Source organism: Toxorhynchites rutilus, chromosome 3 (assembly GCF_029784135.1).
Source record: "Toxorhynchites rutilus septentrionalis strain SRP chromosome 3, ASM2978413v1, whole genome shotgun sequence".
NCBI classification, from domain to species: Eukaryota; Metazoa; Arthropoda; class Insecta; order Diptera; family Culicidae; genus Toxorhynchites; species Toxorhynchites rutilus.
The window spans coordinates 47661268-47733356 of record NC_073746.1 but is presented as its reverse complement, the minus strand read 5'-3'; the positions used below and the strand labels follow the sequence as shown (position 1 = coordinate 47733356).

The 72089-nt window shown below is 36.5% G+C and overlaps 1 protein-coding gene across 2 annotated transcripts; it reads left to right on the top strand.

Annotated features, from left to right (window-relative positions):
* The first annotated feature begins 12512 nt into the window (after window positions 1–12512).
* On the top strand, window positions 12513–64584 carry LOC129779789 (guanine nucleotide-binding protein subunit gamma-e). 2 transcript variants are annotated; one of them, XM_055787493.1, is made up of 3 exons: window positions 12513–12863; window positions 36572–36724; window positions 64078–64584. In XM_055787493.1, exons 2-3 carry the CDS (start codon window positions 36612–36614, stop codon window positions 64181–64183), a joined length of 219 nt encoding a protein of 72 aa, XP_055643468.1. In that variant the 5' UTR covers window positions 12513–12863; window positions 36572–36611; the 3' UTR covers window positions 64184–64584. The 2 variants fall into 2 exon arrangements, with proteins under 2 accessions (XP_055643468.1, XP_055643467.1); XM_055787492.1 differs by having other exon boundaries at window positions 12515–12863; window positions 36607–36724.
* The last annotated feature ends 7505 nt before the right edge of the window (window positions 64585–72089 follow it).

The following is a 72089-nucleotide window of genomic DNA, read 5'->3' as shown; positions in this document are numbered from 1 at the left end:
TTCTTCCGTGATGATCAATACCGGCACGTTACTGTGAATGGGAATCACTTTTATTGAAAACCCCTTTACAAATAACGGCTCGAAATATTTTAATCTTCCTCGTGTTTTCGTTCAAAGCAACCATGCCTTACTTCTCTATAACAGCACAGAGTATGGATTGTTAACCGGTTTTACCGGTAATACCGGGTCATTTTCCATTACCGAATTACCGGTAATTTTACAATCAATAACTAATAATTTCGGTAATTTTTGTTTTTACACCATAAATAATATTTTTCTTCATGCCGCTTTGGAATATTGTTCGAAAATAAGAGAAGATCGAATAAACACAACTGGCAGTGTTGCGCCGATTCTACGGCCTCCGAACCTCAGTTCAAAAATCGCTGCTCGATCAGTAAACGAAACACAAGATGAGCTTCAGCGATGATGAATTGGCAGCGATAAAGGAATTGGTTGATGCCCTCGAACATATTCTGGTCGGTATTCAACTGCTATTGCGGAAGAAATGCACCCTTTATGAAACTGACGTCAGATTTCAATTTAAGCTAGAATAGCTATCGTGACACAATTAGTGATGACTTTGACGTCTTCTAATCTATATCGAATCTCATTAACAAAGTTTCCAGAAGAGGAAAACGCCCTGCAGAGTTCAATAATGTCACGTCACACATTGCATTGGTCAAGCAGACATTTGAACTGTCCCTGACTTGATCAAATTTGACGATGTTGATATTAATTCAGTAGCTGGACAACAGGAGAAAAAAAAATCCACTGGACGATGCGAAATCTGCAGAAAAATTGGGCATCAAGGAAAAACTTGAACGAAGATTGCAACAATCAAAGGTATCAACGTCCAGCCCAAGCTCAACGTCTATAAACGGATTGATGAAAACCCTCGGACAAGAGTTTTCGTACAGATGGCATCAGAGACAAATCATGACAATGGTATTCTAGTGGAGGCGATCTGGCGTAGTGGTAACATCCATGCCTCTTACGCTAAAGGTCACGATTTCAATTCTCACTCCCGAAATTCTTCCAAAAATGGAAGTAAAAGTGACGAACCAGCCAAATGAGTTGAAAGTCACTGTAATTCAGATAAAAAAAAAAACAATGGTATTCGATACTCCTCGTACTGTACGCCCAACATAATTGGACTCTGAACGGGTGTTTTTCTCTTCTGGAAACTTTGTTAATAAGATCTGATCTAGATTAGAAGACGATAAAATTAACATTCTCTGTGCCCTTAAGTATTACGTTAACCAGCAAAAACTTGCAAAATGGTTTTTTGTAAACTAATCGTTTGAAATAAAAGCCGTTTTTTCAAGAAAATGGGTTAATTTTAAAGTATGTTTTTCACCGGTAATTCACCGGGTTTTACCGGTATTGGAATTTTCATTACCGAATAACCGGTTCTTGAAATTTTGGTACGGTAATGCAATCCCTAGCACAGAGTTCACGTTGAGTAGAGTAGAGTTCGGACCGTCCGTGCGTAGATGCAGGCTCCATATGCTGATTCCGTTGCGATGAAGCATCTGCACCTCCCCCCACGTCAATGGTGACTCGCGGAAATGTTCCCGCGTATACCGTGGTCTCTTCATGCTCTTCTCTGGTTTTTAGCGAGCTGGTCAAAATAGAAACAGAACCGATCAGGTGTAGACTTTTAAGGTTCTCAGGTTTTCGAGTTGTACTAGGGATAGAATGGGCTGGTACTCCATTCAATTTTTCGGGGAATTCGATCAGGGAGAATTATCCGAGGCATTCTAGTTCGTTCATTTCTTCGCTCAACTGGATATTTCTTCGGTCCGAACAAATTCGTCTATATGAAAATCTCTTTTCAGGCTCTGACAAGAAGAAGCAATTAATCGTCATTGTGGACGAGTTAAGGTTTCATAATGAACCCAACCTGTATGCCACTGTGGTCATCTCATATTCATCGGGTCAATTTTGTTGGGTTTCCACAACAAACGAAGTAGAAACCGGTCATCAAGATGAAGTCAGATCTGCCGATACATTGTTTCCTCTATAAACTAACAACACAAACAGACCATTGCGAAAACGAAGCAGGATATCAATGAGCTCGTTTTGGACGAAATAGCCAATCAGTAACGAATCATTGAGGAAAAATCCAGTACTTATTTTCATAAAGCTGTCAAATGAACTCCGTATGTTGGTAGAGGTGCTTTATTTTGTCAACAGCGAAACATGGAGAATACAAGGTATGTTCAGGAAGTTTTGAATTTGGAGTCTCGTTCTCCCGTGGCCGAGTAGTTAGCACAACACCTCTCATGCCGGGGGTTCGGTTTGGTTTCCCGTTGTGATCCATCCGGTTCATAAATTTCTTCAGACTGGAACTGTGATCACACATATTCTGTAAGGCTTGCAATTCAGAATACATTCAAAGCATGTTATCTGACATACAAAAATATAAGTTTAAAAAAAATCCCTAAGTAATACGTAGAGACTTGTAATAGTGGCTTAGTGACGAAATCTCTAGGGACTTCGACTCGTCTCCCTGCGAGGCATTCGCAATAATAATCGTTGAGGGAAAGGGAGACATTATCTTTTGAAATTTCATGTTATTTTGATTCAGTATTTCAAGAATGGAGAGCAAATAGGCTTACTACCAACTGAGATTGTGGCTTGCAAGCATTGCAAGCATTTAATCAAAGAGTGATGATCGTTGCATGCTAGCCATTTGGATTGAGAACTTTCCACTGCAGCATAAGCGTTGACTATCGAAGACTTGAAGTTTCGTTTAACTGTAGGACAGACCTTCCAGGTACCTTCGAGAGAACCATCAGAGGTGTTTTCTTTTCAGTAGGTAGTATTGGAATACCGATTTAGATGGGGCTTTCAAAGTAACTGTATGATTATTAGTTGTAATCGTTGTAGACTCAATCAATTTCAGGGTGATACCTCGCAAAACGGAACGTTTGTATGGGAATTTTCGTTTTCTGGGGATTTCTGGTGATGCGTGAATCAACGAGAAAAAGGAATCGTGGTATGTCAACCAATCATTCAAACCGTGGTAATTCGGTGGTAGGGAACTTCACAATGGATACCTCGGTGGATCGCAGAGTCCACAGGGCCTCTACCTTGACAGGGTGGACTCTTGTTCACTTCGTATTGGCCGCCATGAATGCTTCAAATGCTTCACTTCCATGAGGGTACCAAGTTGGACCAGACGTATCGCTACTACTTTTACATCTCGATTCGCGTTGAGGTTATTAAAAAGATCGTCGATGCGTTGAATAGGATCCAGCACATTTTCCCGCTTCAGTTCATTCGACACGTACCATGAAGAGGTAGCACAGCAGCAGTGATGATGTCATGAATGGACTCGTTTAAATGCCTTGCATTCAATTTTAAGCAGGAACTCTCAAACGTCGAGCTTAGATAGGTTATGGGAGAGTACAACTAGGTAGAAATTTTGGATGAGAAACCGGTGGAATAAGTCTTCAGTGTTAATGAAAATCGTCCTGGACTTTCTTAGGTTTGGGAATAGCAACGGTCACGGTAGGATACAGCGCTATCATCATCAGCAACTGTATAGGAACGCGAATCAAAGATCCTTACAAGATGAGTCCATCGATTTTATTCTGGTCGAGATTATCGGCCTAACTAACCTAACCTAACCTAACCCCAAAAAGTTTAATTTTCTACTGTAATTTGCACAAAAATTATAATGGAGTGAAGAGATTGTAGAAACGATTCGGTTGCCCCTTTCTGAACATTACTTGAAGACTTCGCTTCGACCAACATCTGAATGCACCTTTAGTCACCGTGTAGCAATAACATCCGTTCATATGGTATGAAACGAAACCCAACGAGCGATAGTATACACAAAGTATCACAAATACATTTCATTCGCATACCAATATACACAACGGCAACCAAAGCATTCCCATGACGCAAGATCAGATGACCTGATATTGCAATGATATATGAAGAACAAAAATCAGAAGCAGACTGACTTCGCTCAAATACTGATCCCAAGTCCTGAGGAAAAATCACGTTGACACGTGAAGCAAAAATAGAAGAGCAAAACAAACATGCACATATATAGAAAATGATAAAGTAAAAATAATTAAAAGAAACATTATAGACAAAAGAAGAGTTATTACTAATATATATAGAATATATTAAAAATGATTCCTGCCAAATGTGATAAAGAAAATAATTAGTAAAATTTTTAAACGCAAAAGAGCAAGACCACGCGAAGAATCGACGATGGACGACGGGAAAAACATGCAAGGAAGTACTAATTCGTAAGGTTTTATATGGTCGTTTTATAAGACAACAAACTTTAACAAGCAAACCATTGACAAAAATACAGTCCGAAGTGGCACTAAAATATACCGCAAAAGAGGGAGAGCCTGGAGAAAATAAATCAAAATTTTAAACATATAGTAAAATGGGATTTTTGATCGCTTTTGAAGTGACCAAATACCACCGAGAGTCGAATAATGACGATTATAATGGAACGAGTAATGGAAGGACAAACAAAAGGAAATTCAGAAGCAATGACGTTTAAGGTTTATCACTACCGAGAAAAACACAAAGAAAAAAAAATGGGCCAAACACAATAAGTAAAATAAGCAGAAAATGATTATTACACACGTTCGAACATAGCTCACCAAACTTTATATCAGAGAGGAAAGGGTCGCCACTTAGCGAAACAACAACCGGTAAGCTCAAGTACGCTAAGAAAAAGTGGAATAGGGACGAAAAGCATTGCTGAGGAACGGAGCTCTCTCCGCCGGACGCAATTATCTATAGGGTGAAGTGAGTTTAGAAAATTTAAAACGATGTGTGATATTATACTTTCAGAAATATCTAATTTGGAATAAATTTGAGACTTTGATTAATATTTTGATTGTCAATATGCAAATTTTGGGCATCATCATTTGGAAATTTTTGATGTTTCGAAAATCTTTTCGTCGAAAACTAAACTAAAAACGAAATGTTCTGACTCGTTCGGAAGTAATATTCCCTTATAAGTAGCACACTTTTTGGAAAAGATCGAAACGCACTAAATGTGAAAACAGTGCATGTGTACCTGCAAAAAAGTACAAAACACAATGAACAGTGAAACCACGGGTTAGTGTCGTGTGAAAATCCCTCGGAAACTGAAACTATTTTCGTTGAGTTACTCCAAGTTAAGGGACAAGATAAGGAACAAGATAAAAAGAGTGCAGTTAGTTTTCAACAGCCCAAGAAAAAATTCCAAATGATGTTGTCACAATAATAAACTAATAATTCAATCTCCTGTGGTTACGTTGTATTGATAGTCAAGTGGAAAGTAATGATTTTAGTATTGATTACCCACTCGATGGTGATGATCGTTGTTACAATGTAAAACAAACAACACTAACTGCGGAAAGAAAAATACCATTCTGACACTGAGAACACACGAATTAGAATGAGAAAAAACGGAAATTGTAATTAATGAACAAATCAATAACCAGTGAAATTCTACATGTTTTATTGTGTTTCTGTATATATTTATATATCGATATATTTGAGTATATTAATATCCGGATTATAATTATATTGATACATTCCTACTCTATCTTTATCGAAATGAAGAGAAAAAATAAAATCTTTCTTGAAAACTAATCTCGTGGGGTTTTTTTTTGTACGTTTCCGAATTCCCAAGAGCTGATTTTACATGCGGGCGGAATTCAACCGATAGAAAACTTATAAATTACCTCCGCGTTACCTACTTTCCCAAAGTATATAAACACATGGACTATACTAATTCAATTATCTGCCATTCACGTGCCACGTGAGATGGAGACAGAGAATGAGAAAAGCCTATTATAGTGAGGGTGGAAGTGTTTCGGTTTCTAACTGGACGAGCAAAAACGCGTCGAACATATATAATATGGACTCATATAATTGGGGTTTTTATCGCTCTAAAATTTTGCTTGTACGAGGTTTGTTGGCTTGTTCCACGCGGAATCACAGTAAGGTATCATGACAAAAACAATGGTTGTACGGCTGCATAGTACAATGTCTCTCTGTTTATGGGGATGGTTTGTGCAGACGATATGGATGAATAAATATACATTTAGAACCTCATTTACACTTGCAGTTCACAGATGTTGTTTTATATTTTAAATGTTACCTAATTATTTTATTTTAGTTCACAAATCTATACGTTTCTATATTTTTTATAACGATCTCGGTAAATTTATCGGTAGGTTACGATAAATTAACCGAGTAACATCCATACCTCTCACGCTAAAAGTCACTAGTTCAATTCTCACTCCCGACATTCTTCCTGAAATGGAAGTAAAGTGACAAACCATCCAAATGCGTTGAAAGTCACTTATAATAGAGAAAAAAATCGAGATTGTGATAAAAAACGTATAAATAACCAAACATCTTGAAAATTCCAATAGTATATTATTTCAAAATCAGAATTATAATTATAACCCGTCCGGCTCAAACCTTGGTAGGGTAATGGGACAGGGCCACCATTGTTTATAAACTCAGAATTATGTGTTTTTTTATTTGAATGTTTCAGTGCTTTTTGTTATTTTAACTAGAAACGGAGTTTTCCTGACTGTTTAGTATATTTCTCTTTTACTAGTTCATCTTAAATAAAAACCTGTTTCGCTCATTAACAGATCACGAATAAGTAACTTATGCTGATCCACCTTTCGGGGAGCGTGGTGACTCGTATTCTAGAGCTGGCCACTCCATAATACATTCATGGCGTATTATTCGGCATAGAAATCTCAACTAAGTATTACTAAGAAAAATGACTAGTTAAACCTACGTAGAGAAGGTAAAAGTTCCACTGGGAGCGTTAGTGCCGTCCAAGATCCTTTTACCCTTTACAATTTACTTTTACTCATTATGCAAATAGCATGTTTCTCCGTTACATGGAATATATGTTTGATACAGAAAATATAATAAAAAAGGCAGGTCAAATCGGATGATTCCTTCCTCAACATTTGTGCTTACCATTTGGCGATCCTTTTTTATTTATATAGATCAGTGATTTTCAAGCGGTGGGGAATTCCCCCCTAGTGGGGAATTTGGTCATTGAAAGGGAGGAACTGTGCAAAGTAATATTGCACATTTACGTCGCTTTGAAGATGACAACGCACAATGGTCCGGGAGGTGCATTTAAGTGGAAATTAGCATTTAGAGCTCGACAGTTATTCGCTAGACAAAAACTGTCTTAGACAAAGTTATTACAGATAACAGATCGCTCATTTTTATATTATCAAAAATAGGGTGACCAAAATTGTCGATGAAATAAAAAATACAACTTTCTTATCTTTATAGATAGAGTTAAACAAAGTTCGACAATGTTGTAGTCCCAGTTATTTGAGACATCTTTGTAGAACAAAGTTTTTTTTCTATCTCTAAAAATAATCGATATAGCGCCTTATTTCAATGTTACGTTAGGGCACCATGAAAAAAACTGTTTTCTTGCTCTAACATTTATATTTCAAATTTTACATGCAAATTGTCTTGGAAAGACTTTTAGAGCATACTAAAACAACCATTTTTCGATGAAGAACTTGTCAATATCTCAACTTTACTCAATGTTATTGATATTTCTTCCCAAAAACACGCTCTTTTTATTTGTTTTTCATTCTTTCTGGGGCAAACATAAAAAATGTTTGTTGACGGAATTTGAAAGAACAGATTTCACTCTATGTAATATGTGATTTTCAAAACTATGTTATTTTTTGTGTTTGAGTGAATTAAAATTGAAATCATGAGTTTTTGGATGAAAACCCATCAATAACTTTGAGCAGGATTAATATATAGACATGTTCTGCATCGAAAAATATTGGTATTGATAAGCTCTAAAAGTCGTACGAAGACCATTTTGATGTAGAATTATAAATATAAAAGTTAGAGCAAAAAAAACCGTTTTTTCATATTTACTCTATTGCAACTCAGATAGGAAGCGCTAAAAACAACTTTGCGGGAGTTATTTATTGTTTAGACAAAAATTGTTTTAGACAAATTTATTACAAATGATAGAGCGCTCATTTCTATGTTATCAAAAATAGGGTGACCAAAATTGTCGATGAAATGAAAAATCTAACTTTCTTATCTTCATAGATAGAGATAAACATAGTTTAACAATGTTGTAGCCCCAGTTATTTTAAACAACTTTGTAGAACAAAGCTTTTTTCTATCTTTTAAAATAATCGATTTAGCACTTTTTTCTAAGTTGCATTAGGGTAACCATGAAAAAACGTGTTTTTTCTGCTTTAACTTTCATATTTCAAATTCTACATCAAAACTGTCTTCGTATGACTTTTAAAACTTATCGATATCAACATTTCAACAGAACTTGTCTATATCTTAATCCTACTCGGAGTTATTGATGGCTTTTTACCCAAAAACTCATGATTTCAATTTTAATTTACTCAAACACGAAAATGAACATAGGATTGAAAATCACACATCATGTAGAGTGAAATATGCTCTTTCAAATGCCGCAAATAAACTTTGTTTACGTTTGCCCCAGAAAGAATGACAAACAATTGAAAAGAGCGTATTTTTTGGGAAGAAATATCAATAACTTTGAGTGAAGTTGAGATATCGACAAGTTCTGCATCGAGAAATGTTTGTCTTAGTAAGCATTAAAAGTCTTTTAAAGACAATTTGTATGTAGAATTTGAAATATAAAAGTTAGAGCGACAAAATAGTTTTTTTCATGATAACCCTAACGTAGCATAGAAAAAAGGCGCTAAATCGATTATTTTAAGAGATAGAGAACAACTTTGTTCTACAAAGATGTTTCAAATAACTGGGACTACATCATTGTCGAACTATACTTGCCTCTCTCTCTAAAGATCTCTCTCAGTGCATTAAAATGTTATTTTTTCCACGGTCGAATGAAGATTGATTCATCCAAACAACTGCTCTGCTCTGCAAGAATCATTGGGCTGTTGTGCTATAAATAACACAATAATGATGATATCGGGGATTGCCATACAAATTAAACACAAATCACTACATTACTCGAGAATTAATCAAGCAAATGAAACAAAATTTGGCATGTGGAGGTTTCAAGGTGCAATAAATGATTCTATGGTGGTTAAATACTCCTCCCCCGTCTATAAGGGGGGGGGGGGGGGGGGGCTGCCATACAAAGGAAACACAAATTTCTGCATTACTCGAGAATTAATCAAGCAACTGAAACAAAATTTGACACGTGGAGGTTTTAGGGTGCAGTAAATGTTTTTATGGTGGTTAGACATTCCATCCCCCTCTTTGAGGGGGAGCTGCCATACAAATGAAACTCAAATTTCTGCATAACTCGAGAATTAATCAAGCAAATGAAACGAAATTAGGCGTATGGAGGTTTTAGGGTGCAATAAATGTTTCTATGGTGGTTAAATACTCCTCTCTTAGGCAGCCAAAGGGCCTGGCCGGGTAAGGGAGTAAAAAGTGCCCCCAAACCAAATCATCAGCTGTATGGCAAATATTGTATAGGATATTAAATAAGAAATTTTGACGGTTTATTTGGTGTGGTTTAACATAGGATCTATAGTGAAAAATGTGCTTTTTCGTTTATTTCACGCCATCCTCAAAAGCTTCGGTATAAAAATTTGAAAAAAAAATACTGAATGTGCATCTTACTACGGTGTATCAAGAAAAATTATCAAAATTTCATCAAAAATGTTTGTACTAAAAATATATATTGAAAGTTTGATTTTTTTTGGATTTAGCGATTTAGTACTACTCTAATTCATATTTAAATGTGTTCATACTGCTTTTCTAGATATGTGTGATTTTTTTCAGTGTCGCGCGGTACAAAAAAATCTTTTTTATATTTTCAAAGAGTCTGGTTGGGTAAGGTAGCATAAAGTCTCCCAAATCAAATCACCAGCTGTGTGGAAAATATTGTATAGGATATTAAATAAGAAATTTTGGCGGTTTATTTGAACCCCTGTGGGGTTTAACATAGGATCTATAGTGAAAAACGTACTTTTCATCAAAAATTTCATTCAAAAATTTTAGTACTAAAAAAATTGAAATGAAAAAAAAATCCTTTTGTGATTTAGAGATTCAGTACTACACTAATTCATATTTAAATGTGTTCCTACGGCTTTTCTAAATATGTGTGATTTTTTTTAGTGTTTAATTTTTTTTATATTTCCAAAGGGTCTGGCTGGGTAAGGGAGTGAAAAGTCCCCCAAACCAAATCACCATCTGTATTGAAAATATTGTATAGGGTACTAAATAAAACATTTTGGCAGTAGTACCATATATTTGAGTCCTTATATGGTACCATAGTACCACCATAGGATCTATGGTGAAAAATGCACTTTTTCGTTTTTTTCACGCCATTCTCAATAGCTTTGATACAAAAATATGAAAAAATACTGAAAGTACATCTTACTAAGATGTATCGATTTATATCTTCAATATTTTCTGACATTTCGAAATTTCGAAAATGAAATATAACTTTGAGACCCATAATTCAAATTCAAGAAAAAATTACGCTACATGTGGAAAAAACAACACATACAAACGCCTTTTAATAAAAATTAGAGTAAAATAGGGTCTTAGAATAATTTTTTTTCAAAATTTCGATATGCCTGAAGAAATATATATATTTTTTTGGTACCGCGAAAAACACTCTAAAAATTCTGAAAAAAATCACATATACCTAAAATAGACGGAGGAAGAAATTTAAATACAAACTAGAATCTCAAAATGAAAAAAAATATTTAATTTAAAATAAAAATAAAAATTAATTAAAAGTTTTTTTTAGTGTTTGATTTTCTGATGAAAACATTGTTTGAAAATATTGATCAATACACCTAGGTAAGATGTACTTTCAGTTTTTTTTTCCATGTTTTTGTCTCAAAGCTATTGAGAATGGCGTGAAAAAAATGAAAAGGTGCATTTTTCACCATAGATCCTATGGTGTACAATATAAGGATTCAAATATATGGTACTACTGCCAAAATGTTTTATTTAGTACCCTGTACAATATTTTCCATACAGCTGGTGATTTGGTTTGGGGGACTTTTCACTCCCTTACCCAACCAGACTCTTTGGAAATATTTAAAAAAAATTTTTTTTTGTACCGCGCAACACTGAAAAAAAACTGAAAAAAATAACACATTTTTTTTGATAATTTTAAGTAAGATGCACATTCAGTATTTTTTTTCAAATTTTTATTTCGAAGTTTTTGAGCATGGCGTGAAATAAACGAAAAATGTACGTTTTTCACTATAGATCCTATGTTAAACCACATAGAGGTTCAAATAAACCGTCAAAATTTCTTATTTAATATCCTACACAATATTTGCCATACAGCTAGTGATTTGGTTGGGGACACTTTTACTCCCTTACCCGGCCAGGCCCTTTGGGATGTGAGGGTGTACGAGAACTGTTTCTATGATGATATGACATCCCTTCCTCCTCTGGAAAGGAGAGGGGGTCCCATAAAAATAATGCACATATTTTCAATTGTCATGGATATTTTCGGAAAACTCTGAAGGAAAATGGGAGAATTCGAAAAAATTCAATTCGCATGTGTTCTACAGTTACAGTTACAAGCGTTGTTAGTCCATTTGATATTTGCGCTAGCGAAAGTGATCTTTGTTCGAAAGTGGAAATGGGTTTTAATGTGATAAAACGCACCACTATATCTTCTTCTATCTATATAAATAAAAATGGATCGCCGAATGTTTTGATAAGAGCAAAACTCGAGAAAGGGATTGTCCGATTTAGGGCTGTTTTCATTCTATCATATTTTTTGTATCAAACATTTATTCCATATAACGGAGAAACAAGTTATTTGCAAGTGAATGACAAATCTTGCACGAGAATTGTGTCTGAAAATAATCTGATATTATAATGTCGATTTTTGGTAGAAGTATTGAAATTTTATAGTAAAAAATAATTTTGAAGGGTAGATTAGAAGATCAATCGATGAACAGTTCTGTGATTGGACCCATGAACGTGCGTTTTTTGGGCGGGACGAAGTTTGCCGGGTCAGCTAGTGAAGTATAAAAAGGAACGAAATCTGTGTTATCAATAAAAACAAACAATAAAAGCAAACATATTTAAGAACGAAAATGTTGTGGTTAAAAATATAAATAATTCCATCACAATCTGTAACATCTTTTGTCATATGAGCGTTTCGCAGATAGACGTGTTGGAATCTGACGAGTAAATAGCTACGCCGGATATATCACGAGTTCGACGTATCTGTCGCCCATACACCAGCGCACACAGCTGTTTCCTCGAGAACTGGCGCGCGATGATGCACACACAAGCTCCCATCGAACGAGACCGTAACAAGTTCATCGAAACATCGTGTGCGCCTCAGCGCGAAGTCAGTGCCATGATAACGTCGTGCCCACCGGTACTTGGAAGATAGGTATAGATATAATAACGCGCCCCGGTGGGAAGCCATGTCGTAATAGTAGTAGGTATGTGTCGTACACACAAAATAGAAGATAGTATAAACTGTACCGATAAAGAACGTGAAACGGCGGAAAACTGGTCAAAGTGGCCGCTCAAATTAGTCGTCAAACGTTTCTCGCCGCAAACAGTTCGATGCTGGTGGTGTAATTATCAAGTAGATTTTAGGAAGTGCTGGGATTTAGTGATCGCCACCTACGCGGGATCCACCAGACAAAACATTGTCACCACCGAGGCATCAATCCAATAAGACGGATAAGTGATTAACAGTGCCAGTGACGATATTAACTGAAGGAACAAGAAAAAAGAACCCGAGCTGAGTGGCAAAACGACAAACTACAAGCTGATAACGGATACGAGCTTATCAAGAGACAGCAGTGTGCCAATTGATAAAAAGTGATTATTTGCATTTCACGGAAGGAGTCATCACTGAAAAGGTGTGTGCTTCAATGTTTGTTTATTGTTGTTTGCATCAGTTGTTCTGAGCCATTTCATAGAAAATTTGTTGGATGATTGTAATACATTGAAAGTGTTCGATTGGGATTGACTAAAAAAGAAAAAAAAAAGTTTAATGTTCTCATATTGAATCGGAACGCATAATTACCGAGTTCTTGGAAATTGTGTTTATGATCACCTCAATTCTAAAATTGTAATTATCAAAGTAATTTCAAAGTAGTTTAAAATTACCGTGATAACAGGAAGTGTGTTTTTTGTGGGTTGCTGCAAACCTCTTCGGCTATGTAATAATTACGTTGTATTGAGAAAATATTATCAGTTCGAACATAAATTGCTATTTGTTTTAATTCAAATTATAGCGTGATGAAATGAACTGAATTATTCACTATAATTGTTTGTTCTAATATACATATTGAAACGCTTAACAAACTTCTGCACTTCCTTTTCAAATTGCCTTTATTAAATTGGTACCTGGAAGTTTGATTGGGAAAGAATTTTATATTATAGTGGTTTGTCTCTAATTGGACATACGGAGGCACTACTCAGTGTCGCATTAGAGGCGATTGCGACCTGTAATTGGACATATCAACAAACACAACATAATGTGAAAAACAATTTAAAACAGGAAAACTGATGAAAATCTAACAAATCAAATAACATAAAAATACATAATCTAGCAAAATGTTTGGAAAATGATTGAAAACACTCCTAAAAATTTTTCGTGTTGTAGAAACTTGTACAAAGAGTGTTTAAAGGGCGGACACGAAATTTTTGCGACACCGAAAATGTCATGCCAATTTTCTTATAATGTTTAGAATCAAACCAAAATTTTAGGGTAGTTTTATACATATATTTATTTCAAAAATAAAAAAAAAATTAATCGATGGAGCCTTGAATGTAAAATTGAACGCATTTTCTCTTGATGCCCTCCATCAAAGTCTTTACAGTATCATCCGGTACCAGTTTCTCAGTTTTTTTTCCATTTTCTTAACATGTCCTTCTCGTCTTTGACTGTCTTCTTGCTCTTCCGAAGTTCCCGCTTCATTATTATTGCTTCATTACTGCTCGACCGGGCGCAGATCCGGACAGTTTGACGGGTTCATTTCCTTTGGAACAAAATGGACAGAACTGGCCTCATACCACTCCAGGACACTTTTAGAATAGTGGCATGATGCCAAATCTGGCCAAAATAGCGGAGCTTCGTTGTGCTGCTGCAAGAACGGCAAAAGGCGCTTCTCGAGGCACTCAGATTTGTAGATCTCGCCATTTACTGTGCCCTTTGTCACGAAACGCTCACTCCTCAGTCCGCAAGAGCAGATGGCCTGCCAAACGAGATATTTGGAGGTGAACTTCGAAATTTTCTTCTTCTTAAATTTGTCGTCCACATCGAACTTGCTCTTGCCGGTGAAAAACTCCAACCCCGGAATTTGCTTAAAATCGGCGTTTATATACGTTTCGTCGTCCATCACACAGCAGCCATATTTTGTCAGCATCTTCTCGTAGAGCTTCCGTGCTTGAGTTTTAGCCGTCGATTGTTGCCGCTCATCCTTGTATGTATGTAGTTCAGCTCTCTTCTTTGCATTCTGGACGTAGCTCTGCGATATGCCGATCTTTTTAGCCAAATCACGGCTTGAGACGTTGGGATTTGCTTTAATCATCCGCTTCACCTTTCCCTCCGTCTTTTTGTTCTCCGGTCCCGGTTTTCTTCCAGCTCCTTTGCCGTGGTCCAACGTCAACCGCTCCTGGACTGGCTTCAACACTCGGTTGATTCGTGAATGTTCAACATTTTTCCCAACTGCCGGTGCGACAGGTCAGGAAATTCCAGGTGTTTGGAAAGAATTTGTTCTCTCGACTCGCGTTGGTTCACCTCCATTTTCGTTGAATCGAAAAACACGACTTCGAGTTTGACAGCATGTAGACAATACTCATCAATGAGAAAGTGTGCAAAATTTGGTTGATTTTTACCCAATGGTAAAAAAGTTATGCCCTGTTGAATGTGTCGCAATAATATCGTGTTCGCCCTTTACAACTAAGTGTCCAACTAAAGACAAATCACTGTATAAGCTTCTACCACATAACTGATAAAATTCCAATAAGAACTGCTCACAACTGGATGGATTAAAGACAGCGATACAGGACAAACGTCAAACGTGTCGTGTACCACCAGGGAAAGGCTGTGCCTCATGTCTCTTTGACAACTCGGCAACAATTTTTGGAATTTGGCTGGAATGTGCTATTTGACACGCTAATGTCTGATTACTTTCGGAATCATGTCTCCGCAAAATTCTGTTTTTCATGGTTATGTTGTTACGGTGTGGCTTGTACTATGTATGAATAATTTTTCATACTCATATTCAATTCAATTTAATTCAGTTTTCAGTTCCATATTCATTTGATATTCATTGGCCCATAAGCTGAAACATTCGATTGAGTTAGTTATAAATTTCGGATTCGATTTCTATACGGTTCGGGAGATTTTCTTGTTAATTTTTTATCCAACTTGCACAACTTCTAAATAATCTCCTAAAACGAACCGGAAATCTTGTTTCAAGGTTGGCATGCATTTCCATTAATTTTGCTTCATAATTTTCGAGAAACTTACTTCTTGCTTACGGATTTCCAAAATGTCTCATGTCATTGAGAGATGGAAAATTTTACCAAACATGGACATTAGGCTCCCAATGAATGTGTGGGAAAAAAACGACCCTAAAATTCCCAAAATTAACCCCATGCAAAATGTTCACCACCTCGAAAAAACACCCTATGCCAAATTTCAGTTCAATCGGACTTAAGGGAGAGTGGCGCAAAGAGGTTAAAGTTTGAAATTCGAAAAATCACCCAAGGAGGAAATAAAGGAAATCGGGGGCCAAATGTCTTAAAATTGCATGAAATCTACTGTCATCTCGAAAAACTTTTTTTTTTTGTCAAAAATTGACACTCTGGGTCGTTTTTTCGGAATGCGAGGTAAAACTTTTGGTATAGGGTGCCAATAAAATTAGTTATCTCGATTTTCCATTCGGAACATGCTGTGAAATGTTGCACGATTATATACCCAATGTAAAATATTAGCTCAAACAGACTTTATTTTTTAGTATCGCAGATGTTGAAATCTGAGTTTTGTGAAAATCAAAAAAAACGACCAACAAGTTTTTTTTTGAGATAACAGTAAATATCGACGTTTCGTGCAATCGTGCTTCGCATTTCGAAGTCCCAGAGTTCCAATTTTCAACAAAAAATTTTTTTTCGAGATGACAGTAAATTTCGACGTTTCAAGAAATTTTAAGATATTTGGGACAACTGCTTGTTGAACCGAGTTTATTTGGCTTAGATGTCATAAAAGTCAAATGCATTCCTAGACACTTTTGAAGACCACCCGAAGGTTTGAGGACTTTAAGTTAATGTTTGTTTAGCTTTTATGCAGCCGTACTAATGAGGCAGGTATATGTTTTTTTCCATTTGTCGGCAGCAGGAAGAATCAATGGAAAGGAAGTTAATTATACCCTACTAGCTGACCCGACAAACGTTCCGCCCAAATTGACGTTTTTTTACTGAGCGAACGTTCATGTGTTTAATCCTCGAATTATTCGTTCATTGATCTTTGAATTTCTCAGACTTATTCAATGTTGAGGCGAATGAACTTTGCCGTTTGTAGCTTTTATGATACAAAGTAAAAAAAATCAATAAATGACTGTCAAAAACTACGGTGAAGTGCAGCAAATAAGTCTATCTACCTATTTATATTTTTATGTTGTTTGTATGCTCAAGAAACGTCAAAACACGCGTTTTTCGGTCTGAAAATAAATTTACACTTTTGAATAAACATCGATTTCGTTAGCGCAAACATCAAATGGACTAACAACTCTCATCATGATGTAGTTGTAGAATATATGAGGATTCAATATTCCGACTATCCTTCAGAGGTTTTCAAAAATTTTCCGATTTTCTTCTCCGTTATGTTGATCTACGGGGAGAGACGAGTGCAAAAAAATTAAGACGTCTCAAATCGGACCATTCCTTCCTCGGGTTTTGCGCTTACCAACACGTTTGGCTTTCTTTTTTTAATTATATAGATTATTCCAAAACCTTCGACATGATTTTCAAAAAGTTTAATGTTGTTAAAATTTTTATCAGAACTTTGTACAAGTTTACATTACATTCAATCGTTCCGCGCTCAATGCACGTCTTCATTGTATGTCTTGTTGCTGACATTTGATGCAATCGTGATCAAAGATATCGTTTGGTCACTGTTTTTTGTTTGCTGAGAAAACTAAACTGATTGCCGATTTATAGGTTTGGGAGGCTTACCAGATTGTGATATCTTAGTGGGTGTGATTTAAATACGCACTCATATATGTTTCTCAAAAAAGTCCGGAGAAGTCAATCGGGTTAACTTCACTTTCGCAAATCCACTTGGTGACTATACTTTGCCTAATGATTCCGTAATACTTTTACCACCTCAACTCTTATAGCCTACTTGCAGATTACCAATCCATGCATCAAACGGCTCTTTCCACCATTTGGAACATTAGATTAGTTAAATTTAGGAGTTCTTGAATAATTAAAAGAACAATTTGTTCGAAAAAAACATTCCTACGCCAAGCTTTTGTTCGTACCCTCAGGCACAGACCTTTGTCTTCTCTTCGTTTTTTTCCCTTCGAGCTTCAAACTTTTTTTTGCACCACCTCAATTATTTCACTGATTTGATCTATCACTTATTTGAACTGTCTCAATTATCATAGTTTTCAAATCAATTTTAATTCGAATAACAATTGTTTTTCTCGAAGAATTGTTTGAACTGTTTTGTACTATAAACACATGGTGTCATAGCGTACCCTCTCTTGTCTGGAACTATTGTTTCCAATGAAACTTTTACTAATGTGCGTTAAACTTAGTTAAATTGGAAGGATTTTCCAATAAAAATATACAAAAAACAATATCGAGTAATGTGTTTTGAGATATAAAAGTTTAAAATATTAAATTCAACTTTTGAGTAATATTTTTTAACAGTGCATTTAAAATGTTATTTTTCCTAGATAGCTCATAAATTGTGCAACAAATTTGTCAAACATTATATTTTAATCGGGCAGCCAGATTTTGAGTAAGGTTTTTTTAAGAAAGATAAATGATTTTGAATACGCCTTTCTAAAAAACCAGCCGTAATATAAGTTGGGTATGTGATAATGAAAATAGTGATTTTGAGTAGCTACCATCATATATACCAAGTTTCAATAAAATTCAAGAGGGTCGGGTCGCCGGGTAAGGGAGTAAAAAGTGCCCCCAAACCAAATCACCAACTGTATGGCAAATATTGTATAGGATATTAAATAAGAAATTTTGGCGGTTTATTTGAACCCCTATGTGGTTTAACATAGGATCTAGAGTGAAATACGTACTTTTTCGCATATTTCACGCCATCCTCAGAAGTTTGGAGATAGAAATTTGAAAAAAATACTGAATGTATCTTTCAACGCTGTATCAGGAAAAATCCGGCATGTTAAACGTCAAATAAAATCGAGGAAAACATCAATGAATTGTTTGATTCGCATTGTTCATGTAATTGGATAAACAAAAGGATTCCAATGGAAGTTTCGCATTGAGTGCGACAACAGGTACAAAATATAATTTGAGAAAATTATTTTTCTGTAGTTTAATCAATGTTTTTGTCATGCGAAAATAATGTCAATTTTCATTTTCAACATTTCAAATTACATTCTAATGCCCCTCACAGCAAATCTTCTATTTGAATATGGCGTCGATTGTTTACGTAATTCTGCTTTTTAACTGGTCCAATGATCAGTTAACGTTCGCCCAGTTAAACAGCAGACCAGTTAAAACAGGATCAGTTAGCGAATGATTACTGTACTAAAAAAAATATTGAAATTTTGAATGATTTTTTTTAGAGATTCAGTACTACTCTAATTCATATTTGAATGTGTTCCTACGGCTTTTCTAGATATTTGTTATTTTATTCAGATTTTTTTCAGAGTTGCGCGTTACAAATTTTTTTTTATATTTCCAAAGGGTCTGGCTGGGTAAGGGAGTAAAAAGTCGCCCAAACTAAATCACCAACTGTATGGAAAATATTGTATAGGGTACTTAATAAAACATTTTGGAAGTATACCATACATTTGAGTCCTTATATGATACACCATAGGATCTGTTACCGCCGTGATAAAATTAGTTCAATCACCCCACATAGCGGGACCGAAACAAACAGATGTAAACATAAATTACCTGAAGAAAACCATGTGTCTTTTCTCTCCTTCGCTTTTTTATGAGAATAGAATTTTATGACCTTGATGGAGAGCGCGAGCAAGCTATATCACTTAATCAGGGCATTTAAAGTATAAGCATAATGCACTTGTTTATATTGAGACCCGCGATACACGCAAAGCCTAGCACTACAAGCGAAGGATAGAAATATAAGTAGATGGAAAAGTACCCCGCATGTCAAGCGGAAAACCGATGCATTTTCGGTAATCTGAATATGATAGAGAGATCTTTCTCTTCCTTTTTAGTTTTAAATTAGATTAAGAATTTTCTGTATATAAAAGATCAAATTTTAGAATTTCAGTTCAATATCAACTGCTGTTTTGACAAGATCCGAAAATCCTCTGGTTATACAGAAGATTGTCCCATTGGTCCCATTTCAAGGTGCATAGTCCTTCAAAATTGTAAGAAAACTAGCTAGAAGTCGGATCAGGCCAAGAGAATCTACTGTAACTAACCAGTGCACTAAGAAGAGCGAAACTCTTTTCTCCGTTCCAGTATCATAGGCCTTCTTAATAGCGAGGCAACTAGAAGCAAGCGGGAAAGGCCGAGTATAAGCTCATCTAAGTGCGTTTATTGGTCCGCCATAGAACAGTTGATACCGCGTCGGTACTTTCAGTTTCGTCGGTTAACAAAGTCTCGCAAACCCGAACCTTCGCGCGGGGAGACTTTCTAACGCGCGTAACAGGATCTATGGTGAAAAATGTACCTTTTCGTTTTCTTTCACGCCATTCTCAATAGCTTTGAGACAAAAATATGAAAAAATACTGAAAGTACATCTTACTAAGGTGTATCGATAAATATCTTCAAACTATTTTTTCATCAAGAAATCTAATACTAAAAAAATTTTAAATAAAAGCAGCACAAAATTTTTTTATATATTTTCTGGCATTTGGAAATTTCGAAAAACATATAACTTTGAGACCCACTTCTGCTCTAATTTTTATTTAAATGCGTTAGTATGTGTATTTTTTTCTACATTTGGCATAGTTTTTCCTGAATTTTTAAGAGCATTGCGAGACACAAAAATAATTTTCCTCATCGTTTGCATTATTATTTTCATTTTATTGGAATCGATTATTTTATTGTATTCGTGGTTTTCAATTGTAAGATTAAAATGAAAAAATAAAAATTGTTCGGATTTTTTTAAGTGTTCTTTTCATTAACCCGAATGATCTTTCCACAAGGACTTTTCTTCTCATAGAGCTCCATCGTACTGCTGACTCCTATGAATTTGGTAAACCATCTAAATTCAATGTAAAGATAATCTCAAATATTTTAAGATACGAGAAAAAAATCTTTGTACAGCGCAATGCTCTAAATATACCGACAAAATTTAGACACATGTAAAACAAAATTTAAAAAATAATAGAGATGTAATGGGTCTCTAAATTCAAAATAAATTTAACACTAAACCTACCACAAGGGGTCAATTGACCCATTTTAACTTTTATTCAATTTTTTTTTGCAAATTACATTGTAACAACATCATTTACCTACACCACTTTTGCTCAAACAAACATCGAATGTATTTTTCAGTGTATACTCCTCTCTTGTTATTTTTTTAACTGAGAAATATTTGTAGTCTGCCCTAACTACCGCAACGGGTATTTGACCCTTGCAAACATTTATATGATATCAGAAAGATTTGTATGTGTGGTTGTGATACAAAACCATTGCATTACACATGTTTTGCTATTGCTTTATATATTTTGTTGTATTTGTGAATGAATAGTGAATGATTAGTAATTGTATTGCTGACTATCCAAGCGAGCTAACAGTAACCATTCCAAGCTACAGTGCTATTTTGCGTGTCAAAAATTATTATTTTCAATATTTTGCTAATAATTGTTATCCCAAAATGTCGAAATATACAGGAGAAATATGGTATTCCATGTTTTTCACAACAAAACTATATAAATAGAGTCATTGCTCACTATTTATAAAGGGTCACTTGACCCGCTGTGGTAGGAATAGGTATACATGAAACATCGATAGGCTTAGTGTTAAAATGCCCATTCTATTAAAAATTCAAGAGAAAATTAAGCTACATGTAGAAAAAACAACACATACAAACACATTTAAACAAAAATTAGAGTAAAATTGGGTCTTAAAGTAATATTTTTTTTCCAAATTTCAAAATGCCTGATAATATATATAATTTTTTTTGTACCGCGAAAAACACTCTGAAAATTCTGAAAAAAAAACACATATACCGAACATAGACGTAGGAAGAAATTTGAATACGAACTAGGGTAGTACTGAAACTCAAAAAAAAAAATTAATAAAATTAAATTCAAAATAAAAATAAAAATTAATTTAAAAGTTTTCTTAGTATTTGATTTTTTGATGAAAACATTGTTTGGAAATATTGACTGATACTCCTCAGTAAGATGTACTTTCAGTATTTTTTTCATATTTTTGTCTCAAAGCTATTGAGAATGGAGTGAGAAAAAAAGAAAAGGTGCATTTTCCTCCATAGATCTTATGGTGTACCATATAAGGACTCAAATATCTGGTACTACTGTCAAAATGTTTTATTTAGTACCCTATACAATATTTTCCATACAGCGAATGATTTGGTTTGGGGCACTTTTTACTCCCTTACCCGGCCAGACTCTTCGGAAATATAAAAAAAAATTGTACCGTGCAACACTGAAAAAAGTCTGAAAAAAATCACACATATCTAGAAAAGCCGTTGGATCACATTAGAATATGAATTAGAGTAGTACTGAATCTCTAAATCCAAAAAAAAAATAATCAAAATTTCAATATTTTTTTAATACTTAAATTTTTGATAATTTTTTAATTTTTTATAATTTTTGATAATTTTTCTTGTTACACCGTACTAAGATGCACATTCAGTATTTGTTTCAAATTTTTATCTCGAAGCTTTTGAGGATGGCGTGAAATAATCGAAAAAGTACGTTTTTCACTATAGATCTTATGTTAAACCACATAAGGGTTCAAATAAACCGTCAAAATTTCTTATTTAATATCCTATACAATATTTGCTATACAGCTAGTGATTTGGTTTGGGGGCACTTACCCGGCCAGGCCCTTTGCTATTTGTCGACTGATTTCGAATGGATTTGCTCCATAGCATAACCGCCGCTACTCCGAAAAAAAAATAATTGCAGCTTCGAAAACATAAGTTTCCTTTTTTTGAGATATAGAGCTCCATTCGCTGGATGAACCGAAAGCCCCCGGAATCTACTTTGAAGCTAACTCAATCAATTAAAATGGATAATTAATGTTCGGTCCTTCATTTGATCATTCTACATGCAGTCACTGATTCGCTGTGTATTCTAGTTTACATTCAACAAATATTTCAATTCATCCTTTTCTCATTCGACAAATCGTTTCGAAACACTGTCGTTAAATCCACCGACAAAAGGTGAGTGTGACAACTCACATGCGGAAGTGCGGTACGGGGATTGAAATGGATACCAAAGTATAGCCGGCAGCGATTGAGGTTTACCATTCGTTTACTCGTTTTTCTCCAACCGGTAGTCTAACAGGTGTTTTCCCCGTGATGAACCAATGTATCATTCGAGAATCGTAAAGCAGCTGTGGAGGAGGCGAGGAACATTTCCGTTAGGATTTCGATACGGGTCTGGGTCGGAAGTTTTTCGTCATCTAGTGGAGTGAAGCGCTCATTGACAGCGTCAATTCAATGTCGTATTTTGATATGGTGTGATTTCAGCGAATTGAGTAGAAAACCTTTAGAAATTGACTTTACGGGTGACTCTAAATCCTGGTAATGAAATTGTGTATAAATGCGAAGCATTTGTTTGAAATGTAATGCAGCGCAGTATTCTGAACCCGATGGAGCTTTAAATATTCACAACTAATTATCACAAACGCATCACTAGCTCAACGCGCAACGCTGTGACTGTGACATACTTTTCGCACAAGAAAATAACACCGTTTCAGCATGTCAGCATGTAACAATCGAACATCACATGTTTGCTGTTTTGGTTATGTGGTTAGCGCTAACCGTATGTAGCCTCGCTCACTGTCGATGGGAAAACTTATCAATCGACCCACTTCCAATATCGTCGTTCCGTCGATTGTTTGAATGGCGAGGTTCGTCTCATCTCACTAAAACTAAACGTGATGGGCCCTGAGTGGCAGCTAATGGCGATGCGGATCGCCCCGACAAGAGCACAACCGGTAAAAGCGGTGCAGCTGAGCAGCTGCAGCTATTGTATGCAAACAAATTAAGTGCAGATAATCGCTCGATGGGAAACGATCGCCCTTCGCTGCCGCCGTGTTAATGCAAACACACCGATAGGTGCTAATGCGGGAGAAAAGTGTTGTTTTGGTATCGTGTATGATCAGGGACAATGGAGGGTTATTTTGGGATGATAGGTTTTAATTTGATCGCAATATAGATGCTGATACAGAATTCGAAACTAATATAGGTGAAACATTTACCATTTTGCAGCCTGGTGCATATCAAATAAAGTTTATTAAAACTGCTTCTTGACAATTTTACGCTATTTACCAGGGTCGTTAATTGATGAGTTAGTTAAGCATTGAGAAATCAACGGAAGAAATGCTGTCATCGGTCAAGGATTTTGTTGAGATTTTCATGAGAATTTTCTTGATATGTATTGTAACCGATAAGGGGCATGAAATATCGGACTGAATTAGGCTTATTTTGAACAATGAATTAGTTCTGAGGAAGTTATTGACAAAATAGCTGCGGCATTCGTTTCCCATGGAACAAAAACGCCTTTGAGTAAGTCTCAGAGGTGTAGCTGACCGGGTAACACCCGAGGCAGGTGTCTTGGGTGTAACCGCTTAATCAAATCTTGTTATCAAATCTTTGTTTTCTCAAATGAAAAATGAAATTTAACGAAACAAGAAACACAAATTTGGGGATAACATAATATTAGATAAACCGAACACAAAACCGCAGTAAATTGTCCGAACACATCTTCAAAGTCAATATAGTTATAAAAATTTACTTGCGATTGACAACAGAACCATTGCATTATAAACTATAAACTATAACTATAACTATAACACCATAAAAAATATAAGATTTTGGCGATTTTTTTCAACGAGAAAATAAATTGTTATGATTAATCTAATATCACAGTTTTATTAGGTATATATTATTCAACAAACAAAACAATTCAACCTTGTAATCTGGAGAGAGTTCTGCAAGTTACCGATTTCAACCAATTGTTTTTTTTATGTGATATATTTCCATTTACAGATTTTATCAAAGTACTCATTTTTAACAAAATGGTGACATCTTACGAATCGAGACAAAAACATTCATTAAAATATTATTTTTCAAAATATCAAAAAAAAATCCTACGTACGATGATAGGAAATTCAGTGGAGAATCTGGGAAAAACAATTTCATCAAAATCGGATCTGGGACAGTTCTGGAGGTAGAACTCTCATCATTTTGCGAAACATGGTTTCGAGAAAAGCGCGTTTTAAATTTCAGATACATTTATTCCGTTTATTTTACATCATATCTTCAATCTGCAATCTATGGACCATAAAACTGTCCATGGACGCTTGAAAGCTGATCTTCCTGTCACTTTTTTGACTTGCAGGCTTCTTTAGCTGTTTCTGACATCCGAATTTCTGCTGGTTCGATTCGTTCCTTATTCCATTTTCCGCAGAAATTGTTGCATTCTAGTCCAATTTCGAGCTTATCTTCTTTCATTTTCTCTTCAAAACACCTTCATTGAAGTTACATAGTTGCTGCAATTTCCAAAACATTTGACTTTTGGTTGCATGCATCTATATTGCAAACCCACCGCTCTGGTCGCGATAGTAAGCGAACAAAGTTGTTCGAATCTTCGATCGACAAATGCACATAGGACCAGATATATCCTATCCATTATATTGTTTGATAGCATTGGTAGCCAGGAGGATATCCATTCCCGTATGCAGCTGATGTATGGGTTGCGCGCATTCTTCATGCGCTCCTTACGCAAAGAATAAGGTCCACTGATTGGTAACTACGGAACGGAGCATCGGGTGAACCTGGTACAAAAACTACAGTAAAGTAGACATCCCAGAGAACATTTTAAGCCAGAAAGTTTAATTTTTAATTTTTTCAAGCTTCCATAGCGTACTACCCCCTTAAGGCATGGAGCAAAAAAATTTGAATTAATTTTAGCTTTAATAAGCTTCTTTCACTCGGAAACGCAAATCGCTAGTAACTGCTTCAAACTCACTGTTAGATTTGAAAGCGTTGCTTAAAAATCCCTTTTCGCAAGGAACTGTAAAACTTTTAATGTAGTCTAATGATTAGCATCTCCAAGATTATTCTAGCTGCCTTCAAATGTCCTCAGAATTTTGGTACCTCTTCCAACTGACTTTTTCAAACTTGTTCCTGGGCAGCAACTCTGCAATCGCCTAATCCTCGCAGATCGGGCATCCAACGTGTGCGGAGTCTGCCTTGAAGTCCTTTCGATACTGAATATCTGGATCTCTGTTGAATATCTTCTTCGCTGGTAGCTCATGTGTCATTCGCGCTAAATGTGTTCTAGCATCTTCACAATATTAGCATCTTTGTATATTTGGTACAATTCGTGATTCTTTCACCTGCACCATACGTAGGGATACCATCTGGTCAGAGTTGAAAATCAGGAAACCTGTCACAGTTACGATTATGACCAAACCATTTTTAATTAAATAAAAACATATGAAATTTATTTATTTAACATATTTCTTCAACGACTAGCATGCGTTGTAATTACTGGAGCAATGCGAAGCATTCCTTCAAGGGCATTGGAGGCTATCCTTCACCTGGTACCTTTAACCAATATGTTCAGCTAGAGACTAAAATAGTGCTCTAAAGTTTAAAAGATGGAAAAAAATACTAGGCGGGGACAAAACTGGTCATCCTGAATCTCTTACCCGTTGAACCTCAGAAATGAACAGTGATTGGATGGAACCTAGGACTACTTTTGACATTCCATACAGAGTGGTCGAACATTCTCGTTCAGTATGGGATGAAGGTGGTCCCAACGTTCGTAATGGTTCAATCATGTTCTACACTGATGGGTCGAAAATGGGAATCAGAACAAGTGCCGAAGTGTATGGTCCAAGAATAAAAATCTCGGTGCCTATGCGAAACTGGCCAACAGTTTTTTAGGCAGAAATAACTGCAATAATAGATTGTTTAAATGTTTGCCTCAAAAGGAAATAGAGACATACTAACATCTACATATTCTCGGACAGTCAAGTGGCATTTAAAGCTCTAAGGCTGATGTCACATTAGGCGGATTCGCCGCCGCGGATATCGCCCCGCTCTGTGTGACATGGCTCATTCACAATACATTAGGCGAATCCGCCCAATGTGACCTCAGCCTAAGTGCTTTTAAATGCTCTTCAAAAATTGTCTGGGAATGCATTTACCTTTTACGGCAATTAAGTCAGATAAGTTCGGTACAATTGTACTGGATTCCTGGCCTTTGCGGTATAGAGGGCAACGAGCGAGCAGATGAATTTGTCAGGAACGGCTCAAACTCACCATTCACTGGTCCAGAACCATTCTGTGGGCTTCCTGACTGTGTGTTGAACAGTGAGCTGAAGAAATGTGAAGACCGGGAAGTGACAGCCAATTGGCTGCAAAATTTAAGCAGGAAAAAAAATATTACGCCGAGTATTAAAATTACTCAACAACGGCTGAGCCTTAAAAAGAATGACTTCAGCACATTCACTGGTCTTGTAATATTACACTGTCCGAGTTCTCAAAATTCATAGGTTTAGCACAAGATGATATTTGTCGCTTTTGTAATGCTGAAAGCGAAACCTCGGAACATTTGCTCTGTAACTGCGGATCTTTAACAAGACGCAGACTTCAACACCTTGATAAAGCAAATCTGGAGCCCAATGATCAAATCCATCAATAAGCAGTAGATAAGCTTGAAGTGTAAAGGGTGTGTCACATCAAATTGCATCACGGAAAAAACGCTGTAGAAATTTAATTTTTAGGAATTATATCTTCAGCTTTCGCTTATAATCAGATAAGAGTGTATAGATCACGTTGGGCATGCTTCACTGTAAATTTTTCGTAAATTTGGAAAAATGTCGAACGAAAAAGAGCGTCGTGAATTAATCCTGTGCACTCATTTCGAGTATCCGGAGTTGTCACATCGGGACATCGGTAAGATGCTGGGAATCGTCCAATCCACGGTCAGCAGAGAACTAAAACAATACTTCGAGAACCTAACCATCGACCGGAAGGTGAAGAACGGCAAAAATGGATGCTCCGTCAGTGAAAAAGATCACAAGCGCGTAGTTAAGCAGTTTAGACGTGATCCGAGAAGTTCGGTCCGGGATGTCGCCAATAAGCTGAATTTGTCAAGTTCATTCGTCCAGCGGACCAAGCAGCGGGAGGGCCTGCGTACATACAAGGTTCAAAAGGCTCCTAACCGCGACGAAAGGCAAAACATGGTGGGGAAGACGCGAGCCCGGAAGCTGTACACCGAAATGCTGACGAAGCCGCATTACTTGGTAATGGACGACAAAACCTACGTCAAAGCGGACTTTCGTCAGCTGCCGGGCCTGTTGTTCTTCTCCGCAGAGGACAAATTCAGCGTTCCGGAGGAGATTCGCAAGCAGAAACTATCCAAGTTTGCCAAAAAGTACATGGTGTGGCAAGCGATCTGCTCTTGCGGAAAGCGGAGCGCCCCCTTCGTGATGACCGGCACGGTAAACGGGCAGGTTTACCTTAAGGAGTGCCTACAGAAGCGCTTACTACCACTATTGAAGCAGCACGAGGGCCCGACCATCTTCTGGCCGGATCTCGCTTCGTGCCACTATTCAAAGGACGTGTTGGAGTGGTACGAAGCCAACGGGGTCACCTTCGTGCCAAAGGAAATGAACCCGCCCAACGCGCCGGAGCTTCGCCCAATAGAGAAATATTGGGCGATTATGAAGCAGGCCCTCCGGAAGAACCTAAAAGTTGTCAAATCGGAGGCGGACTTCAAGAGAAAATGGATTTCTGTTCAAAAAAAACTACAACCTGACGTTGTACAGAACCTTATGGACGGGGTAAAGAGGAAGGTGCGAGCATACGGGCTTGGGCTCGAAGTATGAAAAATGGAAAATGCCAAAAGTTGTTTAATAGTTTTTATTTTACTGTCTAAAATTTTCAAAAGGATCGGTCTACTGGGCGAATTTCTACAGCGTTTTTTCCGTGATGCAATTTGATGTGACACACCCTTTAGTATAAAAATGTGGTATACCACAATAGTTCGAAACAATGGACGCAGTGGTTCACACCCAACAGGGGAAAAAATATATTTCTTGAGTGATCCATGCGGTGAAAATACTCCGGAGGTGATTAATTGCATGGAAGAATAATTGACGCAACGTGACGTGACGGAACGTGAACGTGACGTGGATGTTGTATGTGAATCGCGCTTCAACGAGCACATGAGATTTTTTGCCGGTTCCAGAGTCATCAAACATCAAGTGCAATAGTACCGATGTACAAACCATGGGTATAAAACACAAGAGCTCCTTCTGCAATCCAAATTTTCTGAACGGCTAGACTTCTGCAGCAAACAGTTCAGCATGGATTTGGAAGTGGATGCCAATGGAATATTTTGGCGATGTTTCAGTGTTTGGATATGATTTCAAACTTCTGCTTTAACGGAATGGTTAAATCTAAATACTGCTATGAGCGATCGACACTTATAAATCACATATGCATCGTTAGTCTCATAATCCTTAAGTTCTTTTGTGTACTTCTGGCTCAATTCGTCGGTAAAATGACACTTTCGTTTACTGCCGTTCTACGCATGTTGTCCCATGTTTCAAAATCAGTAACTGAGAAAAACGCAATCAAGGTTTTCTAGCATACGAAGTATGGCTATTAAAAAACGAGACGAAAAAGGGTTTACCCTTTCATTTTGACCACATGATTCGACGACCTAAAACTAGAATTATCAATACGTCGCACCTGAATAAACTTCATACAATCCTCTTCGCAGATAGTATGATTCATAGTTTATTTTTGTGCAGGGGTAAAAGATAAGGTCGTAGCGATCCCGAATAAATAAATTAATCTGTTGCTTTTACGATCGTATGAGTCTTAGTTTTTCAGATAGGGACACATTTACGATAAGGTCAGATAATGGAGGCGATCTGGCGTAGTGGTAACATCCATGCCTCTCACGCTAAAGGTCACGAGTTCAATTCTCACTCCCGACATTCTTCCAAAAATGGAAGTAAAAGTGACGAACCAGCCAAATTGAGTTGAAAATCACTATAATACAAATAAAAAAAATAAGGTCTGAAGGATCCCGAACAAATAAATTAATCTGTTGCTTTTACGATCGTATGACTCAAAGTTTATTTTTATGTAGAGATAGGGTCTAGGTTAAGAAAAGCTTATCTCGAATCCCTTTAGCTTGATTATACAGGGTTTTCCATTTCGGGCTTCCGAAAGTATACAGCCCTGCGCTGACAACCGTTTGACATAGCTGTCAACCAAAGCGTCAAATCGTTAGTTGAATGTCTGCCATTTTACAATATGCATCTGCCATTTTACAATTAGCATCGCACAACATGTTAATTTTGTTAAATTATACTATAAAAATGATGAAAAACCGGCAAATGATTTTCGAGCATTACGGACGGATTTTGGTCGTCATGGACGGCCTACAGAGCACACAATCGCTTATGTAGTGCGTAAATTCGAACAAACTGGATCCGTAGCGGATATTGTGAAACCTGTGCATCATCGTAATGTTCGGCCGAAAATATTGCTGCTGTTGCTGCCAGTGTGGAGGATGACCCGAATGTTTCGATTCCACGGCGTGCTCAGCAATTGGGCTTGTCAAACACATCATTGTGGCGAATTTTGCATTTGGACCTGCACCTACATCCATATAAAGTCCAACTGGTACAAAAATTAGAGCGTGGTGATCATGGAATGCGTCGGGCATACGTCGATTGGGTGAACGAACAACAACAGCAAAATGCTGAATTTTCGCATCACATTTTCTTCAGCGATGAGGCACATTTCATTTCGAGCTCGGTGGCTATGTGAACACCCAAAATTTCCGTATATGGGGCTCAGAAAATCCACACGTGATTGTTGAGAGGCCATTGCATCCGCCAAAAGTCACTGTTTGGTGCGCATTATGGTCTGGTGGAGTCATCGGGCCGTATTTCTTTGAAAATGAGGACGGCGAGACGGTAACTGTGAATGGTGAGCGCTATGGCCGCATGTTAACCGATTTTTTTTGCCACAAATTGAAGATATGGATACGGATGACATGTGGTTTCAGCAGGACGGCGCCACGTGCCACAACACGACCGAACATGGCCATATTGCGAACGAAATTTGAGGGACGCATAATTTCGCGTTTTGGTGATGCCAATTGGCCGTCCAGATCATGCGATTTGAACCCGCTAGATTTTTTTTGTGGGGTTATGCGAAAGACCGTGTCTATGCCAACTCTCCGCAAACTCTTGAACATTTGAAAGACAACATTCGTGAAGTTATGACCGAGATACCGCCCCATATGTGTCGAAAAGTCCCTGTTCCGGATCAAGGTGTGCGAGGAAGCCCTAGGTGGACATTTGAATGGTGTTGTATTTCACACATAATGGCATAAACCAAACTTTAATTTGTAATAAAAGTTCCATCGAAATTCGAATTCTAAGTATGTTTTATTTCAATTTACTTTCGGAATTTAAAGTTGGAAAACCCTGTACCTCAAGGAGGAGGCAATAGAATGTAAGATAAAAAAAACATGAAATGGGATATATGAAAAAAGGAGAGAAGAATAAAGGAGTCTGCTGGTTGGTGTCGGCCAGTGAGAGTCGGAAGTTGGAGTTTCAAGAAGACGGTTGTGTTTTCATTTATAAGGAAAAAACCAGTAGCCTAGATCGCTAGGCTAGGTTGGCGGTTCATGATTACATTAATTATTTCACTGTGTTCGTTACAGAGACTCATCATACTAATCGTATACATAGGACTATATTTGGCGTAATTTGTTCTTCGGTAATCTAAGTAAAAAAAATGTTAGAGTTTTTCAGATGCCTAAGGCGTCGTGCACAAATTGCGTAACGATAAAAATCCGGATTTTGGACCCCCTCCTAATCGCGTTACGTAATTTGTGCGCAACACCTAATGGGTGCGTAAAAAATTAGGTTTCCTAATATTTCTCCTGAGTTCTCTCCTTGTGATATGATGTCAATAATAATTAGGCTTCTTCGAAGGCCGCTCAACTGGAACTAATCTGTTGGCATTTGTGACTTTTATTTTGAATGCAATGGAAAATGGCAAACATGTAGAAGCTCTTCACACTGACTTTACTGAAGTACTGAATTTGACTGCATCGACATTCCATTACTACTCGTAAAATTGCAGAAAATTGGAATGGAACAAGGACTCTTACACCGGCACAATTCTCATCTAATAAATCGTGAATAGATTGCTCATTTTAAAAATTCTCTCTCAAATCCAGTAATAGTCACTCCGGGAGTCCCACAAGGCTCTCATCTTGGTCCTCTTCTTTTCATTCGACATGAAGCTTTTTTGGACTGTAAACTCACATTCATAGAACACTACAACTCTGTGATTAGTAAGGCAAATAGTGTGTTAGGCTTTGTCAAACGCTTCCCACATAACTTCTAGGACCCATACACAATAAAGCTTTTGTATATCACATATGTAACGCCCATTCTAGAATACTGTAGCAACGTTTGGAACCCGAATATGGTCGTACATGAATAACGTATTGAGTCAGTCCTGAAACAGTTTTTCTGAGCTGAATATCATTTCCACTTCCTTCATATGAAGCGCGCTGCATGCTCATAAACATCCGAGCACTAAAAGAACGCCGTAAATTTGCAATGCTTTCTTTTGTTAATGACCCAATTTCGCGACGAGTACAATCATCTGAATTACTAGAATAACTAAATTTGTATGTACCTCGCGTCAACTAAGAAGACGAAATTTGTTTCTAACCAAAACATCCAGAAAAAATTATGCAAACCCTAGCCCCTATCAATCGCTTGATGCGTATATACAATTGTCACTGTGAAATAATTGACACAACAATGAATAAAAAACAGTTCAACAGAAACATGTTCCGTAGGAACAATATTTAACTTAAGAAAACATTGTAACATTAACATATAAGTATGTAGTCTACATATGTTTGACGAACAGGGATAAATAAAATTTAAAAATAAATAAATAAATACATCATGGCAAAATTTCGACGTTCTTTTAAGCTTTTCATATTGATTAGCATGCAACGTGCTTTATATGGAGGAAGTTTACCTAGTTTGCCTAGTTTACGAAGTGCAAATGGACGGTGTTAAGTCAGACCGGACCATGTGACATTTTTATGATTTGAGGAACAACGAGCTACTTTTCGCATGGTTTTCCAAATCTGATAAGTGTTGTATGTAGCATACGAAATGCCCAATCTAATGCAATGAATAACTCGATTTTTTTTTATTTTGCGACTTGGTCCCCTTCGACTTGACACCGACCAAATAATAAAAGTTGTTTTTGTACAGATTCAATTCTGTCTTTGTGTGAAGTTGTTTAGGGAGACCATAAAAAACTACAATATTCGAGAATTGATCTAACGTATGTTACGTACAATGTTTTTATTGTGTACGGATCCTGGAAATGGTAGCTAAAGCGTTTAATAAAGCTCAACATATTATTCGCTCTATGGATAATTGTATTATAATGATCAACAAAGGTTTGTTTCGAATCTAAGACTACACCTCTCTATTGTGGCCTGAAAGGGTTTTGCAAGATAGAATTGCTACTCCACGATAGATTCTTACAGCGGATCTATTGCCGGATTTGAGAATTGGTATAAGAGAGGAGTTTTTCCATATTTTTGGGAACTTTGCCGACTCCAATGACTCATTGAAAACTTATTGCAAATTTCTTCCGGGTCATTGGGTTTCGTCAAGGTGCATGCGTGATGGAAAACTATTTTGTTTTTATGTAATTGAAGAAACTATTTGGGTTGAACTTTATGTCGGACTTTGTTTTTTGAGTTGTATTCTTCAAAGGCGTCTTTAACAATTTAGTTGAGCTGTTAGCAAATGTTCAGATAATTTTCGAGATTAGCGTCAGATTTCTTTTTCCTAGGAATTCTATGCGCCTTTTTTTTTATTTTTCAGATTTTTTATGTTTTGATCAAACCAAACCGGCTATTTTGTGTTTATGTTTCTTCTTTTGTGTCTTATTGGCATCTCCTCGTTTTATTGATTATCAAGTAAAAAGACGTAACTGCTAGTTCAATGTTTTACACACTTCTGCCAACCCTGCCAATTGATCTACTAGTAGTTAAGCTTGCACCTAATTGATTGCTAGTTTGCTTCACTGTACTCAGAGACTTTCTCAAGTTCATAATCAAATGGCTTTTGGCTGTTATCTAAAAATATAGAGTATTCGATAGTTGGGTGGAAAGCTTCATTTTTTCATAGTGGAGTTAATGATTCACTCATACAGAAATCTTCGGTCATATTTGTCAAAATCCAAGAAGCAATTCTGACGATTATGAACATTGTTTATTTGATTCAATCCAGGACCGGCTATTTTATCTAAAAAAAATGCAGAATCTTAATATCACCAACAACTGAAAGCAAGATAAATTCATTATCAGAATCAGTGATAAAGCCCGCGTTACGTTGATTGAAATCTCCGTATATATGGATTTTGATACTGGTGCAAAAGAAGGTAAAATAATTTCAGCAACGAAGAATTTCTCATGGCAACTAATTTGAGCATGATCAGGGGGGAAGTAAACAGATGCAAATATATGTATCTCTCTCGCAATAAGTGCTTTGACCCACACTTTCTCAAAACCGTCAAATTCTGTTGTTGGATTTTATTCTGAATTTATTAATGAATTAATAGCAATCAGGACACCGTCTCCCGATTTTTTTATGGTTACGGTCATCTCTGAAGACATTAAAACAATACGAATACATACTCGCTTCTAACACTTTCATCCCAACTTGTTTCTGTTGCCAGAACTATCGAGAAAGAAGAATTGAGGTATTAATTTGGATTTCTTTCATTTTAAGTGGACTTTTCATGCGGTTGAAATATTGGCAGTATACCAACATTTTAACTGCATTCTGTTGTTGAGATGAGTAAATTGTTTCAGTATCTACTAGATGGTATAACGATGCATCCAATTTCTTAAAGCTTACGACTTCTCCTTAGTGCGGAGCTGATAATTCCTGTATATCCTTAGACTAGTTCATTGCCTTTAATTTGAAGAGTCGATCATCGAAATCGGTGTAGTAGTTCGAAAGTTATTTTTGAAATTTTCGAATTTTTGACAAAAATCATTTTTGGAAAAAAAAACAGGAAAAAGATTGATTTTCGGACCATTTTAAAATGGAAATGGTCACCCTAATGAATTTTTTCCATTCCATGTCAAACCGATATAGTGGTTCTCAGGTTTTCGTGAAAATGGGTAGTTTTGTTCTTTATCGCAAAACATTAGACCCGTATTTTTAATTTTTTCAGTAGGGTGACCATTTCCATTTTAGGGTTATCCGAAAAATCAACTTTTTCCTCTTTTTTCCAAAAATGAGTTTTTTGGACTTTTGAACTATAGACTTTGACTTTGACTTTGACTCAATAAAACAGGGAGATACCAATAAGACGTAAGAGAAGATAAGACGAAAAAGAAGAAACATAAACACAAACTGCCCGGTTTGGTTTGAACAAAACATAAAAAATCTGAAAAATAAAAAAAACAGAAGGCGCATAAAATTTCTAAGAAATAGAAATCTGACACTAATCTCGAAAATTATCTGAACATTTGCGAACAGCTCAACTCATTTGTTAAATACGCCTTTGAAGAATACAACTCAAAAAACAAAGTCAAAGTCAAAGTAAAAGCCGATTCAGATGATCTATGTACATATCAAATTGAAGCCAATCACCTGATCTTTTTTGAAAAAATACTTTAAATACTAAAATTTGAATTCTGTTCTCGTTATTATTGATTGTATTCGTTTTTTAAAGCTTTCATAGTCTCGGGACCAAGGGCGCTATATATTTTTATATTTTTTCTGAAAAGCTGAATATTTTTCACATAACATATGTCGGAAACAGAGAGGCGTTTTTGAGTTATGATTTGGTCCATGGTGAAAAATATTTAGCTTTTCGGAAAAAATATAAAAAAATACAGCGCCTTTGCTCCCGAGACTATGAAAACAATAAAAACGAATACAATCAATAATAACGAGAGCAGAATTCAAATTCTTCTGCTTGTATATTATTTTTTCAAAAAAGATCGGGTGATTGGATTTAATTTGATATGACGATCATCTGAATCGGTTTAGTAGTTTAAAAGTTATTTTTTGGAAAAAAGAGGAAAGAGTAGATTTTTTGGACAACCCTAAAATGGAAATGGTCACCCTACTGAAAAAATAAAAAAATACGGGTCTAATGTTTAGCGATAAAGAACAAAGTGACCACTTTTCATGAAAATGTGAGAACCACTATATCGGTTTGGCATGGAATGGGTGTATTTTTGAATAGTCGTATTCACTCTCATGAATACGTCTATTCGACTGATTCACTTTGACGTTTATGTCACATCAAAACTGAATGAGCAGCGCGCATAATCAACATTCATTCATACTTCATTTAATAACACTGTGCTTTGGCAGATGAACGAGTTTCCCACATTAACACTTTCGTCGCCCCGTCACCCAGATATGAGTGACACTTTCCTCGTTCAAATTGAATAGCAATTCAAAAGCAATTCGACAGAATAGGCACCTAAATGTAACTATAGGATATGTAGAAAAATTATATAATCATTACCATATTAATATAATATTTATGCTATACTTTTTATCAATATATAGTACGGATGGTTTGTACTGCAGTTTTTTTGCGAAACCCGTATAATATGACTTTGTCAATTCGTCTTCAAATAGAAAAAAAAATCACTAGATCATGCAAAAGATGTCTACAAACTAAGTTTGATCTTCATTTAATAATTCATCCGCAAGATGGGCCCCGCGAGAAACTCAAAAACAGCGCATTGGGCGAGGAACGTGTTTAGGATGGTATGTGTACGTATACTTTCCGTGTACGAAATCTTCTAATGATACCCGCTTGAAAATTTCCTATTTTCCAGAGCGCATGCTCGGCAGTGCAATTCGGAGACCACGGTTTATATTATTCTTTTATAATATTGTGATTATATCAAAATTATATTCAATGAAAATATATATCTGTTTTAAAAGTAACTTTGGCTAGCAATGATTGCATTAAATGGTTACACTAAGCCCAAAATTATCCCCAATCATCAGTTGCAACCGCCCATTCGAACTCTTACCCAAAATTTCCCTCCGCATTATCAAATCCCCACCAATACACTCGCACACTTTTCGTCGATTTTCCCCGCAGATCGAGATGCTTATGCCGCGTTGATATACTTGCAGGCGCTATGGATCCCAGTATTCTAGCAACCATGGACCGTGACGCACTGAAAAAGCAGATCGAGAACATGAAGTACCAGGCCGCGATGGAGCGGTGGCCATTGTCAAAGAGCATTGCAGCGTAAGTACCCCCTACCCCTTCATTCTAATCTTTGAAATATCCAATTTTATATTGGATTACTACGGTTCGAGAGAAGGAATATACTGAACAAGTGAAACAAACCAGTGAACCAGGAACTATGCCAAAATGAAGCTTTTTCCGGAGCCAAGTGCAGCTGTGGCAAGGATAAAGACACTCATTAAATTCTCATCGATATTTTCGGGGTGTGTATTGAGTGCAATAAAGGCAAAGTGTGTATACTACAGGAACGATCGGAAAAACAACGCGCCTGGTGATAGTTTGGAGTGAAAAATGGAAAGAGGATCGCAATATTTGCCCAGTAGAAGTTTATGAATAGTTTGAAAAGTGAAACAATTAGTGTGATAGAAGACAGCAAAACCACATGCAGAAATCAGTTTCCGTTTTATCTTATCCGCTCTCGTGTGCCTGTGCCTGTTTCTCTTTCTCTCTCACTAACACTAACTAAACACGGCACGGCAGGGGTGGAGAATTGGGCTTGCCTTGCGATGATGGAGATACATTTAATTTGCGGGAGGGTGAGCTGGAAAACGGAGTATCGATTTTCTTCTGTTTTCCATACCGACACCGTCACAGCGGCATATACTCAGGGCGACGGAGCCGTTTACCGTTGCTGTCTTGTTGATGGAGGTGGCTCCGGCCCACCGAGACGTCGATGAGTTGATAAATGAGACATCGGACTCTGTGTAGGGGTGGTGCTAATGCAAAATATCTGGTAACAAGTCTGTGGAAGCGGGTCGAAATAATAGTTTATTTTACTAAAAGTCTAAGGGATTTCCAGTTAAAATTATGTTCCTGCGTAATTTCAATCTGTTATGCAACGGCAACGTACCACAACTATTTTGGTCTACCAATTCGGCTCAGTCAGGTGTAAGTCAACTGACAATTTTTTATAAAAGCACACTTTTTCAAAGTGTTTGTGTTTACGATGTACACGTTAGTAGCAGCCAGTCAGCAACCGTAATATTCGACGTTATATGCAAATTAAGAGTTAACAGTACCTTGATGGAAATAACAAAAATGTGTGAATGAATTTGACACTAACTCGCGTTCGTGGCTGACACATGATAAAAATGTGTTGAAATGCCTTCATTTTTGTGCGGGTTTCATTGAAACCCCCAGGATGCTGAGAAATATTATGTAGATATCTTCGACAATGTTGATCGAAATTTTCCCAATTAGATGTCAGCGGAGTTTTATTTAAAATCCAAAATTGTCACATTTTTTTTGTTAGTTTAGCATTATTAGCAATTATTTCAACAGAATTCGATTAAAATTGCTTCAATGATCAATTTATTAATTCTTTTGGTTGCGATATAATTTTCAACATTACGTAGCAAACTTCATTGTACAAGTTGCAAAAATATTTGTATGATGCAATTATATGAATTTATTTTTAATTTGATAAATAATATTGAATTACAAAACTTGATTGATGTCAAATTTTTAGATGAAATTTAACATTATCGTCAACATAGTGCCAGGAAAGAATGACTCAATAATTATGATGATGGTGGCCCACCTCATACTCCTACAAACGTTTGAGCAGGAAAATTTATCTCATTGATCATATTTAGGCTATAACAAATAAAGAAATCAGTATCAAAAATATAATAATGGTATAGTGAACTTAGTGGTCTGAATTTTAATTTCAAATAAAAAATAATTAAATCTAGATTTTGGAAACTGAATTTGCTCTAAATTTTGAGTCCAAAATCTCAAGCCTGAGATCCAGTAATCTATAATCTGAAATTCGCTACAGAATATGAAATCTGGACTGAGTATTGCATAGCATTGCTCGAAGGTCATACGAAGAGGTAGTAATCACTGGAAGTCAGACTATGATAGATGGGGAGGTAATTCGAAGTACAATTTTGCTACTTAGCAATGAATAATGTATCTATGTCAATGAGTAAAACATTTTCAATACATTTTTCTAAATCGTACTCAGATCCAAAAAAAAAAAATTCACAGTAATTAAAAAAAAATCATAGTAATTTAAAAAAAACATTTTATTTATTTGTATATCAGGGGTTGAATATTCCATCGTAATAGGGGATAAGTTGATTTTGAACTGTTGAAAGTTGAGAAATCTTTCAGCACAATGTTGATATTTTTACCCCCTTTAAGCATCATTCTCATTAACTCCTTGAACAATATTTTTTTCCAGTCACCATTGCTCTGTCATTTAATTTTTTATTTTTTAAATTTTCTAGAAACATGCACACAAGTATATCAAAGCAATAGATCGATATGGCTTACAGATACTGGTCTCATAGAAAGCATCAAACCTCAATAAATTTCGAGTCCAACTCGTCATTGTTAGTTTGTTCAAGAAAGTTTATGACGAGCTGGACTCGCCATTTCTGTTCAAGGGGTTAAGGTCAGTCAAGCCAAAACATGCGTGTTTTTGGAAAAAAGGCGATAGACGTTTTTGTAGGTACTTTTTGAAATAATTTTTCCGATTCATCGTGTTTGAAGTAATGAAGTTTTTGCTCTTGGATTCAAAACTACCTTGGACCTGTCAAACTTAATACTTTTTAGTTTTTCTTTCTATGCTCGACTCACACGCATTTGTTATGTTCAATAGCCGCTTCTGTAAAACTTTTCACCTGGTTTCGACAGTTGATAATATACAACGCCGGTCAGGTCCCACCAAAATACACAGCATTAGCTTCAAACCATGCATTTTTGTATGTCGTGAAACGAAACTACGACTTTTTTTTCTCAGTAACGATTCGATATTTTTTCATATTAAAGCTGCTTTTCGCTTAGCCATTTAGACAGGAGTTTCCCCTTAAAATCATTTATTTTTAACTCGTACGGAACCCAACTCCATGGTAATGAATAATTCCCAAAGCTCACAAAAGATACGAAATGGATTTTCGAATTTTATTTACACATGTTATACCTGTTGTGTTTGACATGTATCTTTATAGAGAAGTGTCTCCAAATCTGGATTTTCAAATGTTTTCATTTTTCGGGGGATTTACAAGTACCAAACCTGATATTGTGTCCATGGAATGCAACCTTTTTGATTAAAAATTACTACTGTCACCTCATGAAAAATTGCGGATTTCCATTCTGATACTTTTATGATAAATAGTATGTTCTGAAAACAAAAAATTAAAAAAATTAACCTTTGTTTTCACTCAGTTATTTACTGTTTTAAATCTAGAGTGTAGTGATGGATCTATGTTTCATCCATAATAAATAATGAAATAAGTGAGGTAAACGCCTCAATTCGAACAAAGTTTTCGTATGGTTTTTTTATTGGGAAATGCGGATGAAAAAATTGAAAAAAATTGTCTTAGAATATTATCAAGGTTGATTCTTAATGGTTGAGGTGATCAGCAAATCATTAACTAGTGGTTCTACGACTATGGTTGAAATCAGTAAACCATCTTCCTACTATCTATCTTGATGAATTAACACTTCATCCATTCCTTTGCTATATATTTTTTCTATTAACAGAAGGGCTGAAAATTAGGTACAAATGCAAAAAAAATCAGCATAAACTTTTTTTTTCATACTGTATGATAATGTAGATATTGTAGAAATCATGACCAACACAAAAAAGCCTATATAATTCTAGGCATATTGGACTATCCTTGTTGTTGGCATGTTGTTGCGCTTGCATGAAAATTGGTTTCATTGAGGATAGAAATTTCAATTTTTTTATGTGATTCCCCTCACGGGTAATCTGTGCTAGACGCTATTTCATAAGAGGTAGGAATCCAATCATGCTGTTGGAAGTTAGAACCATAAAACCGTTTTTAATGAACAACGTTTTTAGTGTCACACATACGGTAATGGGAGCTGCGAGTCCGATTCCCATTCGGGGCGGGAAATTTTCAACAAAGTAATGTTTTCTTTCCCCTAAAAATATATCGTAACAACCTGAGTCGCTGTATTAATGTTAGTAGGTCAAATGATCTTGTTTTGTCGGATTTAGGGTGTTTTTACGCAACTAGTAAATGCAAATCGATTTTTCTTCATGAAAATCACATATAATCCAAAAAATGATCAAAACTACTGTAAATCATGGAAAAGACAATTTTATTTATATGTTTTGAAACATTCGAATACCTGATTTGACAAAGGTGTGCTGAATTAGAGCATTCAAAAAAGTGGACAAACCATGATCATATTTTCGACTGGACAAACCAAAATCATTTACCTTATCATTCATGTCCAAAGCAATCCTAAAACGAGTGCTAGGAAACGTGGTTAACATACAACAACAATGATGATTCATCAGTTCAATTTTCCAAGGTTATAAAATGGAAAGGATTTTATCCACAAGTATTTTAATCTTCCAATCGAAGGTGTGCTTTTCAAAAGCAACTAAAAATATGTTAAAATATGAGGCTAAAAGGTCCAGCCGCTGCTGTGACCTTCGTATCCAGTGGCGCTGTTTAGATGGCTTCTCTCTTCATTGACTGGGTGACCCTAACGTAACTTAGAAAAAAGGCGGTATATCGGTTATTTCAAGAGATAGGATATAACTTTGTTCTACAATGATGTCTCAAATAACTAGGACTACAACATTGTCGAACTACGTTCCGCTTATTCATAGGGAAGGGAATGGAGAACGGACAAGTGGATTCAGGGGAGTGAAGCGGCCAAAATAATAACATAATTACTTCTAAGGAAGACATATATGGCTAACATAATATTCAGATCACGACTACTTAAGCTATCATGATCTGACATGTGTGAGTATACCCTCTCGAACCTCCAAATCAGCAGCTGGTTAAATTCTTTAATTGCATTTTTTTACATACCAATCCTAGACCACATTTACATAAATTGCATTTTGGTGCAAATGTTAGTGGCAAGACCTACACGATTAATACGCGAATTGAGCAAGAATTTATTGGGCAACATACAATATAATAATCAATAAATGCCTATTATCGATAAATGAAAAATAATTCGTTATACGCATCGAATCACACTGTGAGCTAACGTCCGAATGCGGGCAAAAAGATTGCGTTATTTTTGCGTGAAATTCAAAACTTTTTTTTTTAATATGCTTAGGATTGTCCGATTTCAAATATGCATCATTTTGTTGTAAAATTTGTCGCCATTCTACAGATAGCTCCATAATGCCTCTCTCATAGAAATTTCGGTACTTATTGGCGAAAAACTCTAACAATTTTTGCAATTTGAGAAAAAGCTGGTAATCGCTTAGTACCAGGTCCGAACCACATGGCCACATGGCTGGACATTTCTGGTCAATCGCTAGCTTTGAAGGTCCAGTTGTTGATAGTAGAGTTTTAAATTTAGTGTATTGCACTAAAAGTAATTTAAAAAAAATAATAAAACCCAAAAAAAAAGTGAAAATAAAAAAAAAAACGAGGGATTGTATCCGAGACACGACCGTAGGACTACGCAATCTTTTTTTTTTTAATTTGTTGATTTATCATTTCGGATATTATTTGCGAATACGTCAAAAATTCATAAATAACTCTTTAGTAAAAAGTTCTGGGGACCCTGAAAAGGTTTAATGACTTGCGTGGTTTTGTAGAATCATTTCGAGAAGCAACGATTCTTTGCCTTTGCGAGAACAATACACTTATTGGTCATATGTCACAATTTGTTTCTTTATGTCAATGCACACATTGCACTGAGTATCTAAAGAAATGCATCTTCCATGCATCGCCATTCAACAAGCATCAAACACTCGTCTAACAGCTGCACACAGTTGCAGCGATAAAAATGAAACATCACGAGAATGACCATTTATGAAAAATCGTTTCTCGACTCTCGGTCAAAACCGTCAACAATGCTAGGAGCTTGTTGTATAAGAACAGAGCCGATGCATACGAGACCAAATACGAATGATAACTAAAAGTATCGAAGGTGTGCTATTCACATGTACAAGAAATAAAGTTCTAGGTCTCGCGCAACGAAAACAAGCAACACACATAAAGGCAAACACAGATGGCTAGAAGCGACCTAAAGGGTGTGTCACATCAAATTGCATCACGGAAAAAACGCTGTAGAAATTCGCCCAGTAGACCGATCTTTTTGAAAACTTTAGACAGTAAAATAAAAACTATTAAACAACTTTTGGCATTTTCTTTTTATTCATACTTCGGCCCCAAGCCCGTATGCTCGCACCTTCCTCTTTACCCCGTCCATAAGGTTCTGTACAACGTCAGGTTGTAGTTTTTTTTGAACAGAAATCCATTTTCTCTTGAAGTCCGCCTCCGATTTGACAACTTTTGGGTTCTTCCGGAGGGCCTGCTTCATAATCGCCCAATATTTCTCTATTGGGCGAAGCTCCGGCGCGTTGGGCGGGTTCATTTCCTTTGGCACGAAGGTGACCTTGTTGGCTTCGTACCACTCCAACACGTCCTTTGAATAGTGGCACGAAGCGAGATCCGGCCAGAAGATGGTCGGGCCCTCGTGCTGCTTCAATAGTGGTAGTAAGCGCTTCTGTAGGCACTCCTTAAGGTAAACCTGCCCGTTTATCGTGCCGGTCATCACGAAGGGGGCGCTCCGCTTTCCGCAAGAGCAGATCGCTTGCCACACCATGTACTTTTTGGCAAACTTGGATAGTTTCTGCTTGCGAATCTCCTCCGGAACGCTGAATTTGTCCTCTGCGGAGAAGAACAACAGGCCCGGCAGCTGACGAAAGTCCGCTTTGACGTAGGTTTCGTCGTCCGTCAGCATTTCGGTGTAGGGCTCGCGTCTTCCCCACCATGTTTTGCCTTTCGTCGCGGTTAGGAGCCTTCTGAACCTTGTATGTACGCAGGCCCTCCCACTGCTTGGTCCGCTGGACGAATGAACTTGACAAATTCAGCTTATTGGCGACATCCTGGACCGAACTTCTCGGATCACGTCTAAACTGCTTTACTACGCGCTTGTGATCTTTTTCACTGACGGAGCATCCATTTTTGCCGTTCTTCACCTTCCGGTCGATGGTTAGGTTCTCGAAGTATCGTTTTAGTACTCTGCTGACCGTGGATTGGACGATTCCCAGCATCTTACCGATGTCCCGATGTGACAACTCCGGATTCTCGAAATGAGTGCACAGGATTAATTCACGACGCTCTTTTTCGTTCGAAGACATTTTTCCAAATTTACGAAAAATTGACAGTGAAGCATGGCCAACGTGATCTATACACTCTTATCTGATTATAAGCGAAAGCTGAAGATATAATTCCTAAAAATTAAATTTCTACAGCGTTTTTTCCGTGATGCAATTTGATGTGACACACCCTTTATAATCATTTGCACTCTTCTCTTTGTTCGCCTGCTTTGCCATGGCTCGGATGGTTATGTTAATGTGTGATGGTTGTGTGTGCAATGCCAGATACACTTCAAGTGAAATATTCGCTAGCGTTCACAGCTCGAGGGGAAACTAAAACACAAGACGAGCAGAATAAGCGACCTTTGTTGATTCTAGTGGCTGCATAAGTTGCCCGTTATTGACAGCTCTGTTCGGGAAAGCACACAAATGGACAGAACAAATGTATGGGGAAATGGGAATGCTTCCAATTTTCATCAATTTAAACCATATACAGACTCTGGGATTGTAATGTATATCATATAAAACAAATCTTAGAAAATTTCCTTTTCGATTGATATGCAATTAGTTAAAATCCGTTCCCAGCAAAAATAGTTATTAACGTTAACTTTATTTCATGAAAACGTGACCTGTTTTCTGATTTAATAAAATGAAATAAAACCGAACGAATTTAACTGTTACAGTATCGGAAGCATAAACACCATTCACAATTTCAGCAGTCTGGCTTGCATTTTCTTTTTCCTTCATAAAAATTTAAATGTACCGAATGTTCTCTTTGTGACTTCCATTTTGACCACCCTGTAACTTACAACCGAATGGAATACTAAACACAGCAAAAGATTTTTTTTAGTGTGAACTGTCAGCTTCACAACGAGTATAAACTTGAAATTCAATCAACTTGAAATGGCAATCAATGTTATATGTGACATTGATTCTTCTCTATTTTTATCATCTTCTCTTTGGAAATGTGTGGAAATCATATAAGAGCCTCCAGAAGTGCTCTGCTCTTTTGAACTAAGTACAGTTTTTATTGTAGTAACGTAGGTCATACATATACATAAATCGCTTTAATCCATTGTTGAGAAAAATACTAGGTTCATGGGGTGGAAAATCAAACCTATTCCAATTCAATTGATGATGGCAGTCAGAATTGAATTAGTTTGATGGTTCGTTGTTCTTTTTAACTGTGCCGTCACAGCGTTTGTTCGAGACTAAAACAACGTGTTGTCTACTACGGCTCCACACTATACTCTATTTTATTTACTCTAAATCATAATTGAAACTCGGAAGAATTTCGTAATTCGTAACTCGTAATTCGTTATAAAATTTTTCGTATTCGTATTCGTATCCTCTGTATCTGAGGGCAACTTTAAACATTGTAACGGTCGTTGAGAGAGCAATCGAAGTGCGTTGATTCCGACAACAAGCAATCTCCATTACAATGAGTAGAAGGCGGAAAAATTGAATCTCTAACACGAAACAGGCGGGGATGGATATATTCTGGTACTGCTGGTTTGCGCCGCGTTTATTCCATGTCGATTACGTTGCATCATGATTACGGATGGCGATCCGTATGTGGTACCAGTGAATGGAAGTGTATGTATCCATTTGCAGATGCACTGATGAAGGTTGTAGTTTAGAGACTCGAAAGCATCACGTGCATTACGTGAATTAAGGATTAATTCCAACCACACTGCCATCCACAGTTAGAGACAATATTCTCGAAAGCTGTTTATTCAAAGTGATGCATGCCGTGAAAGTTGCGCCATATTCACTCTGATATACTAACCGTCGGTCTATTTCTGGCTATGAGTGCCAATTACCGGACCCCACATGTTAGAATCACCAGTAAATGAGCCCAGCCTGACGGCGTTGCTTCCGTCTCGAAACAAGGAGTGATCAGGTATTTTTAGCCTTAGCCGATTGGAAATGTAACGCTGCTATGTAACATGATAGCTTGAATGGTAATATGTTCCAGGTAATTTTATTTTTCACGACACATTCTGTGGTCACAAATATATTTCTGGTGAAGCATAATCATGAATTCGATTCAGAATGTTGAAAAATTTTTGAAGGTCTATTTAAGATCAAGCTATTATTGATCTTAACTATACAAAAGTTCTACTTTCATTTTTTGTGTGTTGTAGTATTTGATCTTGGAAATAAATTTCAAATCGAAACATATTGGAGGTCTTTTGATTTCATTATAACAAAATTGTATCCAACTGGAATACACGTATATTGGTGGCTTCGTTTACCGAACTTATTCATAGTGAACTAAACGAATGTTTACATTCAACAAATCCCTGCGCTTAAGCTCGAATGCAGATACGGAACAGATGGGAACAAATGCAGATGCGGAACAGTGTCTCATTGTATTTTAAATGAGCACTTGAATTCCATCATCCATTTTCAGAAGTGGGCTTCATTCTTGCACTGCACTACAGAAATAATTACAGTTCCATCCAGTCGCTGCCACATCCCGTACACCTGGAAACCATCCAGCGACAAGGGAGAAATGCTAGCGCATCCCTCGTGCCGGGCTCAGCAATGTTTTCAGAAGTAAAATTATCTCTTTCCCACAAACGCCATTGGTTGGCGGACGAATGGGAGGAGTGTTTTATATTGTTTTTTAGTCTATGTTCCAGTTCTCCTTCTAGATAAAGCCCCAGCCACAGTTGTCCAGTGGACGTTGTGGGACAGAGATAAAAGGAAAAAAATTAGAGATTTCGTAACGGGAAATGGGAATGTACAATATTATGAAGCTCTCCGCCCGATGCGAATTATTATGCAGTACAGAGTCAAGATTTAATAGTTCAACACAATGCACCTGTCCTTTAGGATGTTGCTGTGTTTGGGGTATTTCTTTTTTTCCTTACCAGAGGGAAAAATTTGATAACATGTCATGTTTTATGTGATAATTTGAACATTATAAATTATTTTAGATGTTAAAGGTTTTTTAATTGGTTTGGTTTCGTTTCTAGAACTGACTTTTACGCTACAGTTACCATTCTTTGCATCAAAAGCTTGAAGGATTTAGTGAATAGTCACAAAAAAAGCTTGCTCTGTAGCTTTAATTTTAGAGCTTTCAGTTGCTCAAATATATTCACATTTCAATTTCGTTCTGTAATTTCAAATTACGGATGAGTGTAAGGCACGACATAATCATAGTTGGTAATGATTCTCAAATTGGTACATGAAGTTTCATTCCTTTTCTTGACTCATCCATTTGTTTTCAGTCATCGACGGTATCGTACAAGTTTTACAACGAGTACGAGAAATACAAAAAATATTCGAAAATAAATTCGTCAACTATGTCAACAATGCGGTCATGTCTTGGACACCACTTATCTGTTTTTTTTTCGTTTCGTTGTTTTAAATGTGCTATTGAACGTTCGAATCTTTCGATCCAAGTGACTGCTTGCACGACTTAATCTTTCTGATGTAATTATCGATTATTCTTCGAGTCTTGGTTCTCAATTACTCAACACAACACTACGTAAACAGTACATTGGCCTTACATTGTTCCAAAAAAGATAATTTAGCGGGGTCAAATTGTATTGGAAAGAGAGTCTCGAAAGTTAATTAACATTATCAAATCTTGGAATAATGCGTGGTCACGTTAGAATGTTCACTTTCATAGCAGCACACATAACAAGTCAAGTTCGATATCTTTTGTAGAATGATAAATCTGAACCTAATGAAATTATAAAATTACCGACATCGAAGTTTGATAGCTGTAAGTAAACTAAACTGTATCTTCCAAACGACTAAATGATTAACCTGCATATCATAAATCGTGAAACATTTCTTGTTTCGCATTCCTTGAGTTTGGAGTAAACAGAAAAAACAAACGTGTTTGGAAAACTTCTCAAAATGGAAGAAAAGCTTCTTAAGAGTATAAGTTTTTATCGAAGAAGATTTACTAATTCAAAAATATTAGGACCAATAAGTGCGTAGTATCGTGTAGCACGTAGTGACCGCTAATTTTACTAACAATGAAAAATAACACTAGAGCACGGTTTTGCATGAATCTAATATACTAACAATTAGAAAGTAAGAAATGCATGCCGACTAACACGAAGAAACTAACGAAATTTATTAACAATTGACAATTAACAATTGATTAACATACTAACAGTGTGGCCCAATTTTTGGTCGAAGAAAACTAATCAGTGATCGAGAAAAAAATGCGAAACGCAAGAAGTGATAGTTGTAAGTGGAATGAACCCTGTGCCAGGTGAGGCAAAGAAGCTTTTCTTCCATAGAGAATAATGACAATGTTACAAAGGGCCTGGCAGGGTAAAAAAGGAAAAAAATGTCCCCAAACCAAATCACCACCTCTATGGAAAATCCTATCATCCTATCAAAATCCTATCAATATCATGACAATGGGTGCTTCGTCTAAAATTTTGGGCAAATAAAATACACTTCTTTATCTGTTCTGTACAAAATAAGCGTCAATTGATGTCAGAATTCTTCACAATGGATATCATTATTTAGTGCACGCATCAATTTATAAATTGGATTTGCGTAACATTCGCTATTATTAGCTATTAGAACAAGTACTAAAAATGAATAGAGCGTGGCGGGGATGTTTAGTTACCCTCATCAAAATACCAAGCATAGGTGTAAACTTTCCTGAAATCATGCGTCTAAAACTTTTGGGTATTCATTTCCCCAGACTTCAATTGGTAACATGCATGGAAAAAATATCTCATGAAAAGCTTTTATCTATTCAGAGAATGTTTTCTTTTCACGCGAAAAAAACTAGGGATTATTTAACCAGACTTGCAAAATGTACATGAATACATAGCCTCTGAACATGAACTCATAGCAATACGAAATAAATTTCTAGTTAGTTTCTGTGAAAAAGTATTCTACAAAGAAATGTTTTAGGAGGAATAATTTTTCTCCGTGCCAGAAAGGAAACGAAGAGCAATGAATACTGCGATGTTTTGTAGATCATGTGCTTGAATTATAAACATCTTGTTTGTTTATGATGTGAGAAATGCATGTTTTTGTTTGTGTGTCATTGGGCGTGTTTGGGATGAACATTGAACACTAGCGAAAATCATTTTCGTGTACAACAAAAACATGGAATTTGAACATCGCGTACACATTTGTAAGTGTTTTTTCAGAAGACTGATCTCTATATGGTTCTCTATAGTGAAGCTGCAGTGAAAAACGTTGTTTTTCTTTTTTTCGTTCATTCTCATAAAAATTGGAAAATAAAATTTGAGAAAATGCTCAAAGTGCGATCACTATGGTGTACCGCGACAAATTATAAAGGTATTCTATCGAAAATATTTTGAACGTGGGATTGCGTCTAAACTTTCAATATAGGGGCCTATTTCAAAGTTTTGGGTGGAAAAAATGATTCTGAAAGTTAATATCTCTTCAACTAATGGATGGATTTTGATTCCTAATACACAAATTAAGAGAAAAGATCCCTACGTATGTTTTTGTTCGCGACATAGTAAAACATGTGAACAATGTTTCTAATGCAACAAGCAGCATTGCTCCATTCCATTCAATTCGAGAGTATCATGCTGGTTGGGGTGTGACTAAATGTTGAAAGTAAGGTAAGGTATTGTATTATAGAGACTTTAAACTTTTGCAGTTCATTCGTCTCTAGCCTTGAGAAAGGCCCTTTGAAAACTCTACTCTACTCCAGCGCTACCACCTCCACCCTCTTGCCTTGAGAAAGGCACTCGATCCCTCGCCGTCCAGCTCGTCCAGCAACGATGTTGTCCAGTCGGTGTCCACGCAAGACGATGAAATGTTGAATCTTCCGCCCTTCTCTTATATATGCATCGTGACATGATTCTCTGAGCGACGCTAAAATGGACAGAGCAACTACATTCCCATATAGATAATCACATTGCTTCGAAGCGCGATGGTAAATAAGAAAAAGGTTCAAGATACAAGAGAGACGAATGAACTCTTAGAGTTTAAAGTCTCTTTAATTCAATACCTTACCTTGCCTCACAACATTCATTCACGCTCCGACCAGCTGGATGTATTGACGTTGAGAGTTTATTTGGGAATGTTGCTGCTGTGTCTATTGTTCGCCCCGCTCAGTAAAAGTGTTCTGTACAATGAAGGATGCATTGATAAAATAGAATAAGTCGCATCGAGAGTAATAAATGTATACATCGTCCGTTCTGTGGTTTATACTTTTAGTAGCAATTACAATTCGACAGTCAACAAGTAAGCAACCAGCTGTCGGCGGCGGCGATATCGTCCATCATCATCAACATAGAGATATTTCCGCCGCATTAAAAGTGAAGGAAGGAAGTTCAACGTCTCTCCGGTTATGTTCACGATATTACCCACCCGTCTTTTTTTAAATCGAATATAATTTTCATTTAAATGTACGTGTTTTTGATATGTGATTTTTTTTCAGAATTTTAGAGTGTTGTGCGGTACAATTTTTTGATAATTCGAAATTTTGAAATTTTAAAATTATGATTTGAGACAGTTTTATTTATAATGTTTCGATGATTAAACGTACTAGCTTTTCCTAATTTTAACCGACCGTTTTTATTAAGAAATCGTCGATTTTATGTGTTCGTGGATTCAAATTTATGAGATCTGATATGATGTATTCTGATCTATTTGTAGAATTATTCAAAATCAAAATTCCGAAATACCAAAAAAAATAATAATGAATTTTTGATGGTAATTTTATTTCACGTTATGTGGAGGTAATCATAGTAAGATGCACTTTGATTATTTTATCCATGTTTTCATTTTCAAGTTATTTCGAATGGTGTGAAAAAAATTACGTTTTTAACCATAACTCTTATAGTGAATCATATAGGGATTCAGAAAAATTACCTAATTTTCTAATTTGTTACCCTACACAATATTTTCCATAGCGCTAATGATAAGATATCCTCAACAAAAAAGTTGAGGCTTTTTTTGCAAATACACGAATACAATACAAAGATTTTAGGAAAATAAAACAAAATTAAAAATATATTTTTTAAATTTATTAGATATTTTCGAACCGCGCAGTTCTCGAACTATTCTGAAAAAAAAATCACAAAAATAAAAAAAAAAACATACGAACATCTACTTTTTTTTCTCTAAAAAATTCTAAAAACGATTCAAAATTTGGAAATGTTTTGTACAGCGCAACACTATTAATATTCTGCAAAAAAAATAACACATATCTAGAAAAGGCGTAGAAATACATCTAAATACGAATTTAAGTAGTACTGAATCTCTAAATCCCAAAAAACAAATTTCAAGAATTTTTTTAGTACTTAAATTTTTGAAAAATATGTATATAAAATTCTTTATACTATTTATCGATACAACATAGTAAAATGCACTTTTAGTATTTTTTAAAATGTTTATCTCGAAGCTATTGAGAATGGTGTGCAAAAAATTGGAAAGTACGTTTTTCACCATAGATCCCTCATGGGGGCTCGAAAAATAGTTTCATATTGGGTACCTTCTACAATATTTTCCATAGAGCTGGTGATATTTGGTTTGAAGGCACTTTTTTCCTTATCCCACCAGGCTTCTTCTTCTTGGATGGAACTAACGTTCCAGTGGAACTTTTGCCTTCTCAACGTAGCATTACTTGCGTCATTTTTATTAGTAATACTTGGTTGAGATTTCTATGCCGAATAACACGCCTTGAATGTACTCTGGAGTGGCAAGCTCTAGAATACGCGTGACCACAGTGCAAGCCGGAAGAATTTTCTTTGAGGAAAAATCCCCCGTCCAGAACGGGAATCGAACCCGAACCCCCGGCATGATAGTGTGGGACGCTAACCACTCGGCCACGGGAGCACAAGGGTGCACACCACCAGGCTCTTTGAGTTGAATTTGAGTATCTTCAAAGTAAACATGGGAAAGTTGTTGCTAGAAAAACTCTTTTTTGTAGAAGTGCCTTTCTTCCGATGTATGGATGACTTATTGGTTATTGTATGAGCTATTCACATTTTTTTAGAATAAAAAAAAATAAGTTTTGGATAAAAATGAGTTTTAAACTTAAAAATGTTATTTTCGCAGTGTGAGTTCTTCTTAACCCATTACTGCCCAGATGTACAAGAACTTGATCTAAATGGCATGAAACTTTCTAGTCCATCTAGGTTTGTTCCGAAACGGAAAGAGCCGTCCTCCGAGTCACTATCTCCAGCATCCACATCGCTGTATCCACCGCTTGGGGTACGATGACAAAGTCAATATAATTTGTTGACACTAAATTTTTGAAAGCGTCTTCGTCCAAATCAATCAGATAATTGTACAGCTCCTCTGGATTATCTGGAAGCTGATATATCCTATTGAGAAAAAAATATACCGTAATTGCACAGCGTATGAAATTTCATACTCTCAAAAGTAAACATAGATTTTTTTTGCGGTTTCATAATTTTCTTCGGTTTTTTTGGCTAGATATAATTTTTTACACTCGTCTAGTAGTGTTGTGTCGCAGATTTGAGCAATTTAGAGTCCTTTAAGAGGTAAATGTTTATTATTTTATTATAAATTTATGTTAACTTTTGCAACTCCATTAAACTCGAACTTTGCAAGCTTCAATACACAACAAAACAACAAAAATGACAGATAAAATGACACTGTCATAAAAAAAAACACTCTTAAATTGTCATGTGGTATAATTTAAAATGCGCTTAACACTTTAGTTTCATCAAAAACATTTTTTCAAAAACGGGCATTTTTGCGTATTAAATTTCATACGCTGGGTTATGGGTTAATATATATTTCTATATTTTTGAAAATTCAAACAATTTCCTACATTTCATATTTTGACTAAAATTATTGTGGTCTTATAGTTATTGAGTTATAATTTTTTGTAAAAAAGAAAAAAAATCAAAATTACAATACTTCTAAATCATTTTTTGAAATACATTAGAACCTCGATTATCCGCGCGCGGACGATCCGCGAAAACAAGTTTCATAGTTTCACGATTTCTGTATTGATGGAACATAATTTTCATGCTGAAATACATTTTTTTAATTGCATTTGCACCTCATTTTTCGTCCCTTGTTTATCCGTTATTCGCGAGTTTCGTTAATCGCAGTGATCTTGTCACTCTAACTGTCACTCTACGCTAACAAACACGCTGAAAAAAAAATATTTTTAAAATTTAAACTTGTTGATTATTGTACGAGCTATTCATATATTTTATTTTACATAATTCGAAAAGTACTTTTTTTTGGGGAAAATTAATGTTTTTTTTTCAAGTACCGTCAATGGAGGTGAGATTGGGTCAAACGGAGAAAGTTACTATTAGTAATATCTTAACAAATATTGCGAGTATTTTTGTAAGCTGTGAACCGTCTAGTAAGAGACATATTTTCACTACTTTCAATACATAATACTTGACTGCAGTACAAATAGTCATTGTTCAATAATTCATCAAAGTTTGATGTGTGAACATATCAAACTCATGTCAAGTCATGGTCCGATTGGTGAACTAGTCATGCGGTTGAAAGTCACTATAATACAGAATAATAAGTCCATTTAAATTAATCGTTATTGTTTTTTTCGTTTCTGAATTGGAAAAAGACTTCTGATTGAGTAATGAAAACCATCATCAACTAGAGAGTGACGGTTTAGATTTTATGAAGTGTCGGAAGTTAAGTGTTCTTTTGACAATGCTCCAACCTTGCCAGGATCAATGGAGGAGTTCAGTAAACGACAAATTCGTGTTTCAAGTTTTTAGGCAAATACGATGTATTTTCAACGGTGAGCTTTTGCTAGATATACAAAGATTCCCTAGGTTGCTTAAATTAATCTCAACGACGCCAATTGTTAGACTACATTATATGTATGTGTTATGTGTTCATCGTAAACATTAAAAAAAAACACTTCCAAAACTAACAATTAGTTTGGAACTGTTACTAACTGTTTGTGTTTGCGTGACATCTTGTGAAAGGAAATTTAAAAAATTTAAATCAATTAAAAATTATTTGCGCTCAACGTTGGGTCAGGTACATCTAAATGGATTTGATGTCGATTGATAGTGAATGTGTTAACTCCACTGACTGACTATGTGTTCAAACAAATTGCTACTGTTGAGTGGAGACGGGTAAATACTTTGTGATTTCTTGTTCATTTCATCTTAGAATACAACTAATAATTCATAGCTTGTAATAGTGTGAATTTAGCATCTATTAGCTGTATGAAACTTATGTTTATTTATTTTTTGCTATAATATGTTCCACCAATGCCAATATTTAATCCCATTTCAGGCAACCAATAGTTATTTAGTCGTTATTTTTCATCCTTTTTTTTCAATACCGTACATAATTACGATTCAAAAATTGAATCAAACCTTTCTCCACCGCCGACACTTTCGGCTCAACTCTTTGAAGCTGAAAGAATACCAACTCACATTCCGCGACGTTACAACCCAAATTTGTCACAGTCTCCGAGCATGACATCATTGGACGACGGTTTGGGCTCGTTAGTCCCTAACATCCTTTTTTTTTGTTTTGTTCCTGCTTCTGAAAATCGGAAACGATCAATTATGTTTCAATCCCCGGAACAAGAGTTCCTTCTTATATTCAAATGTACCATTTAGGATCAAAGTGACTTTTTTGGAGTTTCAATGTTCTTTGATTGAAAAAGCAGGAATGCGTTATTTTGCGCATTTCCGATTCCTTGAACCGAAGAATGTTGTGTTTCATTCGTTATCATCAAGCGCACCAAAATGTGTATCGAGACGAACCGAAATGAATCGTATATTCAAGCGCACCAAAATATTTCTTTGAGTTGGTTTTGTATAGACTACCATAACGATCGAGGTTCATGTTCGAACTGAGTACAATGAAAAATAAGACATTAACAGGTATATTCTGTGCATGATTTGGTGATATAGTGATTGTTTGGCAACCTCTTATTGGTATCGTACTCTTACGTTCAAGCTCTTCACTCATACAATACAGTCCCAAACACTACTTCTGAAGTCATAAAAAAGTGAATACACTATTTTGTATTCTCGTTCGAGCGAAAATTTGTGGTTAGCGATTATTTAATTTTGGTTATCGAAAAATTTACAAACGATCAATAACTATCGAGCCGCAATTCTGCTCTTTCCATCGAAACAACACTATGCAACAATCCTACCCTTTTACATAACAGACGTGTTGAAAGGTGTTGTATTTTATCAGTGTTGCCTCAGTGGAATCCCATCTCCGGAGGAACGATAATCAAACGACAAAAGCGGCAAAGGCCGCTAGAAAATGAAATTATTCAATTATTCTTCAATCCCAGTCCGTTTTAACGATGATACGGTGCAAAAAAGTGCCCGCAAACCATTTCCGTTTATCATATTATCCTTTGGGAGAGTGTCGACTTTATGTACCTCAAAAACATAACGGTTAGCCACACTTCAAACATTGCTGCGTTTAACTGCCGCGCTGGTTTCCATTTTACAGGCCTAATGGTTTGTAGAATTTTATCGTTTTTGTATTCATTTCAATCTTTCATAACGTTTCAGTTGTCAAATGCGATTATTCAGTGTAACGCAAAATTCAATTAAAAGATCAAAGCTCGTTTCGCTGTTCTGTGATTATTACTTGGAACGTTTGCCCGCCCCCAACTTACCCTACCAAGGGGATGAGGGTCAGGAGGTGAGTGCAGGAGATGCAAAAATAAAGGTGACTTCTCGGAAGATGACCCATTCGCAAGTGAAGGTGATCTACAGCAGCGGGTGCTGAAATTTAATTATTTATTCTTGTCGATGAATCCTATGGTAGATTATGGGTAGAGGTTGAGGTGATGTGGAGGGTTGAGTGGTTCGGGTGGAATGTAAGTGACCGAAATAATAAATAGCACAGACATTTTCCACCTCACACGAATCCTCAAATCCCGCCCCGAGGATAAGCTATCTTGATAGCGGATCGTGGTTCTGAGAAAGTAAATATTTTCAGTGCCCGACGGGATGATGGGTGGTTTTGTTAGAGATTAAAACAAGTTATGCTGGGAATCGTACACACAAACCAAAGCTGCGGATAAACAAAAACTTTTTTTCCAGCAATTCCAATTCGAGACATTTAATATAATGCGATAGGTGACGTTACAAAGATGAGATTTTACATTCAAAATTCTGGACAGTTTTGTGATCGCTTTATTCAGTATTTTTTGAGTGTGGGCCAAATGGACACCAGCAAAAAGAAGATAAGCTTAATGCAGCGGTACTCAACCTTTTTTTCATAGGGGCCACATACACGTATTATTATTGTGTCGCGGGCCGCAAATAAATAAATAAAGAAGAATGATCTCCACGAGCCACGACAGCATTGTTAACTTAGAACTGCAAAATCATTGCCGGAGAGTAGAAACATCAAAGTAATTTATTAATAAATAAATTTGATACAAATATTTGATAGCAATGACAAGGACCGATAAATAAATGCTTTCACTGAGTGAAGGGTGCGAACTTTTCGCGAAGCAATTTGAGAAGATTGTCAAATTGATTCCAAGCATTGAAATGTACTGTTGATTGCTTGCTGTCTGGAGAACTGAAACTGAAATACTGATCTTCTTGAATTTCCAGGTAGTTTTTCAGTATATCTTAGCAAAATTACATCTTTAACGTAGAATGAAGCATCTCAGAAGACGTAGAACGGCAACAGGAAATTCGAATTTCTTTTCTGCTTTAATTTTGCTCTACACTATGCTTGTCTCTTGCATATTCTGAAGATCCATTCTGTAGTGAAAAAATTTTTCAACACAGTATCAAAATTGAAATTGAGAATGGTCAGGGCGAGCACAATATATAGAGAACATTCACTGATAGCCAACGACATGCATCAACAAATCTCGACTACGAAGGACTCATATTTATAGATTTTGGTGATTTAAATAGTTCTATTGTAACAAGCTTGTGGGTCATTATGTAACCAACATATACGAGGGCGGTCTGATAAGTACTTAGCTCTTCGCCCGATGGTGTCAGTATCGCAAGAGAGATTACTTATCGTGTAGTACATTTTCGTAAACGGCTACTGTCTAAATTTCAGCCGAATCGGACTCGTAGTTTTGTTTCGACCGTGGAAATTTCGCCGTCGCCACGGTCAAATTGGTCGAATTGCACTACGAATTGCTGCCCGTATTCTTCGTATTCTCCAGATTTGGCCCCGTGTAACTTTTCTCAAGTGTATCGAGCTAAAAGGAGACTATGTTGAGAAATAAATCGTCACTTTTCCAATTTTTTTGTTTTTGTTTTGTAGGCTAAATACTTTGGACTGCCCTCGTAACTCGTAGACATTTGATTCTTCGAATGAAGTGGTTATCAGGCGAATCCGTTCAACCGACAAAAAAGTATTAATTATTGTGCGTTGCTCCCTGAACGTAACGTTCTGGTTTTAGAAATTTTAAACCTACACCCCAGTACAGATTCAAATGTGATGGGATTCGAAAAAAACAGAGACACTTCTCCCAAGACGGCGTACAAATCAACGTTGTGTTCCCCCCGAACAAAACGGCGTCCTACTGAGCGATATCTATCTTTCATTCTTCCTTCAATCGAACAAAACCGCTGTGTGACATCAGCATTGAGAAAGACTGCTGTCTGATAGTTGGAGCGAGATGACTTTGATGATGTTGTTGTTTCAAATTATAGAGGCTTTAAAATTCATCAGTTCATTCGCCTCTAGCCTTGAAAAACTTCAACTTGAAAAAGTAAACTTAACACTCGGCCTTAAGAAAAATCATTTCGAAAGCCTCCCTGCTGTCTGGTCGCTAGTTAGATGGCTGAAAATTTGTGAATACTGTAATTTGAATTCGCGAATGACTTGTTCACTCTATTAATAGAATATGGTGGAGCTTAGATTGCAATGTTTTGTCTATCCACATTGTCCTTAGAACGAATTATGCATTTGCATTTCGAAAGACAGATTTATGCTCATCCGATTAGCAGTGATATTTAAATATTGCACCTCGACCACTGGAACATGACAGGAAAAAGTGTATTCTTCCAATTTTCGTTAAACTTTAAACGTATATGGGTTAGGAAACCGTAATGTAATACATTCCGGAAAAAATAGAGAATTTCCGATTCGATAGGAATGCAAACCATCAAAATTCGTTCAGGGCTAAAATAATTATTAACGTTAAAACTATTTCATAAAAATGTGACATGCTTTCTGATTCGATAGCAACGATAAACATAGTTGTATGTCAAATAATCTATATAAATAAAAATGATTTGGTGTCCGTTCCTCGCGATTTAACTCAAGAACGGAGCAACGGATTTGAACAGTCAGTATTAGGATTGAAGTGTCTCAGTCTGCATCAAATGCATATGTCAAAAAATAAATTATATGCTGCGAATATAGATCGAGCACAGAGAAATAATTTTCGGGGAACGTGAGTGTTCGAAATTATATAAATCAGAAAAGCAATTGTGGGCGCGACGAAGTTTGCCGGGTCAGCTAGTAGGTAATAATTTCATACTCATAATTTCATATTTATTCACTAACATCAACAATATTAGCTCGGATTAAATATATTGATAAATATTTGATCTACTAATATTACTTAATGGTAACGGATCAGATGGGTCAACCAAAAGAGCCCGCGGGCCACAGGTTGAGTATAGCTGGCTTAATGTAACTAAATAACTACGACACAACCGAAGACGCAAGGCAGGCTACCGTGGATGTGAATAGAGTTTGTGATTCTGATTCTGTAACCGGCCGAATCCGTGTGATGTACAAACATAGACGAAACATCTAGTGTAAAAACAACAGCAATATTTCTCGATGATACAAGTACCTCAAATTGAATTTTCTAAACTGTGCTACCCTCATATAGATTTTTTTATTTCGATTCATCTGATACACACAGAAAACTGTATTCTTTTCCGAGGAAAGACGCATATTTTCTACGGAATAATTACTTCACATAAACAATAGCAAATGAGTGAGTCGAAACCATATGAAACCACTAATGCTTTTCATTCCATGTGCATATATGTAGAAGCAGGCTCACAGGTATCTTGATGAAATACCATGTTTAAACTTTCATCCCATTTGAACAAAAGATTCAGACAGACTGTAACCGGAAACCACAAACCCAGTAACATTCTTTAGCTGCCGCGTGAACAGATCTCAGCCCAGCAACATGGGGAAAGGGGAAACCATCCAAAGCTCCTGGGTACATATCACCGGCTGTTGATTCTCATGTGAGAGATTCACGTTCTCGCCGGTTTCTGGTCCTAGAGTCACAATCGAAATTTATTTTTCCTCTGCTTCCTGGAGCGGTGTTTTCTTTTCACGACATATATTCCCGTTACCGACTTGAGACTCACACGAGAGACAGTAAATGGATTAAGCACACACACACACACACACACACACACACACACACACACACACGCGGAAAGTAGTGGCGAGTATGTGGAAGGGGGCAAATGTGGGAGACACTGCTGAAGTGTTTCTAATCAAGTTATATTGAAACCGTAATTCTTACTCAACGCGCTGCGGTGGCACTGTCGGTAGAAATTGGATGGGAATAAAATGAAATGTGAGTATCCAGTCACATTCGCCGTGAGAATGAAATTCGATACTTTTAATCCGTCACTCTAACTAGAGAAGTGACAAGTACACACTGGCTGGAGCGAAGAGTCAGCTTAGTCTGTTGTCGAGCTGGTTTTCGGAAGGATACACATTGGAAAAATTATGAATAAATGATTGTGTATCTGCGAACGACGCGACCTTTAATCGATCTGAAAGTTGTTTTAAGGATCATTCACTGGGAGATAATTTATTATGTTACGCTTCTACTGTTAACGATGATTTTTATTTTTGCAAGATTTAGTCATGGTTTTGCTGAAATTCAAAACATCCTTCAAGTATTTAGCTGGCTAGTGCTCGGAAACGATTTCCAATTCGATGGGTAATTCTTGACTGACTCGAATACATGTAACTTTATGCATTCCATGTAATTGTCCGTCGAATCATAAACTTTCATGATGAATAAAAAACACAAAAGTGATATGACGAGTATAACGAGGAGCTAAAAAACAACAATACATTATGGAATAATCATGGACGAAAACGGTTTCCCCGTGAAGCTGACAAGATTGATTAAGGCTACGATGGATGGAATACAGTGCTGTGTGCGATTATCATCGGGTGGATTATCTAATTGATTCGAGTCCCGCAAAGGGCTTCGACACTGTGATGGTCTCTCTTGCCTACTGTTCAACATAGCGCTAGAGGGTGTTATGAGACGAGCGGTGTTTAACTTGCGTGATACGATTTTCAATAGATCCAGTCAATTCATCTGCTTCGCTGATGACGTAGACATTGTCGGCAGAACATTTGAGACGGTAGCTGAACTTTACACCACACTTAAGCACGAAGCAGAGAGAATTGGACTGAAAATCAATGCGTCTAAAACCAAATACATGCTGGCTTCCGGATCCGAGCACGACAGGACCCGATTAGGTAGTAGTGTAACGATCGACGGCGATGAGTTCGAGGTAGTGGACCAATTTGTCTACCTTGGCTCAATAATAACGTCTGACAATGATACTAGCCGTGTGATCCGGAGACAAACAGACCTAGCATTCGCACGACGTTCCCTGTATAATACGCTAATAGGACCGGTTGTCCTCTACGGGCATGAAACTTGGACAATACTTGAAGAGGACCTGCAAGCACTCGGAGTCTTTGAATGACGGGTGTTAAGAAGCATTTTCGGCGGTGTACAGGAGGACGGCGTATGGAGGCGAAGGATGAACCACGAGCTCACGCAACTCACCGGCGAGCCCAGCACCCAGAATGTGATCAAAGCTGGAAGAATACATTGCGCAGGAAATTTTGCAAGAATGTCGGACAACTATCCTACAAAAATTGTTCATCGGGAATCCGGAAAATATCAATTGTTAGATAGTTTCGTAGTTTTTCGTAAAAAATTGATTTAATGTTTTGGGTACGAAAATGACCCCGTTGGCTTTGTACCACTCCAGGATATCCTTTAAACAGTGGCACTAAGCTAGGTCCGGCCTCATGGTCGTAGGGCCCTCGTGTTGCTTCAACAAACGAAATAGACGCTTCTGTAGACACTCCTTGAGATAGATCTCCCCATAAAAAGTCTCAGTAGTCACGAACAGCGCACTCCGTTAGCCACATGCGCACATCGCTTCCCAAATCATGTAATTCATGGTAAACTTTGAAAGTTTCTGCTTCCTTACTTCCTCCGGAATATAAGACTTGAACTGGGCGGTGAATAACAGTAGCACCGGAAGAACTACCGGAAGCTGCCGGAAGTCCGCCTTGACGTAAGTCTCATTATCCATGATGAGACAATGAAGCTTCGTCAGCATCTGGGTGTACACTGTACAGTTTCCGGGCCTGTGACTTTCTCACCTTATTTTGCCGTCCGTCACGATTTGGAGCCCTCTGCACTTTCTACGTATGTAGTCCCTCCCGGTCGCTCTCAGAAAACAAATGAATCGCAAGGCAAAAAATTCTACAAGTAGAAGAACAACTAAAGTTCGATGAAAATATAACTTTTCGATGTGCAGTGAGCATTGATAATGCTCACAGTTGCACACCTAACAGTTGTCGGCTAATCATTTTTAAAAGAAAATCCAATAGGGTTCAGTTCATTACCACAAAAGTAACTATATACTACCTTCGAAACGCAATCTATAAATACTTCGAGTTTAGCTTGTCTAATATTTATTATAATACAAATTGTCAAATGCGAGCTTTTGTCCAATAGTGGGCGCAAGTTCTCAGGCTATGGGGCAAAAGATCGCACTTATTGAAATAAACTTTTGAGATAACTTGTAACAAAAATCAATGATTAATCATTAGTAGCCTGTGTAGGCATCATCTAAGACAGGATGGGTTGTTGATTACTTGCTGGCTAGACTGGTTTGTTGTAACCTTGTTGGATCCATTCTGGACTTTGAGGCCTTTCGCAAAAACACCAAACCTTTGAAGAAATCGTTCCGTCGAATGGTCTGCAATGGATGATCAGTTTCTCAGGTTGCTCACTCTCGACTAGAGATGAAACCGATATCTGGTAATTATCTAGTATTCGGCCTATCCAGCCAATATTTGCTATCCTGCCGGATACCGGATATTAGAAAAAAAATAAATAATTTCTCATTAACACTAGATAAATGATTTTTTTGCAAAATTAATCGTTTTGCTTATAGTTTGTATATTTGAAATATAGTTTGTATATTCGAAACATTCCCAAAAGTTATCGTGAGCCTCGCGTGCAAGATTTAATTCAGTTTCTTTTCTGTTTCGTTTAATTCGATTTGTAGTGAAGTAAGTGTAAGTCTGATTATGACCCCTAAATGCAGTTCCAAGTTTTGTAATCTTGAAGGAAAATAATTTTTCGATAATCTTTGCTAATTTGAAATAGTAGTACTTACTCTTTCTCGACTAATATTAAAATTATTTCAATATATCTACAAAAAATTCATAATTCTGTTATTAAGTTCTTAACGGAAGAAAATCTGTTCAAAATTCCTTGCATAAAACATGATACTCTATTAACATTTAGTCTACACGATGATAAACACATGCAGTTTCTCCCAATTTCGTATTTGCAAATAATGAGCCAAATATCTGGCTGCCGGATATCCGGCTTTCTGACTTTGAAGCTTGCCGAATATCCGTCATCCGGTAACCGACCAAACTACTATCCGTTTCATCACTACTCTCGACTTCTGGTCCGAACCGGGCAGGGTGCTCACTGACACATCATAACAGAAGTAGAAATGTCCGTAAAAGAAAGATTTAAATCATAGAATTACTTACTAACATGAACCTCTTCCGAGCATTTCTGGGGTGCACTTCTTCCGGATGTATTTTCTCTTGTAAGTCCTGCATGAAAACATTTTGGTTGAAAATAAATATCCAAATATTTACTTTCTAGATTCCCTTATCCTTTGTATTTTTTATATTTATATATCCTTTATATCAAACGAATCTTTGATGTTTGATCAGATAAAGCTCGAAAATCGAGACAAAATTAAACTAGTTAAACTGTAAAACAAAGCCAACAACTCTGTCCAGCAATCCGCGTGTACTATGAACACAACTCATCACAGACTTTGCGTATCTCGGTAATATTGCTATTGTGTATTTTTATTCGTATTTATTTAAAGAAAAAGATATAATTGAATGAAGAAACTCCTATATAAACTATTACCTTTAAATTATTGAGAAATTGATTTCTAAACACAATTCTTAATAGAAAGTAATATTCAATACTTTGACCCATTGTCACCCCCTCTAAGGGGTAAGATTGGGTCAACTTTCATTTAATCGTAGTTCAGTGAAAAATTAATATTATTCAACAATTTCTTGAACACTTACGAGTGTTCATCATTAGAGAACATTTATACGTAATCAGAATTGTGTTTTACTCTAGTTTACGATAGTTATTCAACAAAAACTTCGAAAACTATCTTTTTTCACCCCCATCGACGGTACTTCAGAATCATTTACTGCTGTTGTTGCATCAAAAACAATGTGACAATTGGGTAATTTGGCATCAATTCATAATATTCGGAAGGTCATGGCAGTTTTAATGAATAGGGGCTTAAAATTCTGGACTGCACAGTTTGTTTACCAAATCAAAACCCTGTCAAGCAATTATGGGGAGTGATCGCATGAATCGTAATAATGAAAAAAATCTCAACCTTGCATTCGAGAAGAATCAACATCAAACTGTCATTTAATAATCAATGCTTACGTAATCGAAATGTTGTATAGATAATCCAATAGCTACCGTAAACCACAAAAAACCACATCTTAATCAGCTGTGCGGTTAGTTTGAACTGGTTAGTTGTTGGCTTGTCCTGCATCACGTCTAAATCGAAAAGCATAATGATACTTGAATTGTTAACGGTAAAAAGGGTAAAATGAAATAAAAAGTAACAAATCGGGTTAAAATTGCATAACCAATTGCAAATCCTCCTCAAATTCATTGGACTAAATCATTTCCTAAATAAGGGATAGCTGATAAAAGATTTGTAATAACAGTTGCTGCTCAAAAAGATATTTGTCCTCAAGGTAAAACATCTCATTCATCTCACCTGAAAGTCATTGTATATTGTAATTGTATACGTGAAAATCATAGAAATGAATTTGAATCATGTTCCTCTTTTTTTCAGAACATTTCAGTTATGTGTAGAGGGGGTGTCATTTAAACTAGGACTGACATTCAACAGTCCATCAGAGACAAACGTTTGGAATCAGTTCTTTCAAACGAACACATGCAACTGTTATCAATTAGCACTAATCTGCGTTTCTTGTCTCTTCCGAACAGCATGCGGGAGTACGTGGAGGAGAACGAAAAGAACGACCCGCTGATCCATGCGCCCGACAAAAAGAACAACCCATGGGCAGAAAAGGGCAAATGCGTCATCATGTAAATACCATCCAAACAACAACACATCCACCCACACAAAACTTCTTCACCTACTTCCACACCTTCCACAAATTAGTATAATATACTAATGATTACTACTGTAATTCTACAACTGAACAACTTTTCTAACTATTATAAAAACAAAATCGCAAAACAACACGAATCTCTACTCAGCTGTCTTGAACCATCTGTTTGATGTTGTGCTTCTTTCGTTATGTACCGAACTGTGTTAGCTCCAAATTGTGTTTGCATTTCATTTGTATGTTATATTTGGAAGAGAAAATGAACCGATTATTATCGGGCCAATTGTGACGAAAAATTGAAGAAATAAAAAAGAACATTCCAAAACGACTGGCAAGAACAGGGCGTGAGAACAGTATTCTCCAGCATGATTCTCTGTACAAAGCTTTGTTTTATTTGACATCTCTGTAACATACTTTCACATGTTTTGTTCATTCGGTTTAGAGGGTATGTGATTTTTGGTGATGAGAGGAAAAAGAAATGTGTAAAGTTGAACGTTTCCTGATGGATTTTTGATGGGTCTCATATTTTTTGTGTGTGTACAAAACAAGTGACTTTAGAGACGTGTAGTAGCAGAAAGTAGCTAGAAGCTTCAACTCGTTCCGTCTTCTCCCGTTTTCCTGACAGATAAAAGAAACACACACACATACTTCCTCTCCGCGTAACTGCCCTCGGTTTTCCACCGACATCGTCGTCGAAGAGCCGTCAAATTTGGTCGGAAGCGGAGCCCAGCGCAACACTACCGAACGAATTCCTTGAAGTTCTTTCCAAGGATACCGAAGAGAATGGGGCAAAACCAGTTACCGTTTTTAGTTAGATATTTGTGTGGAGAATATAAACAAAAGTAATTGATCTTAGTTCGAGTAACTTCAACAACAACAGCAAAAACAACACGTTCAGCGGACAGATGGAAGCCACGGAAGTTAACAGAGCCATAAATCCTTGCGGATGTTGAGAATGTGTGAAATCTTGCTAGTTACGACTCTTTGTGATTATATATAAGTATGTGCTGCTATCTGCGAGCGAGGGTTGAATTGAACAGCTTCCTGGGGCTTTATAACAGTTCGATGGAGGCCTACAGGTTTAATCGATGATACAGAGTTCACAAACGTAAGCTGGGAGATGATCGACCGAGATAACGGTTCGAATGGTTTTCCTTCACAAATGATCCATACTTATCTCATTACCCGTTGTTAGATCAAGCATGATCCCACTTGCAGCACTTGTAACACATAGTAGTGGAACGATAAGTTGGATATTTCTGCCAAAAATTCCCCAACTTCTGTTCCAAACATATTTCTCACCAGTTATGAATCGAAAGTAGATCAGGAAAACGCAAGAAACAAACTAAGTTTGTTTCATGACAAATCGTAACATTCCGTTTTAGGTCGTAATCTTGAAACATTGAGATAAAATTCCTCTGAGATATTAAGCCATACAAATTATCTTATTAGCCGCTAAATATTTATACTGATAACAAAGTTAAAACAATCATATGACCAATTATAGTATCACTCAGAACAACCCGAAAAACTTACAGTCATGTCTTTAGAAAAGTCAACGGAAATAACCCTCTATTGGCCCTCTTCTAATTTAAACGCATTATAAAATCATCTTTGCAGAAAGTACTTGTTGCACGAATGCAAACTCGAGATTATAAATAAAATCAACAAAACGAATACGAATAAGTAACTTTTCTAAATTACCAATTAAGTAATCCATCATTTGATAGCTTCAGATCGAAATGTCAAGCGGCAGGATCCAACATAAGTGTAATAAAAATGAAATGTTCAAATTCAATTAAATCCTTATGACATCAGTTTCGAACAGTTTCCTCAGCTTATATCCCAATGGCGGGTTTACATTAGGGAGATCTATAGCTATAGATGGATTTATTCACGTGAAAATAGGTGTAAACGGGTGAGAATAAATATGATACACTTATTCGAGGTATATATAACTTGAATAAATTCAGCATATGTAAACGCTTGTGAATTTCTCACTGGTGAGAAATCACTAAAGTTGGATGCAGTTCTACTTCAGGTGAATAAATTCACCGAAGATATGAATATATTCATTATAGAAGTTCACGCTAGGGTAAACGGTTTATGCGATTTCTATAAATCTCATCATATTTCTTCACATGAATATATCCCTAGTCTAAACCCACCCTAACGATTACATGCAAGTAGATGAAACGAGAAATTACTATCGCTGTTTGCATGCAATCTATTGTATACAAGGCCCGAGCAGGAGAATGGTTTATGTACTTGCTAAACGAGCGCGAAAATTAATTATCCTGGAAAACTGTTCTACTTTGAGAAAGGATACGCGGCAACGAATTGATGTCTGCGCAAAAGTTTCAATAGTGTAGCAATTTTCGAGATATTTTTGGTCACTTTAAAGCATTCAAACGAAAAATTCTACTTTTGTAGCTATGAACACACAAATAAAGTCAAATAATCTCCGTGACCTTTTGGTTTGAAATGTGTTTTTATCGTTTGAACAACACCAACAGAAAGTTAATCTCATCCAGAGAAATGCCAACAAAAATTAGAACAAGACTTAACATTCAGGTCAAAGAAAAAATCTCGAAAATTGCCAGCTAGGATAGTTCTATCATACTACGGGCAAACTCTTCTGAACTCCACTGGCTGATTTGAATGTATACACGTGAGTATCGTTTTCTTGTGCTCCCAAGTAATATATTTATTTGCAAAATGATCCCCAAGCAAATTAGATGTAATTACTTCAATGTTTCAATTCATCCAAAAATCGATTCGATTCGAAAGAAAGCATAAGCGAAGTGTTCAAAACAAATATTAAAACGATATGATATGTAGGATTGGAAAACTTAAGAAAACCAAAATCAGAGTGACGAATGCAAGAAAAAAAACACGCAAGCTTATCTCGCTGAGCATATATGCATATAGCGCATATTTTGTGAACAGAATTACTACAACTGATACTGCCGCGATCCAGTTGAGCGCATATTAACACAAAACAAAAAACGGGGAAAAGATAAAACCCAATCGATCGAATTGGAGACCTGAGATGTGGCGGTGAAATTGATTTGTGCGGATTGCTACGCGGTTTTTGGGTTATGTACTAAGAAAAGATTACAACAGAAAATCGGGTAATTTACGATGGAATAATGCAGTAATAAAATGTACCGAAATACATTGGGCCGCCGATTGGGTGGTGATTTTATTCGATCCGAAAGGGCGTCCTTGATTGCGAAACGAATATTAAGAACATAAAGTTTACCCAAGCGAATCAAAGCCTCTTAATGGATAGTAATTGCGGGAACTCTTTATCATCATGTGTCTCATTGAAATAGTAGTATCAGCAGTAGCAGTATACCAGCTTGGTTTACGTTAAGAGTTTGAGACGAACAAAAACTGCAAACAATACCGAACGCCCGGAATGAAAATTTAATTGATTAATTAATTTCCTGCTACCATTTGCCGTTCGAAAAAAAACTGCTTTACAAATGCCAAAAAGCTGGAAAAATTTTAAAACCCTGGAAGAAACGATTTGTTTTTCAATTTTATTTATGTTAGCAATAAAAATTTGGATATATAGTGACAGTGTCAGTATGTAACATTTTTAACATTATACTTTCGTTTAACGTTTCTAAATAACTGTTTTGACTGTTTTGTTACATCATTTTTGAAAGCTAAAATTCCTCGCACAGTTTTTGTTCCTGTTCTATTTCTCAGTTTTGTTTTGTTCAAATTGTATTCTGAATACAATCGTTCAACGGTTGCTGAGGATTGCGGCCAGGGGTACCAATTGTACCGCACCACGACTGTATTCTGACGACTGTCACCATCATTGGCCCGTAACAGTCGTTAGATCAATCTATTAACGACAATCACACAGTGAAAATGTCGTGCGACATTTATATTTACTGTCGTGTGCTGTACACGGCTGCATTTCCATATGTGAGTATTTTGTTCATTCGTCTGCGACAGGCCTGGTTGCTAACTAGTCATGTTGTTTGTAGATTCAGAATGCAATCGTAAATGCATTGCTACTGTCGTGAATAATTTTTTTCCCTCGTACTGATGATGTCGGGTGTCTTTGTATATATTATGCAACGTCGTTCGCTTACAAAAGTGTGTTCTTTATTCACCAGTATTTTATTCATTTTCTCATTCGCAAACTATAGGTTGTAGGCTTTGAAAAGGAAGATAATTTTCAGTTTCTGGTGAATTCTGCAGCATATTCCGAATTGTGAGTAGTGAGCAGTGTGAGCAACAGGGGAGAATCTGTTGAAAGAAATGCGAGAGGAAGTGTTGTGGGTGGAATTAGCGTAGATGAAAGTTTCGCGGATGCAAATGCATGGCCAGATGAGAGTGAAGCTGGGGGTAGTGGTGCGGGTAGTTCGGATGGAATTTCTGACCCGAACGGAAATCGAACTCGAAGCCCCCGTGGCAAGCGCCACGCAAACCATTAGGTCATGAGGACCATACATAATAAAAAATATGTCCTTTTTTTAATTCTTTATCGAAGAGACTTTCAGCCTCCTGGGCTGGTTCGCCTCTAAAAAAAATTGTACTGAGCATGTTTGAAATCCATCGGTTTTCGAACGTTTAAAGTTGGCTTCCTACTTGGAGGATAAATCTAAACATTCCCATCATTGAGTATTTCCCGATGTCATCAATATATTAACAAAGAAACTCTCGCCTAGAATCATTAAGGAATCCGTGCTTTTTTCTCCTATGAATTGCTGCTCATTTGTGTACCTATCTTGATTCGGCCATCCCAACAGTACATCATTCTCGATACAGCCGATCTAAAATTGAATCGGCTGTCTCTGTATATACGTAACTTGTGCTCACAACCACATCCTAGAGCGTACTGGTGAAAAAGCACAAACGCATAAAATAAAGGCTTGTCTTACGATCGCGATTTCTTGGTCATGACATTTTTCTTGCGACAGTCAAATTTGACAGTAACTCGGGTAAACCGATGATATTCATCGCATCGTGAGCGACTGTTACAGCGACAGAATTAATGGAGAAGCAGACACGAAAAAATGGAAAATGAACAGTACGTTTGGCTCACTACGATCGGGCCCGACAAATCAGACAAATTCGACGAAGCACCGACTGCTATAGCACAGGTTTATTTTATTCATTCGTGCTCTGTCGCTTGTATGCGAATGTAGCGCGCACACAGTGAGTCTCGATTTTATTTCACACCGACTGTAATGAAAATGCAGTACTTTTGGGACGCCTGATTGCGGCAGAATCAGAAATGCTGGAATATTTTTTCTCAATTTGGGAAGAGCAAAATTATCGTCATTCCTTTTTAGTGCCAAAATTTTACCTCAAAAGAAAGAGGCATTCTTACTTTCGCTTACGGCTGGGATTCTCAAAATATTCTGGGCGAGAGACCCCTTTTCCAGAATGAAGTGATATCACTGACCCCTACAGCCAAATGTCTTTAGAAATCGTAGATTAATAATAATAAAAAAAATCAGTTGCAAATAAACTTGCAAATCGCAGAAGGTGGACTGTCTAGAAGTTAACTGGAACCAAAAGCAAAATAGTTGAGGGTCTGTCCGTTTATACTGCTGAAAAGCATTATATCACTTCTAGGTGGATTAACATGATTTTTTCATCATTTAACGGACATTCGTGATGAGTTCCGATCTAGGTTGAATGAAATTGTGCTTCTCACGAGCGATAAACTTCTATGTTTCATATATTACAAACATGTCCATATCACCCGCATCGAAAAAAAAGCTCTACTCTTTGGTCTGTTTTCATTTCAGTAATAAAACATTGAAAAACACTTTTTTGAGAAACATTTGGTTGATATTTCGAAAAACAGTATATTGAATTGTAAGAAACTGCATTCAAGTTTTGGGAATCATGAGTTTCCAAAGATAAAATTGAAGATCTTCTTTACATGTCCGTCTTATCCCCACTTCCTCTACATAGTTTACTGCAGCGTAAAAGTCGTCTTGTACCTTGATGTTACATTGTTCAAATGCAAGAAATTTTACACGCGGAAAAAATCTGTACCAATCTGTACTTTTTGACGAAAATCTGTACTCTGTACCGTGCAGAATCTGTACCAAAAATAACGAAAAAATCTGTATCTTTCCAGATAAATCTGTACGTGTGGCAACACTGGTTTACAGTGAAGCCCGTAAAATCCAGGTTTCGGATCTCCCTAAATTCATTATCGATATCCTGAATCTAATTTCAATCGCCAATGTTTTGAAGACTTTGGAGAATGGACACAATTTACACATGCATCAATCAAATGACATGTTGATGCTTGAAGAATCATTGAAATTAAAACGTTTTAGAGCTCGATTGCAGAGTTCAATGTAAAATCATCAATGAATCGATTTTCAATTCAGCTACGGTGTTGTGTGAAATATTACATACTGACAAATATTCATTGATCAACATTTCGATAGCAGCACCTACATAAACATTATACAAACTGACATAATTTTCCTGATAGAACTGAATATCAATTAAAGGGAGGCAAGTTATATGGGCTTATACTAGATATACAGCCATTTCATGCCAAACCGATATAGTGGTTCTCAAATTTTCGTCAAAAGTGGTAATTTTATTCTTTATCGCAAAACATTAGACCCGTGTTTTTTTTTTTTTATTAGGATGCCCATTTCCATTTTAGAGTGCTCCGAAAAATATTTCTTTCCACTTCTCCCAAAAACGCATTTTTTCAAAAATTCATAACTTTTTCACCGCTGAACCGATTTAGATGATCGATATCTCAAATTAAAGCCAATGAGCTAAAATATTGAAAAATATTGAACTTGCTAAAATAATGCATCTTATTTTCATAATTATTTTGTTATCCCTTTTTACTTTAGGTTCATTAACATCGCTGATCTCCATCGCTGATGATTGTTGCGTGGACGTAGTTCTTCTGTAACAACACAAAGATGGTCTATGAGGGCCCTGAGTTTTGAACTCACGATCGATCGCTTAGTAAGCGCACGCGCAGCCAATGTAGCTACGGAGAACCCCGTCTCAATTATTGATTGTAGTCGTTTTTTCTTTTTTCCACTACAACATTTTATAACGTTTTTGTAATTATTGATTGAGTTAGTTTTTCATAGTTTACTTGGTTAAAGATAGAGGGCGCTGTTTTTTTTATATTTTTTCTGGAAAGCTGAGATTTTTTTGCATAATGTGTCCGAAAATCAGAGAGGTGTTAGTTATCGTTTTTTCGTTTTTGGGTTATTATTTTGAAAAAATAACATGTTTGAAGTCTTCGTTCAGTCTAGACTAGACCTGTGCGACTAGAATCCAACTTTCCCCCAAGTGTGATATTCTTTAAAAAAAGGTTAGCTTATTGGCTTCAATTTGATATGGCGGTCACCTTAAGCGGTTCAGTAGTTCAAATGTTATGAAATTTAGCAAAAAAGTCATTTTTGGATAAAAGGGGAAAAATTATATCTTAAAAACGAAAAAAAGCATATGTAAGAAATTCTAAGCTTTCATGAAAAAATATTTTTAAAAATCCATTTTTGTTTTTTCAATATTTATATATACTTCAATATTTTTAATAAAAGGCTAGCTTCAATTTGAATGTTATAAATGTTTGAAAATAGGCATTTTGGGAAAAAAAAATCGAGGGGTTGTATCCGAGACACAACCGCTTAGGACGTAGGACTACGCAATCTTTTTTGTCGGTTTATGATTTCGGATACTATTCGCGAATACGTCGAAATTCCATAAATAACTCTTTAGTAAAAAGTTCCGGGGACCCTGAAGAGTTTTAATGGCTTGCGTGGTTTTGTAGAATCATTTCGAGAAGGAACGATTCTTTACCTTTGCGAGAACAATACACTTATTGGTCATATGTCACAATTTGTTTCTTTATGTTAA

Coding starts and splice junctions, on each gene's coding strand:
- LOC129779789 (XM_055787493.1), top strand. CDS start 36,612: ATGGATCCCAGTATTCTAGCAACCATGGACCGTGACGCACTGAAAAAG. Junction 36,725..64,077: donor TTGTCAAAGAGCATTGCAGC/GTAAGTACCCCC, acceptor TCTTCCGAACAG/CATGCGGGAGTACGTGGAGG.